Genomic DNA, 66019 nt, shown 5'->3' with positions numbered 1-66019 from the left:
AAAATTTAGAGCATATTTGTTTCTCTCTTTACCTGATTTCTCCAGAATTTGGAAACTATTGGTGAATATTCTTATGTCAATGTAGTTATTTGCATAAGTGCAATAAGAATGTTTTCTTTTGCAACAGAACACCATTGGAGAAACTGGTTATTTTACCAAGGCTTTGACTGAAATGGTGCGCTTTTCTTTAAGGAGTCAAACTTGACTTACAGAGCCAATAAAAGCCCCTTGGGAAAACAGACCCCAAACCTTGTCTACACAGTACCTATACAAGGTTTCTGACTTGTGATAAATAAAGAATGTCACTTTCTGACAAGCCCAGGAGCCCCAAGTGATGGGACCTCAAGAGGAGGGGAATTTACCCAACTCATATGTATTCGGTGGTACAAAGCCATGGCTGGGCTTGGCTTTTAAAAAGTCTTATCTGAGACTTTTTCTATGGAACAAAGTTCCATCAAAGTCATTTAAAAAGGCTTGTGTGAAAAATAATTGTTCTTGCGGCACTTTATACAAATAATTAGGCCAAGTATAATAAAGCAAATAGGTCCTACCATGATTTCTCTTTAGTAAAAATGGGAAACTGGAGAGAGAAAAATTATGTTTTAACAACTGTAGTATACATGTTGTTAGATTCTAGTCTTGCCTGATGTTATTTAATTTTTATTATTTTCTACAGTTTGGACTGAATTCCAAATTTTTTTTCTGGCTAAAAGTCTCCAAATTAATGTTTTCAATTATCTTCTTCTTTCTTTTCCTTTCCCCTTCCCATTTTTCCTAATTTTAAATCACTGAAAACTAAACTGTGCTTTCTTAAAGCCCTGCAAAATGAAGCTAGACAACTTAAAATTCAGAAGTAAATAAGAACAACCTACATACATACAAAAACCACTCTCATACCTGCCTGCTGATGTATGGACTTCAAAGTATTATGGCCCATATCGATTTTCCAGAATCGTCTTTTTTTCTTTGTTGCTATTTTTTCTTTTCCTACCTGTATTTTCTCTTCATAGGATGTGAGACTTCACAACCTGCTAAAAATGAGCTCTCCTAATAATGTGGGTCCTACCCAACTGGGAATAAACCATCGTAGCCATGAGAGATCAGATGACTCTTCTCCTCCAAATATCATGTTAGAGGAGACTCACTTTCTTGTAAAATGCTTTATCTAAAAGAATTTCAAAAGAAAAGGGAGGAAACGTGAAAGGAAAATAAATCCAGGGACCCCCAAATCACTAAGCCAAAGGGAAAAGTTAAGCTGGGAACTTTGGGTCAAACCTACCTTCCATTCTATTCCTAAAGAATATAGCTGCTAAGTTGAAAAAGCTACATACCGGCCAGGCAAAGTGGCTCACGCCTATAATCCCAGCACTTTGGGAGGCTGAGGTGGGCAGATCACCTGAGGTCGGGAGTTTGAGACCAGCCTGACCAACATGGAGAAACCCCGTCTCCACCAAAAATACAAAATTAGCCGGGTGTGATGGCACATGCCTGTAATCCCAGCTACTCGGGAGGCTGAGGCAGGAGAGTCGCTTGAATCTGGGAGGTGGAGGTTGCGGTGAGCTGAGGTCCTGCCATTGCACACCATTCTGGGCAACAAGAGCAAAACTTGCTCTCAAAGGAAAAAAAAAGCCACATACCTCCCTCACCCTCACAAGGAATTTCCTTGTGGACAAAGCACAGATAGAACTCGAAGTCATCCCTCTGCTCACAGAGATAAATGCATATCTGATTGCCTCCTTTAGAAAGGCTAATCAGAAACCTAAAAGAATGCAACTGTTTGTTTTTTACCAATCTATGACCTGGGAAACCCCTCCCCACTTTGAGTTTTTCCGCCTTTCCGGACAGAACCAATGTACATCTTATGTATATTGATTGATGTCTCATGTCTCCCCAAAGTACATAAAACCAAGTTGTGCCATGACCACCTTGGGCATATGTGGTCAGGACCTCCCTGAGGCTGTGTTATGGGTGCGTGCCCTTAACCTGGGCAAAATAAACTTCTTAAATTGACTGAGACCTGTCTCAGATATTTGATGTTCCCACTATAATGGATAACTGAGACTGATTAAATTATAATGAAAAGATTTTTATTTTGGCTCACAGTTTTGTGCTGTGCAAGCACGACACTAGCGTTTTCTGTTGAGGGTGTCAGGAAGCTTCCACTTATTGTGGAAGACAAAGGAAAAACATGTGTATCACATGGTGAAAGAAGGAGCAAGAGAGAGAGGGAGAGGTACCGGGCCTCCTTTTAAACAACTTGATCTCCTGTAAACTTAATATGGAGGGGAGGGCACCAAGCCATTCCTAAGGGATCTGCCCCCATGACCAAAACACCTCCTACCAGACCCCATCTGTATATTGAGGATTACATTTCAACATGATATTTGGAGGAGAAATGTCATCTAAACTTTATCAGAGAGAAATGAATGTAAACTCAGCATGTGGCATGTATTAGGCCATTATTGCATGCTATAAAGAAATACCTGAGACTGGGCATTTTGTAAAAAACAAAACAAAACAAAAGAAAGTTCAATTGACTTAGGAATCTGCAGGCTGTACAAGGAAGCATCGTGGTGTCTGCTTCTGGGGAGTCTTCAGGAAGCTTGCGGTCATGATGTAAGGCAAAGGAGGAGCAGGAACATCACATGTCAGAGCGGAAGCAAGAGAGAGAGAGTGGTGGAGAGTTGTCACACACTTTTAAACGACGAGATGGTGCAAAAGCTTACTATTGCAAAAAACAGCATCAAGCCATGGAGGAATCCACTCCCATGACCCCATATCTCCCACCAAGCCCCACCTTTAACATTGGGGATTATAAGTCAACATGAGATCTGAGCAGGGACAAACATCCATACTATATCCCAGCACACTCAGCATTAATCATTAGGTCAACTTGTCCCTGACCTGCTTCCTTATAGTTGTTTGCTGCATATTTTCTCCAAAGTATGTAGACTCTGCTACAAGATTATAGTTCCCCTCAACTACTTTATAGATAACAACTTTAATATTAAGGAAACATTAAGTTTTCCCTTTGAAATATTGTTTCAGGTCCTGCATGCCAGTAAAACTACTCACATCAGCTGTTCTGCAGGATCCCATGAGAAGGTGAGTCGCCAGAAAATGCAGTTTCCACATCCTGATGATTTCATCTCCCTACCCCAACTGATGAATTTCTCCAATTTTCCAGCCTCTCATCCTCCACAATCCCCTTACAAACTGTAGCCCAGAACTCTCTGGAATGATGAATTTGAGGGTTTGCTCCTGTCTCCTCACTCAGTAGCCTGTAATCATTAAACTCTTTCTCTGATGCAAACTCTGCTGTCTCAGTGTAATTGGTATGTTAGTGTGCAGCAGGCATATGAATCTGTTGGTGCTGTAACAGTTGGGATGCAGTGGCACAATTGTAGCTCACTGTAATCTCTACCTCCTACACCTAAGGGAAACTTACCACCTCAACACCCGGAATAGCTAGGACTTCAGGTCTGTGTGCTACCACCCATGGCTAATTTATAAAATAATTTTTTTGTAGAGACAGGACTTTTCTATGTAGCCTGGGCTGGTCTCGAACTCCTGGCCTCAAGGTATCCTCCCCACTCTGCATCACAAAGAGCTGTCATTACATGTGTGAGACACCATACCCTGCCCATGGTAGAATATTAACACATGGGTGTGAAATGTTGGCTTCAGTCTGGCACGTTATTACTTTATTAACAGTAAAGAATAATATCTGATCATGAAATTCTGTTTTTTTTTTGTAAATAGAATATTTTCTATTTACGATGATGCTTTTGTAAATAGAATATTTGACTCTGATGAAGATATATTATAATTTCACTGTGGCTATGACCTGAAATGGAAAAAATTGACTTACAGAAAAAATACACCAAAGAAGTCACCATTTTATATTTGTTTTTATTACAATTATCTTTCAAGCCATAAAAAACAAAAATTAATGATTTTATTAACAACTGAGAAGATTATTTTCTGCCAAGCAATCTCTAAACATTAACTTAGTAGGAATGTATTCATGAAAGGGACTTTGTAAAATAAGAGCAAATTTGACCTCTTATTTAATCATTCAGAGATGAAATAAAATATAATACATTATTAGAAAAGAGATCCAGGAAGCAGGAAGTACAGTCAGGGATCCCAGGAACGGGTGTGGTGATGTCTGTTGCACCAGGGCTTAGAGGGCAGGATCTTTCCTCTAGAAACTCTGTGTGTCAGGCATGTCTAGACAAAATACACGTGAATTTGATGTTTTAACATATCAAAGAGGTATTGCTTGGTTTAAAGATGAGGCTCAGTGAGTTTACACCACAGCCCAAGATCACAAAGGTAGTTCAAGCTGGAGCTACATTGAAGTCCCAGGTTATCAGGCATTGATATCAAGTAGGGAAATGAGTAAAGAAATAATTAGGTTGGGTTTTGAAAAAGAAGAATCCTATGCCTTACATAAAATTGTACCTCAAAAATTGTTTTTGGCTGGGCGTGGTGGCTCTCGCCTGTAATCCCAGCACTTTGGGAGGCCGAGAGGGGTGGATCACAGGTCAGGAGGTCAAGACCATCCTGGCTAACACGGTGAAACCCCGTCTTTACTAAAAATACAAAAAATTAGCCGGGCGTGGTGGCGGGCGCCTGTAGTCCCAGCTACTCAGGAGGCTGAGGCAGGAGAATGTTGTGAACGCGGGAGGCGGAGTTTGCAGCGAGCGGAGACTGCGCCATTGCACTCCAGCCTGGGCGACAGACCGAGACTCCGTCTCAAAAAAAAAAAAAAACAAACAAACTTAAAAAACGCAAATACGTTGAGCTAATATGATGTTTTTGACAGTATTTTTTTTTGCAAGACCCTTATATGTTATGTGATTATATGCATTTTTTAAAGTTATTCTCCTTCCTCTGTTATTCCTACTTCCACTGCAATTCCTCTCATCGGTAACTACCAATTTTAATATTTCAGTATCCAAAAAAGAGGTGGATGGAGTCTCGGCTGCATATGCTCATGTTGCATCATGGACGAGGGATGTAATGCCTTTTGCCATTTTGCATTTCCAAATATATTCTCAAATTTATTCCTAACAGTGGAGTTTGCTACGCAATGAAATGATATAAATAAAATATAATACATTATTTGAAAAGATATCCAGGAATTATTTTAACGTTTTTCCTTTAAATTAATTTCCGAAAGGAAATGACAGTCATGAAACCATTCCTATAAACTTTATAAAGTTAATCAGGGAAAATGGGAGAAGGAGAATAAAAAATATATCAAGCCTGCAGTACATTCAGCGTTAACGATTAGGTCACCTTGTTGTCTGGCCTTCTTGCTCATAGTTCTTTGGTGCTTATTGCCCCAAATTATGAGAATAATTATGCAGAATAATTATACCCTGTCAAAATTATGCAGACCCTATCACAAGATTATAGTTTCCCTTGACTGCTCTGTAGAGAACACGTTGAACATTGTAAAACGCCAAGGTTTTCATTTGAGATATTCTTTTATGTCCTGAAGACTGATAAAACTATTGATGCCAGCTAGTCTGACAGACCCCATGAGGAGCTGGCTTACCGAAGAATGCAATTTCTATATTTTGATGATTTCATCCCCTTTACCCCAAACAATCACTGACCCCAATTTTTCAGTCTCTTGCTCTCCACAATCTCCTTAAAAACTCCAGACCTGGGCCGGGCACGGTGGCTCACTCCTGTAATCCCAGGACTTTGGGAGGCTGAGGTGGGCAGATCACGACGTCAGGAGTATGAGACCAGCCTGACCAGTAGAGATGGTGAAATCCCATCTTTACTAAAAATACAAAAATTAGTTGGGTGTGGTGGTGCACACCTGTAATCCTGGGTATTCAGGAGGCTGAAGCAGGAGAAGGCTGAGGCAGGAGAATTGCTTGAACCTGGGAGGCAGAGGTTGCAGTGGGCTGAGATCACACCACTGCATTCCAGCCTGGGTGATGGAGCAAGATGCTGTTAAAAACAAAACAAAACAAAAACAAACAAAAACCTCCAGACCAGAACTTCTCGGGGAGGTGGGTTTGAGGGTCCCTCCTGTTTCCTCACCTGGCTGCCCTGCTATCATTACATTCTTTTTCTGTTGCAAGTCCTGCTGTTTCTGTGTTTTGGTGTACATTTATGTTACTGCACAGCAGGTATCCCAACCTGTTGGTCCTGTAACAATCAGACACATCTTTTGTGTTGGTTTGTCTTGTTTTTTTTTTTTTTTTTGGTTTCAGATGACCTAATTGGATTATTTCAGCAAGCTAAAGTAATTTGAAGAGGGAGGCTAAGCCAATGTAGTACTAGAGCTACACTGGCCTTCCTTGGCTTAACATTTGTCTAGAATTATAATTTCCTCAATCTAAGAAACTAGTCATTGTAAGATGTGTCATTATTTCAATACTACTAAGAAAAATCTGCTAGTTAAACTATGTCACAGTCCTGGAAGACCACCAGATTTAAAATATATACCTATTTCAGAGATATGAAAATGGCAAATGACTTATCTTATGACTTATCTTAAAATTGATTAAATTCAGGTATTCAGCTCTTTATTTTTAATTCTTGGTATCATTTTATTTTGTCTACTTCTTGTCAATAACAAGGAGCTTAGAGTTGTAATTTTTAAAATATATTAATATGATTGCATTTGCCTTTTTACGGAGTAGTTCAAAACACTGAAAAAAATGTTTATGTGGGGAAATCACTTCCCCCCTCCAATTTCCATAAAGTAACTTCTCATAAGCAATTTTATATTCTTGCCCCATTTTTTAGTTCTCCCCCAGGATTGAGTAGTTCATATTGAATGGTGATTTGTGACAGGCCCTCTGCCAAGTGTAGTTTCTACTTTACCTTATTTACTTCTCAACTGCAAATCATGGCACAGAGAATTATCTAACTCAAATATTGTCTGATGTAGAGTTTGGGAGTGGACCGGGATATAAAAAGTCTGGTCTCTCCAATTCTGTTCCTTTTCTTTTAGCCGGCTTTGCTTGGAAAATACACTTTGTAGTAGTTTTGTAGTGTGCTTGCTTTTCCATTTTCTCTATTTTGTAGAGGCACAGCTTCACTCAGGGAGATTTTAGGTGGTGCAGTTTTGTCTGTGGATGGATGGGTAAATGTGATTTTGCCGTTCAGTGTTAAGAAATTCATTTTTGGTGTAAATTTAAGGTCTATCTTTCAATTTAATTTTTTATGGATATGATTTTTTGTATCCCTTCTCCCAACTCTCTAAATCAACATAACCAATGTGAATTCTGAGTTTGTTATTCAATTGCTTATTTTTAATTTAGATTTATTTATCAATATGTATCTATATATTTTAATGGACATTTTTAAAATATTAACTTTATAAAATGTAACCATGCTCTATGTAGTCTTATCAACCATTTTTTTTCTACTGAACATTATATTGTTATGATGCAACCAGACTTTTGAGTAATTTGATTTACTTATTTGGACTTTGTAAAATATTCCATTTTGAAAATATACCATAATAATTTTCATCCACTCTCCTATTAATGGAGTTTTGGATCCTCCCTTTCCATCAGGTTTTTGTTACTGTTAAAAGCAAAGATACAACATCCTTTTACATATTTCCTGGTATGCATTTATGTGCAAGAACTTTTCGTGGGAGTGTGCTCTGAAATGGCATTGGTAGGTTTTGAGATATGTGACTTGCAGCTTCATAAGACAACAGATTCTTTTTCAAAGTGATGGTACCACACGTGTTGTTCCCACTTACAATACGTAAGATACTCTAAAGTTTCATATACTCTCTAACACTTGGTATTGTCAGGTATTTCAACATTTAACCACTGAAAGGGTGAAAATAGCAGCGGCCCACAATTGTTGAGTCAGGCAACTTCACCGCATATGGATGTTGTTGATCGCCACAGGATTCCCGCCACAGATGCCCATTCCTGACTCATCATTTTGATTTATCAGATTCTGTTCATGTTTACAATTGTTATGAGATAATCCTGGCACTGTAACATCTTCCCAAACTGAGAAGAAGCTAAGGGCCATTTTCGTGCTCTTACCGTTTATGATACTGCTAATTCAAGGCTATTGGAGAGCTTGTTTTTTGTATGCCGTTCAGCCAGTTCTATCTAAGAAGTAAACATTGGAAATTTTGTATTTGAAGCAAACAAACAAAAAAGGTTTAAAAAAGTTTTAAAAATAAAACTGCTTTGGAAACTGCTTTACCCAAAGTTTTTGTCCACAGCATTAATTGGATTACCTATCAGGGCAGATAAAGTTTAGCCATGAGGACAGGTCCCAATTTTGTCAGAAATAATTTGGATCCAGCTGTCTTCTGTGAAATAATGAGTTTATGATACCATGTCATGGCTAGAGTTTCACGGTAACATCTATTTGATCTTTGTGTGTATGGATATGTGTTTCTATGGATGTTACATGTACTATATGTTATGTCTACAATGGCACCGCATTGGTTTATGAGTAAATGAGTGCTCATAAATTTAGTAAGAAAGCCCAAATGCTTTTCAAATTTATGTGAATTTAGTAATCTTTAATAATAAGCTTGCCTTAAAATTATGGAGAAAATAAAAATAGAAATGTCTTCAGAATTGTCAGCATACGTTATTGTCTGGGTTTACTAATTAGATGAGTTTTATATTTGCCTTTGCTAGATATTTTAAAGTGCAAGAATTTGACATGAATGTTATAAGATCATAAACTCAACCAAAAACAGAATACTCTTTCTTTGAATGACTTTTTTGATAAATAAGACTAATTTAACATTGTTGGTTCCATAAGAACAGCTAATTTTTCTGAATTATCTGCAAAAATGCCTGTGTGTTTAAGATTTTTGCTTAGGCAAACACCTGATATTCACAGGCTATGCAAATGGTTAACAAAAAAAAAAGACTTTGAGCGATGATTATCTTTGTCTGATGTCTGAGTTCTAACAACTAATCTAGATAAACTGCTACAAATGAATACATTGAGTAAATATAAATAAAGTCAATGCTTGTAGGTGAACTTTTAATGTAACTTAAAATCTTAAAATTATTTCAGATACCATTGAATGTCTGAGTCATTTCTGAGTTAAAAAGAATTATGACATAGGGCATTGGTCACACTTTTGAACCCATTAATCTGAAATAAAATCTATGCTACGAGTTAAGCATTAGTGAATCTCAATGAGCTGAATAAGAATAAGGTCCCAGTCTGGAAGGTAATCAAGGAATAAACAGGGATGGACCCAATGGATGCCTGTATACTTGCCCCCATATAGGCAAGCAATGAATGTGAAACAATACCACCTGCCAGAGGGATGCTCTGAAATAACCCAAATAATCCAGGGTGTTAGAGTGAGACACTATCTCAAAATTAATTAATCAATTATTTTATTACAGTAAATTAATAATAAATTTATAAATAAATTAGTGTCAACATCTAGTTTATGGGTGTTAAATCAGAACCCATAAACTAGATGTTAACATTAATTAATTTATTAATTAATGCATTTGAGGGAACAAGAGAGTTTAAAAGTCCCAAATGAGTATATTCTCTATGGCACATTTTTGTATCACAGTCTTCTGAAATGCCTGCAGAAAGAAATGAGTCTTAGTTGCTGTAGGTCTTGAGATGGGCAGCGATTATGAGAGCGAGCATCACATAGACTTGGTGCTATGGACTGAATTGTGTTCCCCAAAATTCATGATAATTTTGTTTAGCTAATCCACAAGGTGATGGTATTTAGAGATGGGGCCTTTGGGAGACAATTGTGTTTAGATGAGGTTATGAGGGTTGGGCTTTCGTAATGGGATTAGTGCCCTTATGAGAAGGGGAAGAGATATTATGTCTCTCTCATTCTCTACCCTTCTCCATCTCTCACTTTCTCCCCCTTTCTGTCTCTCCCTCTTTCTCTGTGCCATGTGAGAACACAGCTACAACATGGCGATCAGCAAGACAGGAAGACAGCCCTCACCAGGAGCTGAATCACTGGCGCTTTGATCTTGCACTTCCAGATCCTGAGCAAGACTCACCAGGGCAGACTTCTGTAGCTGCCTGGAATTGTCTGATCTGGAATTAATGCCCTGGAATGCTGTGGTTGTTAACTCAGAAGCCACAAGGCTAAGAATCTTCCTCTGGTCCTCTTTAATCTGCCCCACTCCTTGTTATTTGTCATATTTTGATTTTCAAGTAATGAATTTATTTTTCCAGTTAACATAACCAACCAGCCCATGCCACAGCATATTAAATCACAAAGTACAAATCCGAGGAAGGTAATGTCTTTATTGGGTTGCAAAACTTTGGGAAATCAATATAGTACTTTTTATTACAATAAAAGCATATTTTTATTAGAGACATATATTATTTTAGTGATCATTTTTGCTCCAAATATATTTAAGTACTAAACCAAAACACTGGTTTTTAATATGGTTTATAGCAAAGCAAGTTATTTTATATGAATTAAGGTCTTTGAAAACCACACAGTTCCTCCTTTTAAATTGAATTCCCTCATGCAAGCTGTTGAAGTTTATAGCAATAGGGCAATTGTGTGTATATAAGAGATGGCTCTGCTTTGTTCTGGCATGGGGCCAAAGCCAGGTAGGGGTGCAATGTGTGAAAAGTTTTAAAATTCTATCTTGATTCAACGTCAATGCCACCTTCCCAGCACTTTACAAAAATGTTAAAATTTTGTTTATACGCCATTAGTGAGTGTAAATTATTTCAAACTTAGTGAAAAACAGTGTGGTAATTCCCCAAAGACCAAGAAACAGAAATATCATTTTACCCAGAAATCCCATTACTGGGTATTACCCAAAGGAATATAAATTTTTATATCATAAAGACACATGCATGTGTATGTTCATTGCAGCACTATTCATAATAGCAAAGACATGGAATCATCCAAAATGCTCATCAAAGGTAGACTGGATGAACAAAATGTAGTACATATACACTATGGAATACAATGCAGCCATAAAAAAAGAACAAGATCATGTCTTTTCAGGAACATAGACAGAGCTGGAGGCCATTATCCTTAGCAAATTAATGCAGGAACAGAAAAGCAAATACCATATGTCCTCACTTATAAGCTGGAGCTGAATAATGAGAACACATGGACACAAAGAAGGGAATAGCAGACACTGGAGCCTATTGAAGATGGATGGTGAAAGGAGGGAGAGGATTGGGAAAAATTACTAATGGGCAGGAGGCATCATACTTGGGTGATAAAATAATGTGTACACAAACCCCTATGACAAAAGTTTATCTATTTAACAAAGCTGTACATGCACCCTGAAGTTAAAATGAACGTTAAAAAGGATTGCTTTCAAAAAATCGTGAAATTTTCACATAAATACTGGAATCCTCAAAATCAGACAGTCATTTCAAACAACACAAATTTCAGGTGATCCCTTTTATTTAGAGGCCATATATCTCTTTGTTTTGATGTAATGTCGCGTTCTTACATCACCCTACTTTAAAAAATTCTACTTAAAACGTATTTATATTTTTAAAATAAATATATTGCCAGCTTGGAGAGACATGGGGTACTTGACGTTGTCTTCACACGTTCATTATCAATTCTCTACTAATGCTGCTGCAGCCGCTGCCATCGAAGTTCTTAGATGCTTCCTCTTGGCGGAAGCTGTCTATTCTTCAGTCTTAACATGTAATTTATGTATGACTCATTTCAGTGCCTCTCGGCCTTTATTAGCCTTTGAAGGTATCGTTCTTGCCATCAGTCCTTCAAGGTAACTGCTGAGGCTACCTCTCTTCAGCGATTATGGCTTCTTGAGTCAAAATAGTTTTTTGGGGGGTCCCGATGATGTGGTTTGTGCATAAATCTCTCACCTACTGAAATCATATTTGTAAGTGAAATATTAGTAGATTTAAATTCCATTGTTTTCTCTACAGGATTAACTACAGAATATTCTAGTACATATGTTTTGGGTTTTGCTGCACCAGTAAGAGGTTTGCAGTTCCCACTGTGCGGGGAAGTCTGTAGCTGTGCAACTCTCTGGAGGGATCTATACCTCTGTTCAACACGTCAACCCACACCATGCTCGGGTTCACAGGGCTTGGATATTTCTGCATTGCAGCTGTTGTAACAGTTCCCACGGGTGCTAAAAACGTGCTCTGAAGCCCATATCTTGATGCTGCAGACAGTCCGAGAGATGTCTGGGCAGCGCAGGGGAAAATGAGGTAAAGAGGTTACATTTGCCCCACGCCATAAAGAGCACTCCAGCCAGCCTCGCAGTATGCGGGCACCATCGGCCTCACGCCGATGGAGGGACATCCCAAACCCCTCTTTCACCCCTTATGACAACGTAACCTTTAAACCATTTAAAGCGGGGATCCCCAACTCCCCAGGCAGCGAACCGGTAGCGGTCGGTGGCCTGTTAGGAAACCTGCGGCGCAGCAGGAGGTGACTGGCAGGCAAGCGAGCACTACCGCCTGAGCTCCGCTTATCTGACCTGACTTAGATTCTCAAAAGAGCGCCAACCCTATTGTGAACTGCGCATGCGAGGGATCTACCTTGCGCGCTTCTCCTGAGAATCTGACGCCTGATGATCTGAGGTAGGACAGCTTCATCGCCAAATCATCCCTGTCTCCCCAACCCCCACCCATGGAAAAATTGCCTTCCCCAAAACCAGTCTCTGGTGTCACAAAGGTTAGGGACCCCTGATGTAAAGAACACTGTTAATGTCAATTTCCTGGCTTCATCTGGAGGACCAGTTTTGAAGCAACTCCAGCAAGTGATCCACCCAGCTGTCCCCTCCCACTCTGTTAGTATCCACAGCTCCTTAAAGGCCCCCTGGAATTTAGACTAAAGCAAGATTGCGCCACTGCACGGAAGCCTGGGCGACCCAGCCAGCAAGACACCATCAAAAAATAAATAAATAAATAAACAAAAATAAAGGCCTCTGAGCTGGGTCCCTGCCCCCTTTCTGTCTGCTTCAGGCCCATCTATACCAGTCTTGGTTTACCAGCTTGAAATCAATTCCACAGGTGGAGAATAGGGAAAGGCTTTATTCAATACATGTACAGTTTCAATGGAAGAGCCATAGCAATTTTGAGTACATCTACAAGAACAGTTCTTTAGCACATTGCATATTATTCGTTACATGAAGAGAGTTTCTCTAAATGAAAAATGTTTAGGACGTTCAGGAGAGGAAGAACAAATTAAGGAATGATCTCCACAGCAAAGACCTCAAGGCTCTTGTGCGTGCAGGGCACAGTTCCAAGGTAAAAGTCCGCAGGGACAGAATGAGGGTCCCCACTGGGGTGCCTCGGGCTCCTTCCAGGGCAGTGTTCGTTGAAGCAGGTCGTGTCGCAGGCTTGCAGAAAGGCTGGGGTTCCTCTCCTTTCCGGGTTTCTTCCTGATGGAACCCTGGGTTTTCAGCAGCTTCCGGGGGCGGCCTGAACTGCAGAGGGCGCCGTGGGCTTGTGTCCTTCCACCTCCGCAGGCGCTGGCATCTCCAGGCTGCATCAGGCCGCTTTGGACTCCGCCATCGGTAGCATTTGCGTCTTCTTGAGGTGACTGGAGCCCGTCTGTGGTTTCAGCCTTTGATTCCTCGACATGGGAGTCTCGAGGCCGTTTTTGGCCCCTCTCGTCTCCGGGAAGGGTTCCGTGCCCGGTGGAGGCGCAGTGCAGCAGCCAGCCCGCAGCAGAGCTCCCGTAGAGCTGATGGCATTGGCAGGAGTGGCGGCTCAGCACAGGGAAGTTATCCAGTGCCCAGGCCCAGGCTTGCTCTAGGTTCAGGTCCCATGGCATGTGGGGCTCTGGCCCTGCCTGCCTCCAGGACAGCTCTTCCAAGGTTGATGGATGGAACTCCATAGCTTCAGCCTTCCTTGACCAGGCCTAGCTGGTCTAGGAATAGAGCAAATGGCTCAGTCCCTCACTGACTGTGGGTTTTTATAGCATTCTGTCTTGTACAGGAAGTCGGACATAATCCAATCATGTGGGGATTAACACTTATTTGCCTTGCTTATTGCTTCAGACCGTGAAAGGATCATGGTGAAAATGTTATCATTTCGGAAGGTCCTGTTGAAAGTCCTTGGGTTTTTATTGGATCAGGTGGTAATAGGGTGGGGCAGGGGGGTGAGAAAATGGGTCCAGTTATTGGCAGTTTTTTTTCATTTCAATAAGAAATGAGCAGTTTTCAATATTTCACGATTAGATGAGATGTTAGGTGTACACCTCTTATAGATATGCTTTATCAAATTCAGGTAATTGTCTTTTTCAATTTGCTATGATGATTTTTATATTAATAATAAAACAGGGTTGAATTTTCAAAAAGCTTTTTTTTGTATCTTCTGAGATTATCGTATATTTTTTCTACTGCTAATGTGGACAATAACAAGTTGATTTTCAAGTGACAGACCCAAGTTGACTTCCTGATAAACTCCATTAGATTATGATGCATTTTTTAAAAGTATATTACTGGATTCAGAATGCTAACATATTATGATTTTGCCCTGTAATTTTGAGAAATATTCCCTGATGAAACAACTGAGGAGGGGGCACTAGAGTGATGAATAAAATGTGCATATAAATACTTAAACTTGTTGATATTTAAAAAGGCCTTTCTATGTATGTGGTTGTCCCACTCAGCCAAAGACTTTTCAAATACAGGGGCCATGTTTCATTTGCAGCATGTCAACAGCCAAGATTGGCCTCAGTCAATTCTATTTTTGAAGAGACTCTGAAACAAATTTTAACACAGAGTGAATTTTTGAGTATTCCAACAGCAGGGGAAAAGCACTGAGGTGTATGAGGTGAGCAGAGAGACTTATTTTATTTGCCTGGCCTTCCCCTCAAAATATTACTGAAACAAACACTTGTGTGAGATTGCTTTATTAAAGAGTGCTGTCCTTAGAAAGTGGGAGTGAGAAGAAAGAGGAGAGGGGCAGGGATGAGCATATTCAATGCTGTGCTTCCTAGTTGTCCAAGCCTGGTATCAAGCATGACCAGAGGTGACTTTATTATTAAACCAATAAAGTTTAACTGTAAGGCAAACTTCCAAAGAGTTTGTAAAACATTTGTCTTAAAACATTTTTCTAATTCTCTCAAAGAGAATCCCCTACTAATTGTGTGAACACCGACTCCACAAATTGGAAGGCGCTGTGAACACTAATGGTTGCTGGATCTCATGAAACCACCTTCTGAGAGGCCTTATGAATAACTGCTTCTCAGCACAGTTCACTTGGGAGGAAGAAAAGGACAGAATATATCCACTGTTGGGAGATAACACAGTTCTCACAACAAAAGACCCCATTGTACCAAACAGAAGAGGCAGGGAACACTAGTATTGAGTTGGCATTCACAGATTTTCATGCATGTAAGTTAGCATGACAACTACAAAGTTAGGCCACATCTCATACATTTTCACCAGAGCAGGGGGAAGCAGGATGAATTCCTTTCTCTCTTCAAAGAAAGAGAGAACACCTTACAATAGTATTTTGTCATCTGCTAAGAGACCCTCAGCTCATTCTGGAAGTACTTTTAAGAAACATTTACATATTATTATTTGTCCTGTGACCATGGATATATTGATATATTGCAAAAACTTGAGATTCAACTTTATCTTCAGATGGACAAATCTAAATTCAAATGGTTCAACTATGGATTAAGACTCACCATATTAAATGTGATATTACTGGTCAATTTCTTTTATGGATTTTAGGAAAAGAAAACACTCTCATATAGTATAAGCAGAAAACTATTTATTATGGGATAAAATTCGCTTAAAATATGACAAAAATATGTAGACATAGATTTTAGACTGAATGTCAGGGAATGATTTTCTGAACCACATTGCAAACTGGCTCCCTAAAACAAGATGCTGTCAAAAATCAGTAAACACTGAATCAGACAGCAGCTGAACCACCCTGGGCTTGTCTCTTCAGAAACATGCCTCAAATATTAGACGACTGGATCAATCCAAGTGTCTATAGGGAATAAATGTATACAGTAATTATCATGATCTAGTTTTGGAGGACAAATACTTAATTTATTTAAAAAACAATCTGGCAATACTCCATAAAATTAGGTTATGCATTTTCAATGCACAATTCAGCTGGAGGATGATGTATATCCTAAATAAATTCTAATGAGAATGATACTAATATATATGTGATATTGGTGATTAGGTTGCATCTGAGTCTCCCCTGTGGGACACTGGAGAGGGAAAGTGTGGCAGAGGCTCATCAGAAGCTGATATGCTGAAGTTGGAAGCAGCAGGTTAAATGTTCCTATAAAGATCTTAGAAACTTGTCAATAAATGGAAAATAATAAGATACACACTCCAATACTTTTTGTAATAATTGAAAATCTATATACACAAAAAATGTGTCACATATAAGACAGATTGCTACAAAACACACAATAGAAATAAAAATAAAATAGCTGGAAATAAAATAGTAATAAGAATTTCAGTAGAAGTGTGAAAGGAGATAAAAGGCAATAAGTAATAAAATGCACCTAATTACATAAAATAGGATTGGGGCCTGCGCAAAGCACTGTTAAAAATGTTAAATCAATTCAACTTATTTTCCCCTTAAGTATAAAAATCATAGCACCTTTGAAGTCTCCCTTTCATATAGTTAGATGAGTGTAGACACAAAGAAAATATATGGCTGCCGGGCGCAGTGGCTCACGCCTGTAATCCCAACATTTTGGGAGGCCGAGGGGGGCGAATCACCTGAAGTCGGGAGTTTTAGACCAGCCTGGCCAACATGGAGACCATCTCTACTAAAAATATAAAATTAGCTGGGCGTGGTGGCGCATGCCTGTAATCCGAGCTACTCGGGAGGCTGAAGCAGGAGAATCGCTTGAACCTGCGAGGCAGAGGTTGCGGTGAGCCAACATGGCGCCATTGAACTCCAGCCCGGGCAACAAAAGTGAAACTCAAAAAAAAAAAAAAAAAAAAAAAGAAAGAAAGAAAAAAAAGAAAAAGAAGGAAAGAAGGAAGAAAGAAGAAAATGTATGGCTTTACGAAAGTCCTAGGATGCTCCATTTTTTTTTTTTTTTTTGAGACAGAGTCTTGCTCTGTAGCCCAGGATGGAGTGCTGTGGTGCGATCTCGGCTCACTGCAAGCTCCGCCTCCCGGGTTCTCGCCATTCTCCTGCCTCAGCCTCCCGTGTAGCTGGGACTACAGGTGCCCGCCACCACGCCCGGCTTTTTTTTTTTTTTTTTTGTATTTTTAGTAGAGACGAGTGAGATGCTGCTTTTCACAACCTAGCCTAGGCTAATATTTTATTCATTACTCAATGTGATTGGCATGCTGCAGGACCTGGATCCTGAATCCACATTCTAACAGAATTAGCTTTCTGATCTTGGACTATGATCTAACCTCCTTGAGTCTCCTATCTACAACCAGTCAATGCCTCTGAAATATGGAAGAAGTATTAGACATAGTAGGTATAAATGTCTAGGCTGCCCTGAAATAAGGACACACTTTCTATAGTGAATAGACAGTCAGTAATTGGATCGTGCCACCAGTGGGACATCTCCATTGCTCTCTTTCCTTGACTGATTCAATCATAGCAACCCAGCAGCGTTTTCAGAGTATCTTCCAGAATCATACAATTTTCACCTTAATCCTACTCTGAACTGATTTGCAAGGCAAATTAGTGTTAATCTCCTACTTATTTGAATAGCTGGTTTCTGGCCTATATACAAGAAAAAGCATATTATAAAAACACACTCAGGCCAGCGTGGTGGCTCATGCCTGTAATCCCAGCACTTTGGGAGGCCAAGGCTGGCAGATCACGAGGTCAGGAGCTCAAGACCAGCCTGACCAACATGGTGAAACCCTATCTCTACTAAAAATACAAAAATTAGCCAGGCGTGGTGGCGCGCACCTGTAGTCCCAGCTACTCAGGAGGCTGAGGCAGGAGAATCGCTTGAACCCGGGAGGCAGAGGTTGCAGTGAGCCAAGATCACGCCACAGCACTCCAGCCTGAGTGACAGATCAGGACTCCATCTCAAACACACACACACACACACACACACACACACACACACACACTCAGTACTAGCCTGAGTCATTTACCTCTTTTCATAGTTCAGCTACATGGCTGGCCTCATCACAAGGCTGAACCCATGGAGTTCTGTCCACCAACCCTGGAAGAACAGTCATGGAGGTAGGCAGGTCCAGAGTGCTTGTCACATGCCACCAGGACAGGACCAAGAACAAACCTGTGCCTGGGCACTAGATCACTTGCTGTGCTGAGCTACCACTCCTGCCAATGCCCTTTGCTCTGTAAGGATGTAAAATTAGGTGTGTGTGGGCTGCTGTTTTGGGTTTCCAGCAGGCTCGGAGCTGTTCTCAGACTCAAGAGGGACCCAATCGCCATCAAAACCCACATGTCCGGAAATCAGTGGCTGAAACCACAAAGGAGCTCCAGTCGCTTTAAGAAAAGATGAATTCGGACAGGCATGCTGGCTCGCGCCTGTAATCCCAGCACTTTGGAAGGCTGAGGCAAATGGGTCACCTGAGGTCAGGAGGTCGAGACCAGCCTGGTCAACATGGTGAGCCCCGTCTCTACTAAAAATACAAAATTAGCCGGGCATGGTGGTGCATGCCTGTAATCCAAGCTACTTGAGAGGCTAAGGCAGGAGAATCACTTGAACCTGGGAGGCGGAGGTTGCAGTGAGCCGAGATCGTGCCATTGCCCTCCAGCCTGGGCAACAAAAGCAAAACTCCCTCTCGGAAAAAAATAAAAGATGGATTCTGCCAATGGCAGGGTTCAGTGGGTCCCAAACCAGCCAGGAGGTGCCAGCGCTTGCAGAACTGAACAGACACATACCCAGGACATCTCCTTAAACTGCTCACAGTCAAGGCTTGAAATACTGAAGAACCCTGAAAAGGAAAAAAAAAACTTTTCTTGCTCATGACTCACAGTGAGATAGGAGTTTGGCAGGACTAGTTTCTCAAGACAAACAGGATGCTAGGTCCTCAAGACACAGGTCACAATATCCCGTACCAGATTCCTTTAAAAAAATTAAAAAATTGTTTTAAAAAAGCCCAAACCAGCTAGAAGGAATATGGCATAAGAGCTACCTCAGGTTACATTCATTGCTCATTATATGCTAATTATTATGCACTGGCATGCTAAAAGACTACCACCAGAGCAATGACTGTTTATAAATGCAATGGCAATGCCCAAGAGTTACTCTGTATCTTCTGTAAGGTAGATAAACCCCTGGTCCACAAGCTCCTGCCTCTTTCCCAGATAACTAAAGAAATAGTCAACCCCTCATTTAGCATATAATCAAGAAATAGCCACAAAATATCCAGCTAGCTGCCCTGTCCCCTGGTGCTATCCTGACTATGGGGGTAGCCTTCTTTTCATTTCCTTAATAGACTTGCTTTCACATTACTCTGTTGGCTTGCTCTTGAATTCTTTCTGGTACAAGCGAAGTATCCACTTGGCTTCCCTGGCTGAATGCCAATTCTGGGGGTATCCTTGCATCAACAGCACCACTGCCTTCAACCAATGCCCTGGAAGGAGCTCCTCACACCCCATTGGGGACCCTCATGATGTTATTGTAAACTTGCTTGGGAGTCTGCCTTCTAGATAGAGGCAACAGGAGCAAGAAGTCTCTATGTTGGAGATCATTCCTTGTTTAGTTCTTCCTCTCCGAAGTACTAGGAGCAAGAAGTCTATGATGGAGATCATTCCTTATTTAGTTCTTCTTCTCCAAAGTACCTTAAAGATTTCCCAATTATAAAAACTATCTTGTGTAATCAAGAATATGCTAAGGAACTTTACTTCTAGATAGACTCAGAATTCATGGTAGATGATAAATTTTGTTATGTGTATTTTACCACAATAAAAATAAATAGAAAATAAAAGACAAGAAGGAAATGAAAGAATTGAGTGACTACCACTGTCCTGCTTCTCACTAACATCCCAAGTTGTCTTTGAGGACACACTTCTCCTCAAGCTTTTCTCTGCCTGGAGAACAAGATTGCAGTCTCTGCTCCAGGACTAGCAATGTGGATTGGGGCAATAATAAACTATTAACCAGGGTTCCTCAAAAGAGCTTTCCCTCCACAGGTTAAGGAGTACCTTTTCTTTTTATCACTTAAACCACCCTATCACAGATTGAGTTTCATCTAAGATGTTAGGGTTTTATGTTAATACCACTAATTCCATCTTCTGTTACAATTTGCTTCTAGAATTAATGTCACCACTATGCTTCCTATGATCTGATTAGGACCACGCACTTGGCCAGAAAAGTATAAAAACACAAAAGCTGGTGTCTCCTGCTGTGAGATTGGATGAAACACCTTTTCCCTTGTGTTCAGGAGCCCTTGGATTACACAATTCCATATTGCTTTCAGATTGGCCAGCCCAGAGGAAATCTTAGCAGGTAATCTAATCTGGGTGTTGCACACAGAGGCAGCCCTTGAGGGAGCCAAAGCCAGGGCTGCATTCATAGTCCCTTTATCCTCTAGACCTTTAAAAGGTTTCAAATTGAAATCACAATCATGTCATCTAAGATAACAATTAATTTCTCTTTACAATTAATTGCTATTCAGGGATGTTGTGGTTTGAATGTTTGTCCCTTCTGAAACTCATGTTGAAACTTAATCCCCAATGTAACAATATTGAGAGGTAGGGCCTTTAAGCGGTGATTGGGTCTTGAGGGCTCTGCCTGTTTGATGTCTTAATCCATTTATGGATTAATGATTAATTGGTTAATGGAATAATGGGTTATCAGAGGATCGGGATTGTAGTTTGTTTTTTTTTTTAAAGCAGATTTTGAGACTTCAGAACAGAAAATGAGGATGATCAGATGGGAAGCCCCCTCCATATCCAAACCACAAAAACACTCTAACTCATCTTTCATCATCTACTTATTTTTTATGACATGGATAATTGACATTTAATTAGTCTAATAATGAATGCAAAGCAAACACAGCTCTAGTTCCACATTCCAATAAGATGCAACATCTAAGCTTCTCTGTACTGATACTTAGAACTGCCACTATGTGAAAAGATTGATGTAATCACAGCTAGACTAAATTAATGCCATCATCTAGTTTATGGGTTTTGATTTCTAACATTTAAGGGGACAGGAAAGTGTAAAAGTCCCAAGTGTATTCTCTACTGCATGTTTTTCATCTCTGCCCAAGGATTTTGGTGTAAAGGCTGGAAACCTTTACACCAAATCTTTACACTAAAGTTGTGAAGACACATAAATCTTTCTCCTGGGATGCCCACAAGAAGGAATGAGTCTTAGTTGCTGCAGGACCTGAGATGGGCAGAGATTATGAGAGCCTCCCATACACTTGGTGTTCGGCACTGAATTGTGTTCCCCCAAAATTCATGATAATTTTGATTAACTAACCTCCAAGTGATGGTATTTGGAGATGGGGCCTTTGGGAGACAATTAAGTTTAGATGAGGTCATGAGGGTTGGGGTTTCATAATGGGATTAGTGCTCTAATGAGAAGAGGAAGAGATACCAGGTCTGTCTCCTTCTCTCCCTTTCTTCTCTTGCCCCTCTACCCACTTCTCTCTCTCCTTCTGTGCCATGTGAGAACACAGCTACAACATGGCCATTGGCATGACAGGAAGACAGCCCTCACCAGGAGCTGAATCACTGGTGCTTTCATCTTGGACTTCCAGATCCTGGGCAAGACTCACCAAGGCAGACATCTGTAGCTGCCTGGAATTGTCTGATCTGGAGTTGACGCTCTGGAACCCTGTGGTTGTTAACTCAGAAGGCACAAGGCTAGGGATCTTCTTTCAGTCCCCATTAATCTATCTCCACTCTTCATTTTCTCTTTTGTTTTTCAAGTAATGAATTTATTTTTCCAATTAATGTAGCCAGCTCATGGTACAGCATATTAAAGCATAAAGTACAAATCCAAGGAAGGTAATACCTTTACTATGTTATAAAACTTTGACAAATCAATATATTACTTTTTATTATAATAAAAGCATATGTTTCTGGGAGTCATATACTACTTTAGGGATAATTTTTACTCCAAAAATATTCAAGTGCTAAACCAAAACACTGGTTTTTAATGGTGGTTTATAGCAGAGCAAGTTATTTTATACACATTAATATCATTTAAAACTGAGCAAGTTCTCCTTTTAAAGTGAATTTCCTCATGCAAGCTGTTGAAGTTTATGGCGGCAGGGCAATTGTGTGTATATAAGAGGTGGCTCTGCTTTGTTTTGAAGTTCCAACAAAGTCGGGGAGTGTTCCCAGGTGTGAAAAGCTTTAAAATTCTACCTTAAAATGATTCAATGTCAATGCAAACTGCCAAGTACATTTTGAAAAATTTTTAAATTTTCACATAAATACTGGAACACTCAAAATTAGACAATCGTTTCAAACAACACTTATTTTAGATGATCCCTTTTATTTAGACACCCTGAACCTCTTTGTTTTTATCCCATGTCACAAAGTCTTCTATCAGTCTATTTTTTTAAAAATCTACCTAAGATACGGTTTTAAAATAACAGATTGACAGGTTGGAGAGACCTGGGGTGCTTGATGTTGTCTTCCAACATTCATTATCATTTCTCTGTAAATGATGCTGCTACTATCAGAGTTCTTATGCTTCCTCTTTTTGAAGCCAGCAATTTCTCAATCTTAACATGTAGTTTAAGTATTACCCATTCCAGTGCTTCTCAGCCTTTATTAGCATTTGAAGATATTGTACTTGTCTTCAGTTCTTCAAGGTAACTGCTGAGGCTGATTCTTTTCACAATGATTATGGTTTCTTGAGTCAAAATAGATTTTTTTTCTGGGTCCTGAAGACTATGTTTTGGCTCTTGCTGCAACAGTAAGGGACTTGCAGTTCCCACTCTGTGCAGAGAAGTGTGTGGCTGTGCAACTTTCCAGAGGGATCTATATTTCCTTCCAACACATCAACCCACACCCTGCTCAGGTTCTCAGCGCTTGGGTATTTGTGCATTGCAGCTGTTGTAACAGTTTCCCACGGGTGGTGAAAGACGTGCTCTGCAGTCCACATCTTGATGGTGCAGGCAGTCTGCTAGATGTCTGTGAAGCGCAGGGGAAAATGAGGTGAGGAGGCTACACCTGTCCCACCCCATCGGGGGCCCTTCAACCAGCTCCGCTGTGCGCAGGTGCCGTCGGCTCCAAGTGAGGCGGTCCTCCACTCTTCGTTACAATGTAACATTTAAACCATTTAAAGCAGAGATCCGCAACGTTTTTGGCACCGGGGACCAGTTTAGTGGAATACAATTTTTCTACGGATGGAGAGGGGTGTGGGGATGGTTTCGGGATGAAGGTGTTAGAACTCAAATAATCAGGCACGCAATAGATTCTCAAAAGGAGAGAATCAGGACTAAGACTAAAAGCTGGTCTTAGTCCTGCGCATGCGCAGTTCACAGTAGGGTTCGCACTCCTGTGAGAACCCTCGCACTCCTGTGACGCTAGGCAGAGCTCAGTCAGTAACGCTCGCTTGCCCACTGCTCACCTCCTGCTTTGGGGCCTGGTTCCTAACCGGTCCGTGGTGGGGGGATTGGGGACCCCTGATTTAAAGAACACTGCTAATGCCGGTTTTCTGCCTTTATCTGGAGGGCCACAGTCAGTTTCGAAGCAACTCCAGCATATGATCCACCCAGCTGTCCCCTCCCACCCTGTTAGTATCCACAGCTCCTCAAAGGCCCCTGGAATTTAGACTAAAGCCTGATCACGCCACTGCACACCGGCCTAGGCGACCCAGCGAGACCCCCATCTTAAATAATAGTAATAATACTCAAAAGAAAAAGAAAAAGCTCTGAGCTGGGTCCCTGCCCCCTTTCTGTCTGCTTCAGGCCCATCTATACCAACCTTGATATACTAGTTTTGATTCCACAGTTGGAGAATAAGGGAAAGGCTTTAATCAATGTGTACAGTTTCGATGGAAGAACCATCACAATTTTGAGTAGATCTAAAAGAAAATTTCCTTAGCACATTGCATATTATTCACCACATGAAGAGAGTTTTTCTAAATAAAAATGTTTAGGACATTCCGGAGAGGAAGAACAAATTATGGAATGATCTCCACAGCAGAGACCTCAAGGCTCTTATGCGTGCAGGGCACAGTTCCAGTGCGAAAGTCCCTAGAGACAGCATGAGGGTCCCACTGAGGTACCTCGGGCTCCTTCCAGGGCAGCAGTTGAAGCAGGTCGTATTGCAGGCCTGCAGAAAGGCAGGGGTTCCTCTCCTTTTCGGGTTCCTTCTTGATGGAATCGTCGGTTTTCAGCAGCTTCCGGGGACTGCCTGGACTGCAGAGAGCAGACCTGACTCCACACAGGTGGAGAATAAGGAACAGGCTTCAATTGTCGTGTACAAAGAACTATGAATTCTGAGTTCATCTAAAAGTAAAGCTCCTTAGCATATTCTAGATTACATATAAATCAAAGTTTTATAATTGAGAAAACTTTAAGGCACTTTGGAGAGGAAGAACTATAAAAGGAATTATCTCCATCATAGAGACTTCTTGCTCCTAGATGGACAGTCCCAAGGAAGTTTACAATAACATAATGAGGGTCTCTACTGGGGTGTGAGGAGCTCCTTCCAGGGCATTGGCTGAAAGCAGTGGTGCTGTTGATGCAAGGATACCCCTAAAATTGGAGTTTAGCCTGGGAGACCAAGTAGGTACTTGACTTTGAGCCAAAAAGAATTCAAGAGCAAGCCAACAGAGTAATGTGAAAGCAAGTTTACTAAGGAAACTAAGGAACAAAAAGGAGGCTACCTGATAGTCAGGGTAGCAATGGGGGCAGGGTGGCTAGCTGGCTATTTTATGGCTATTTCTGGATTATATGCTAAACAAGGGGTCGATTATTTCTTTAGTTGTCTGGGAAAGGGACGGGAGCTTGTGGAACCAGGAGTTTCTCCCCCTTACAGAATATACAGAGTAACTCTTGGGCATTGCAATGGCATTTGTAAACAGTCACAGTGATTGCTCGGGTGTTAGTGTCTTTTAGCATCCCAATGCATAATAATTAGCATATAATGAGCAAAGAAGGTAACCAGAGGTTGCTTTTGTAGCCATCTTCCTTCTAGCTAGTTTGGGCTTTTTTTTTTTTTTTAAAGGAATCATGTCTTATCAAGAGGGTATTGTGACCTGTGTCTTGGGGACATAGCCTCCTGTTTGTCTTGCAAAACTAGTCCTGCCAAACTCCTATCTCACTGTGAGTCTTGAGCAACAAAAGGTTTGTTCCCCTCCCCCTTCCTGGGTTGCTCTGTATTTCAAGCCCTGATTGTGAGCAGTTTATGAAGGCATCCTGAGTATGTGTCTGTTCAGCTCTGCAAGCGCTGGCATCTCCTGGTGGCATGTGACATGCACTCTGGACCTGCCTACCTCCAGGACTGTTCTTCCAGGGTTGATGGACAAAACTCCATGGGTTCAGTCTTGCGACAAGGCCAGCAATATAGTTGAGCTAGGAAAAGAGGTAAATAACACTGGCTAGTACTGAGTGTGTGTTTTTATAGTATGTTTTGTCTTGTATATAGGCCAGAAACCAGCTATTCAAATAAGCAGGAGATTAACACTAATTTGCCTTGCATAGGATTAAGGCCAAAATTGTATCATTCTGAAAGATACTCTGAAAACGCTGCTGGGTTGCTATGATTGAATCAGCCAAGGAAAGAGAGCAATGGAGATGTCCCACTGGTGGCACGATCCAGTTACTGACTGTCTATTCACTATAGAAAGTGTCTCCTTATTGCAGGGCAGCCTAGACAATTACACCTACTATGTCTCATTCTTCTTGCATATTTTAGAGGCATTGAGCGGTTGTAGACAGGAGACACAATGAGGTTAGATCATAGTCCGAGATCAGAAAGCTAATTCTGCTAGAATCTGTATCCAGAATCCAGGTCCTGCAGCACGCCAATCACATTGAGTAATGAATAAAATAGGCTAGGTTGTGAAAAGGAGCATCCCAGGACTTTCTTAAATCCATACATTTTCTTTTTTTGTCTACACTCATCTCACTACATGAAAGGGAGACCTCAAAGGTGCTATGATTTTTATACCTAAGGAGAAAATAACTTGAGTTGATGTAACATTTTCAACAGTGGGAGGAGGAGCCAAGATGGCCGAATAGGAACATCTCCGGTCTACAGCTCCCAGCGTGAGCGACGCAGAAGACAGGTGATTTCTGCATTTCCATCTGGGGTACCATGTTCATCTCACTAGGGAGTGCCAGACAGTGGGTGCAGGTCAGTGGGTGAGTGCACCATGCGCCAGCCAAAGCAGGGGCGAGGCATTGCCTCACTCGGGAAGCGCAAGGGGTCAGGGAGTTCCCTTTTCAGGGGTGACAGACGGCACCTGGAAAATCGGGTCACCCCCACCCAAATACTGTGCTTTTCCGACGGGCTTAGGAAACAGTGCCCCAGGAGATTATAGCCCGCACCTGGCTCAGAGGGTCCTACACCCACGGAGTCTCGCTGATTGCTAGCACAGCAGTCTGAGATCAAACAGCAAGTCGGCAGCGAGGCTGGGGGAGGGGCGCCCGCCATTGCCCAGGCTCGCTTAGGTAAACAAAGCAGCTGGGAAGCTTGAAATGGGTGGAGCCCACCACAGCTCAAGGAGGCCTGCCTGCCTCTGTAGGCTCCACCTCTCGGGGCAGGGCACAGACAAACAAAAAGACAGCAGTAACCTCTGCAGACTTAAATGTCCCTGTCTGACAGCTTTGAGGAGAGCCGTGGTTCTCCCAGCACACAGCTGGAGATCTGAGAACGTGCAGTCTGCCTCCTCAAGGGGTCCCTGACCCCTGACCCCCGAGCAGCCTAACTGGGAGGCACCCCCCAGCAGGGGCAGACTGACACCTCACACGGCCGGCCAGGTACTCCAACAGACCTGCAGCTGAGGGTCCTGTCTGTTAGAAGGAAAACTAACAGAAAGGACATCCACACCAAAAACCCATCTGTACATCACCATCATCAAAGACCAAAAGTAGATAAAACCACAAAGATGGGGAAAAAACAGAGCAGAAAAACTGGAAACTCTAAAAAGCAGAGTACCTCTCCTCCTCCAAAGGAACGCAGTTCCTCACCAGCAACGGAACAAAGCTGGACGGAGAATGACTTTGACGAGCTGAGAGAAGAAGGCTTCAGACGATCAAATTACTCCGAGCTACGGGAGGATATCCAAACCAAAGGCAAAGAAGTTGAAAACTTCGAAAAAAATTTAGAAGAATGTATAACTAGAATAACCAATACAGAGAAGTGCTTAAAGGAGCTGATGGAGCTGAAAACCAAGGCTCGAGAACTACGTGAAGAATGCAGAAGCCTCAGGAGCTGATGCGATCAAATGGAAAAAAGGGTATCAGCCCTGGAAGATAAAATGAATGAAATAAAGTGAGAAGGGAAGTTTAGAGAAAAAAGAAGAAAAAGAAACGAGCAAAGACTCCAAGAAATGTGGGACTATGTGAAAAGACCAAATCTACGTCTGATTGGTGTACCTGAAAGTGACGGGGAAAATGGAAACAAGTTGGAAAACACTCTGCAGGATATTATCCAGGAGAACTTCCCCAATCTAGCAAGGCAGGCCAACATTCAGATTCAGGAAATACAGAGAACGCCACAAAGATACTCCTCGAGAAGAGCAACTCCAAGACACATAATTGTCAGATTCACCAAAGTTGAAATGAAGGAAAAAATGTTAAGGGCAGCCAGAGAGAAAGGTCGGGTTACCATCAAAGGGAAGCCCATCAGACTAACAGCGGATCTCTCGGCAGAAACCCTACAAGCCAGAAGAGAGTGGGGGCCAATATTCAACATTCTTAAAGAAAAGAATTTTCAAACCAGAATTTCATATCCAGCCAAACTAAGCTTCATAAGTGAAGGAGAAATAAAATACTTTACAGACAAGCAAATGCTGAGAGATTTTGTCACCACCAGGCCTGCCCTAAAAGAGCTCCTGAAGGAAGCGCTAAACATGGAAAGGCACAACCGGTACCAGCCGCTGCAAAATCATGCCAAAATGTAAAGACCATCAAGACTAGGAAGAGACTGCATCAACTAATGAGCAAAATAACCAGCTAACATCATAATGACAGGATCAGATGCACACATAACAATATTAACTTTAAATGTAAATGGACTAAATGCTCCAATTAAAAGACACAGACTGGCAAATTGGATAAAGACTCAAGACCCATCAGTGTGCTGTATTCAGGAAACCCATCTCACGTGCAGAGACACACATAGGCTCAAAATAAAGGGATGGAGGAAGATCTACCAAGCAAATGGAAAACAAAAAAAGGCAGGAGTTGCAATCCTAGTCTCTGATAAAACAGACTTTAAACCAACAAAGATCAAAAGAGACAAAGAAGGCCACCACATAATGGTAAAGGGATCAATTCAACAAGAAGAGCTAACTATCCTAAATATATATGCACCCAATACAGGAGCACCCAGATTCATAAAGCAAGTCCTGAGTGACCTACAAAGAGACTTAGACTCCCACACATTAATAATGGGAGACTTTAACACCCCACTGTCAACATTAGACAGATCAACAAGACAGAAAGTCAACAAGGATACCCAGGAATTGAACTCAGCTCTGCACCAAGCAGACCTAATAGACATCTACAGAACTCTCCACCCCAAATCAACAGAATATACATTTTGTTCAGCACCACACCACACCTATTCCAAAATTGACCACATACTTGGAAGTAAAGCTCTCCTCAATAAATGTAAAAGAACAGAAATTATAACGAACTATCTCTCAGATCACAGTGCAATCAAGCTAGAACTCAGGATTAAGAATCTCACTCAAAACCGCTCAACTACATGGAAACTGAACAACCAGCTCCTGAATGACTACTGGGTGCATAACGAAATAAAGGCAGAAATAAAGATGTTCTTTGAAACCAACGAGAACCAAGAAACAACATACCAGAATCTCTAGGATGCATTCAAAGCAGTGTGTAGAGGGAAATTTATAGCACTAAATGCCCACAAGAGAAAGCAGGAAAGATCCAAAATTGACACCCTAACATCACAATTAAAAGAACTAGAAAAGCAAGAGCAAACACATTCAAAAGCTAGCAGAAGGAAAGAAATAACTAAAATCAGAGCAGAACTGAAGGAAATAGAGACACAAAAACCCTTCAAAAAATTAATGAATCCAGGAGCTGGTTTTTTGAAAGGATCAACAAAATTGATAGACCGCTAGCAAGATTAATAAAGAAAAAAAGAGAGAAGAATCAAATAGATGCAATAAAAAAACATAAAGGGGATATCACCACCGATCCCACAGAAATACAAACTACCATCAGAGAATACTACAAACACCCCTACGCAAATAAACTAGAAAATCTAGAAGAAATGGATAAATTCCTCAACACATACACCCGCCCAAGACTAAACCAGGAAGAAGTTGAATCTCTGAATAGACCAATAACAGGAGCTGAAATTGTGGCAATAATCAATAGCTTACCAACCAAAAAAAGTCCAGGACCAGATGGGTTCACAGCCGAATTCTACCAGAGGTACAAGGAGGAACTGGTACCATTCTTTCTGAAACTATTCCAATCAACAGAAAAAGAGGGAATCCTCCCTAACTCATTTTATGAGGCCAGCATCATCCTGATACCAAAGCCTGGCAGAGACACAACCAAAAAAGAGACTTTTAGACCAATATCCTTGATGAACATTGATGCAAAAATCCTCAATAAAATACTGGCAAACAGAATCCAGCAGCACATCAAAAAGCTTATCCACCATGATCAAGTGGGATTCATCCCTGGGATGCAAGGCTGGTTCAATATATGCAAATCAATAAATGTAATCCAGCATATAAACAGAACCAAAGACAAAAACCACATGATTATCTCAATAGATGCAGAAAAGGCCTTTGACAAAATTCAACAATGCTTCATGCTAAAAACTCTCAATAAATTAGGTATTGATGGGACGTATCTCAAAATAATAAGAGCTATCTATGACAAACCCACAGCCAATATCATACTGAATGGGCAAAAACTGGAAGCATTCCCTTTGAAAACTGGCACAAGACAGGGATGCCCTCTCTCACCACTTCTATTCAACATAATGTTGGAAGTTCTTGCCAGGGCAATTAGGCAGGAGAAGGAAATAAAGGGTATTCAATTAGGAAAAGAGAAAGTCAAATTGTCCCTGTTTGCAGATGACATGATTGTATATCTAGAAAACTCCATTGTCTCAGCCCAAAATCTCCTTAAGCTGATAAGCAACTTCAGCAAAGTCTCAGGATACAAAATCAATGTACAAAAATCACAAGCATTCTTATACATCAATAACAGACAAACAGAGAACCAAATCATGAGTGAACTCCCATTCACAATTGCTTCAAAGAGAATAAAATACCTAGGAATCCAACTTACAAGGGATGTGAAGGACCTCTTCAAGGAGAACTACAAACCACTGCTCAAGGAAATAAAAGAGGATACAAACAAATGGAAGAACATTCCATGCTCATGGATAGGAAGAATCAGTATCGTGAAAATGGCCATCCTCCCAAGGTAATTTACAGATTCAATGCCATCCCCATCAAGCTACCAATGACTTTCTTCACAGAATTGGAAAAAACTACTTTAAAGTTCATATGGAACCAAAAAAGAGCCCGCATCACCAAGTCAATCCTAAGCCAAAAGAACAAAGCTGGAGGCATCACACTACCTGACTTCAAACTATACTACAAGGCTACAGTAACCAAAACAGCATGGTACTGGTACCAAAACAGAGATATAGCGCAATGGAACAGAACAGAGCCGTCAGAAATAACACCACATATCTACAACTATCTGATCTTTGACAAACCTGACAAAAACAAGAAATGGGGAAAGGATTCCCTATTTAATAAATGGTGCTGGGAAAACTGGCTAGCCATATGTAGAAAGCTGAAACTGGATCCCTTCCTTACACCTTTTACAAAAATTAATTCAAGATGGATTAAAGACTTAAATGTTAGACCTAAAACCATAAAAACCCTAGAAGAAAACCTAGGCATTACCATTCAGGGCATAGGCATGGGCAAGGACTTCATGTCTAAAACACCAAAAGCAATGGCAACAAAAGCCAAAATTGACAAATGGGATCTAATTAAACTAAAGAGCTTCTGCACAGCAAAAGAAACTACCATCAGAGTGAACAGGCAACCTACAAAATGGGAGAAAATTTTCCCAACCTACTCATCTGACAAAGGGCTAATATCCAGAATCTACAATGAACTCCAACAAATTTACAAGAAAAAAAAACCCCATCAAAAAGTGGGTGAAGGACATGAACAGACACTTCTCAAAAGAAGACATATATGCAGCCAAAAAACACATGAAAAAAATGCTCACCATCACTGGCCATCAGAGAAATGCAAATCAAAACCACAATGAGATACCATCTCACACCAGTTAGAATGGCAATCATTAAAAAGTCAGGAAACAACAGGTGCTGGAGAGGATGTGGAGAAATAGGAACACTTTTACACTGTTGGTGGGACTGTAAACTAGTTCAACCCTTGTGGAAGTCAGTGTGGCGATTCCTCAGGGATCTAGAACTAGAAATTCCATTCGACCCAGCCATCCCATTACTGGGTATATACCCAAAGGACTATAAATCATGCTGCTATAAAGACACATGCACACATATGTTTATTGCGGCATTATTCACAATAGCAAAGACTTGGAACCAACCCAAATGTCCAACAATGATAGACTGGATTAAGAAAATGTGGCACATATACACCATGGAATACTATGCAGCCATAAAAAATGATGAGTTCATGTCCTTTGTAGGGACGTGGATGAAATTGCAAATCATCATTCTCAGTAAACTATTGCAAGAACAAAAAACCAAACACCACATATTTTCACTCATAGGTGGGAATTGAACAATGAGAACACATGGACACAGGAAGGGGAACATCACACTTCGGGGACTGTTGTGGGGTGGGGGGAGGGGGGAGGGATAGCATTGGGAGATATACCTAATGCTAGATGACGAGTTAGTGGGTGCAGCACACCAGCATGGCACATGTATACATATGTAACTTACCTGCACATTGCACACATGTACCATAAAACCTAAAGTATAATAATAATAATAATAAAAAGATAATAAAACTAAAAAAAAAAAAAAACAAAAAACATTTTCAACAGTGTTTTGTGCAGGCCTTGATCCTATTTTATGTAATTAGGTGCATTCTGTCAGTTATTCCTTTTTATCTCTTTTCCTACTTCTACTGAGATTCTTCTTATTAGTAACTATTTTACTTCTAGCTATTTTATTTTTATTTCTACTGTGTGTTTTGTAGCAATCAGTCTTATATGTGACACAATTTTATGTATATATATTTTCAATTCTTCCAAAAAGTATTGGGTGTATATCTTATTTCATTTATTGTTTTTCATTTATTGGCATATTTCTAAGATTTTTATAGGTACACTTCATTTGCTGCTTCCAACTTCAGCATATCAGCTTCTAATGAGACTCTGCCAGACTTTCCCTCTCCAGCGTCCCACAGGGGGCACTCAGATGCCACCTAATCAATAATATTTCGTATGTTTGTCTCATTCTCATGAGAGAATTTATTTAGGATATACATCGTCCTTCAGTAAAATTATTCATCGAAAATGCATAACCTAATTTTATGGAGTATTGCCAGATTGTTCTTTAAATGAATGAAACATTTTTCCTCCAAAAATAGTCCATGAGAATTACTGTATACATTTATTCCCTACGGATACTTGGATTGACCCAACCATCTAATATTTGCTGCGTGTTTCTGAAGGGAGAAGCCTGTGGTGGTTCAGCAGCTGTCTGATTCAGTGTTTCCTGATTTCTGACAGTATCTTCTTTTAGGGAGCCAATTTGCAATGTGGTTCAGAAAAATCATTCTCTGACATTCAGTCTAAAATCTGTGTCTACACTTTTCTATCAGATTTTTTTTTCTTTTTTTTTCTTTTTTTTTTTTTGAGACAGAGTCTTGCTGTATTGCCCAGGCTGGAGTGCAGTGGCACAATCTTGGCCCACTTTAACCTTTGCTTCCCAGGTTCAGGCTTTCCTCCTGCCTCAGCCTCTCAAGTAGCTGGGATTACAGGTGCCTGCCACCACACCCAGCTAATTTTTTCTTTTAAAAATTGAAAGAAAGTGGAGACGGGGTTTCACCATGTTGGCCAGGGTGGTCACGAACTCATGACCTCAAGCAGTCTCCATGCCTCGGCCTCCCAAAGTGCTCGGATTACAGGCATGAGCCACCACAGCTGGCCTCTATCAGTTTTTTTTTTTTTTTTTTTTTTTTTTTGAGACGGAGTCTTGCTCTTGTTGCCCAGGCTGGAGTGCAGTGGCGCGATATCGGCTCACTGCAACCTCTGCCTCCTGGGTTCAAGCAATTCTACTGCCTCAGCTTCCTGAGTAGCTGGGATGACAGGCGCGTGCCACCACACCCGGCTAATTTTTGTATTTTTAGTAGAGACGCGGTTTCACCATGTTGGTCAGGCTGATCTTGAACTCCTGACCTCGTGATCCACTCGCCTCGGCCTCCCAAAGTGCTGGGATTACAGGCGTGAGCCACCGCGCTTGTCCTAGATTTTAATGATCTTTATACCATAATAAATCTTTTTATGCTTATACTATTTGAGAGTGTTTTGTTTCTTTTCCTGAAAGCCATAAAAGAAATACAACAGTAACATCACATTTAATATGGTTAGGCTGAATCCAGAGTTGAACTATTGGAATTTAGATTAGTCCCTCTAAAGATAAAGCTGAATCTCCAGTTTATACAATGTAGTAATTTATCCAAGGTCATGGGACAAATATGTACATGTTTCCTAAAAGTACCTCCTGAATGAGCTGAGGGTCTCTCAGAATACAGTAAGACATTATTGTAAGGTGTTCTCTCTTTCTTTGAAAAGAGAAAGGAATGCATCATGCTTCCCCCTGCTCTGCTGAAAATATATGAGATGTGGCCTAACTTTGTAGCTGTCAGGCTGCCTTACAGGCATGTAAATATGCGAATGCCAACTCAGTACTAGTGTGCCCTCTCTCTTCTATTTGGTACACAGCAGTCTTTTGTTGTGAGAATTGTGTTATTTCACCAACAGTGGATATATTCCATTCTTTTCTTCCTCCTAAGTGGACTGTGCCGAGAAGCAGTTATTCGTAAGGCCTCTCAGAAGATGGTTTCATGAGATCAAACAACCATTGTCGTTCAGAGCAGCTTCAAATTTGTGGAGTCAATGTTCATACAGCTAGTAGGGGATTCTCTTTGAGAGAATTAGAAAAATGTTTTAGGTCAAATGTTTTACAAACTCTCTGGAAGTTTGCCTTACAGTTAAACTTTATTGGTTTAATAATAAAGTCACCTCTGGTCATATTTGATACCAAGCTTGGGCTACTAGGAAGCACAGCATTGAATATGCTCATCCCTGACCCTCTCCTCTTTCTTCTCACTCCCACTTTCTAAGGACAGCCCTCTTGAATAAAGCAATCTCACACGAGTGTTTATTTCAGTGATGTTTCTGGGGGGAAGCCAGGCCATTAAAATATGCCTCTCTGCTCACCTCATGTACCTCACTGTTTTTCCCCTGCTGTTGGAATCCTCAAAAATTCACTCTGTATTAACATTTATTTCAGAGTACCTTCAAAAATAGAATGATTCAGGCCAATCTTTACTCTTGAAATGGCACATGAGACATGTTCCCTATATTTGAAAAGCCTTTGACTGAGTGGGACAGCTACATAGATAGAAAGGCCTTTTTAAATATCAACAAGTTAAGTTTTTTATGCCCATTTCACGCATCACGCTAGCGCTCCCTCCTCAATTTTTCCATCAGCCAATATCTCTCCCAATCACAGGGCAAAATTATAAACAATATGTTAGAATTCTGGATACAGTAATATCCTTTTAAAAAACGCATCATAATCTAATTGAGCTTATTGGGAGCTCAACATTGGTTTGGAATTTGAAAATCAATCTCTAATCTCCACGTTAACATCAGAAAAAATAAATGATTTTCTCAGTAGATACAAAAAATCTTTTAAAAAATCAACCTGCTTCGTTATTAATATGAAAGTCATCTTAGCAAATTAGAAACAGTGAATTCTCTTAATTTGATAAAACTTATCTATTAGAGATGCACACCTAACATCTCACTGAATTGCGAAATATTGAAATATTAAAATCTGCCAATTTCTTATTGAAATAAGAAACTGCCAATCACTGGACCCATCCTCTCACCCCCTGCCCCACCCTATTACTGCTTGATCTAGTAAAAACCCAAGGACTTTCAATAGTGCCTTCCAGAGTGATAAAATTTTTACCATAACCTTATCACAGTCTGAAGCAATTAGCAAGGTAAGTAAGTGTTAATCCCCACATGACTGGATTTTCGTATATGACTTCCTGTACAAGACAGGATGCTATAAAAGCCCACGGTCAGCGATGGACTGAGCCATTTGCTCTTTTCCTAGACTAGCTATGGCTGGGCCTAGTCAAGCCTTTCGAGGCTGAGGCTATGGAGTTCCAACCATCAACCTTGGAAGAGCTGTCTTGGAGGCAGGCAGGGCCAGAGCCCCACATGCCATGGGACCTGAACCTAGAGCAAGCCTGGGCCTGGACACTGGATAACTTCCCTGCGCTGAGCCGCCACTCCTGCCAATGCCATCAGCTCTACGGGAGCTCTGCTGCGGGCTGGCTGCTGCACTGCGATTCCACCGGGCACGCAGCCCTGCCCAGAGAGGAGAGGGGCCAAAAACGGCCTCGAGACTCCCATTTTGAGGAGTCAATGGCTGAAACCACAGACGGGCTCCAGTTCCCTCAAAAAGACGCAGATGCTACCGACGGTGAGATCCAAAGCGCCCTGAAACTGTCTGGAGATGCCAGCGCCTGTGGAGGTGGAAGTACACACGCCCAGGGCACCCCCTGCAGCCCAGGCTGCCTCCGGAAGCTACTGAAAACCTAGGATTCCATCAGGAAGGAACCCGGAAAGGAGAGGAACCCCAGCCTTTCTGCAGGCCTGCGGCACGACCTGCTTCAACTGCTGCCCTAGAAGGAGTCCGAGGCACTCCAATGGGGACCCTCATGCCTTCCCTGCGGACATTTGCACTGGAACTGTGCCTTCACGCATAAGAGGGTTGAGGTCTGTGTTGTGGAGATCTTTCTTTAATTTGTTTTTCCTCTCCTGAGCGTCCTAAACATTTTTCATTTAGAAAAACTCTCTTCATGGAATGAATAATATGCAATGTACTCAATGTACTCAAAATTGCTATGGTTCTTCCATTGAAACTGTACACATTGATTCAATCCTTTCCCTATTCTCCCCCCGTAAAATTGATTTTGAGCTGGTAAATCAAGATTGGTATAGATGGGCCTGAAGCAGACAGAAAGAGGGCAGGGACCCAGCTCAGAGCTTTTTTTTTTTTTTTTTTTTTTTTGAGCTGGGGTCTCGCTAGTCTTCCTGGGTAGCCCAGGCTGGTGTGCAGTGGCATGATCATGCTTTAGTTTAAATTCCAGGGGGCCTTTGAGGAGCTGTGGATACTAGCAGGGTGGAAGGGGACAGCTGGGTGGATCACTTGCTGGAGTTGCTTCAAAACTGACTGGCCCTCCAGATGAAGGCAGGGAACAGACATTAACAGTGTTCTTTAAATCAGCAGTCCGCAACCTTTTTCGCACAAGGGACTGGTTTTATAGAAGACAACTTTTCTATGGATGGGGGGCTGGTAGACAGGGATAGTTTGGGGATGAAGCTGTTCTACGTCAGATAATCAGGCATCAGATTCTCAGGAGGAGCGCACAAGGTAGATCCCTTGCCTGTGCAGTTTACAATAGGCTTCATGCACCTATGAGAATCTAATGTCTCTGCTGATCTGACAAGAAGTGGAGCTCAGGTGGTAAAGCTGGGCTGCTGGCCACTCCCCTCCTGCTGTGCCACGGGGCTCCTAATGCTAACGGTGGAGGGTGTCCAAGTTCTTGGCGTCTTGAACAAAGAATTGAACAAAATGCGCAAGCAAAGCAAGGATGGAATGAAGAGATTTATTGAAAACAAAAGTACACTCCACAGTGTGGTAGTGGGCCTGAGCATAGGGGCTCAAAGGCCCCGTTACAGAGTTTTTGTGAGTTTAAATACCCTCTATTTGGGGTACGCCCTATGTAAATGAAGAGGATGAAGTAACGTTTCAAAGTCGTTTACTGGGTGTATGCCCTGTGGAGAGGATATTTCCTGTTATAGCTGAAGTGTCAATGGGCCTTATGTTCCCGGCCTCCAGACCCTATTTTCCTGCCTCACTAACAGGCCAGGGTCCAGTACAGGCATGCTGTCTGGGGAGTTGGGGACCCCTCCTTTAAATAGTTTAAAGTTTACATTGTAATAAGGGCTGGAAGAGGGGGTTGGGATGTCCTTCACATGAGGACAATGGCGCCTGTCTACTGCGAAGCTGGTTGGCATGCTGGGGGTGCAGTGGGGCAGGTGTAGCCTCTTTGCCTCATTTTCCCCTGCACTGCCCAGACATCTCCTGGACTGCCTGCACCATCAAGATCTGGACTTCAGAGCACGTCTTTGATCACCTGTGGGAAATTGTTACAACAGTTGCGATGCACAAATACCCAAAAGCCCTATGAACCAGAGCATGGTGTGGGTTGATGTGTTGGACAGACATATAGATCCCAATGAAGAGTTGCACAGCCACAGACTTCTCTGCACAGAGTGGGAACTACAAGTCTCTTATTGGTACAGCAAGAACCAAAACATATGTGCTAGAATATTCTGTAGTTAATCCTATAGAGAAAACAATGGAACTTAAATCTACTAACATTTCACTTAAAATATGGTTTCAGTAGGTGAGAGACTTACATACAAACCACATCCTCAGGACCCAGAAAAAAAACTATTTTGACTCAATAAGCCATAATCACTGAAAGGAGGCAGCCTCAGCAGTTACCTTGAAGGACTGATGGCAAGTAGGATATCTTCAAATGCTAACAAAGGCCAGGAAGCACTGGAATGGGTCATACATAAATTACATGTTAAAAAATGAAGAACTGATGGCTTCCACAAGAGGAGGCATAAGAACTCCGGTGGTGGCTGCAGCAGCCTTTGTCGTGAATTGATAATGAATGTGTGTAGACAAGTACCCCACATCTCTCCAAGCTGGCAATGTATTTATTTTAAAACTATGAATATATTTTAAGCAGAATTTTTAAAAAGTAGGCTGACATAAGACAGTGACTTTAGATCAAAACAAAGAGATGCATGGCGTCTAAATAAAAGGGATTATCTGAAATTAGTGTTGTTTGAAATGACTGTCTAATATTGGAGATTCCGGTATTTATGAAAAATTTAACAATTTCTTGAAAGAAATTATTCTTCTTAATGTTTATTTTAAATTCAGGGTACATATGCAGGTTTGTTATTTTGGTAAACTTGTGTCATGGGAGTTTGTTGTACACATTATTTTATCACCCAGGTGTGAAGCCTGGTGCCCATTATTATTTTTCCCAATCCTCTCCCTCCTTCCATCATCCACCTTCAATAGGCTCCAGTGTCTGTTGTTCCCCTCTTTATGTCCATGTGTTCTCACCATTCAGCTCTAGCTTGTAGTGAGAACCTGTGGTATTTGCTTTTCTATTCCTGCATTAGTTTGCTAAGAAAAAACGGCCTCCAGCTCCGTCTATGTTCCTGCAAAAGACATGATCTTGTTCTTTTTTATGGCTACATAGTATACCATGGTGTATATACACCACATTTTCTTTATCCAGTCTACCATTAAAGAACATTTAGGTTGATTCCATGTCTTTGCTATTGTGAATAGTGCACATGCATGTATGGTCTTTATGGTAGAACAATTTATATTCCTTTGGTACTTACCCAGTAATGGGATTGCTGGGTCAAATGGTATTTCTGTTATTTGGTCTTTGAGGAATTGCCATGCTGTTTTCCACAATGATTGAACTAATTTACACTCTCACCAATAGTGTATAAGCAAAATTTTAACATTTTTTTAAAAAGTACTTGGAAGTTTGCATTGACATTGAATCAACTTAAGGTAGAATTTTAAAGCTTTTCACACTTTGGAACCCCACCTAGCTTTGGGCCAACCCCAGAACAAAGCAGAGCCAACTCTTACATAGAAACAATTGCCCTGCTGCTGTAAATTTCAACAGCTTGCATGAGGAAATTCAATTTAAAAGGAGAACTTGTATAGCTTTCAAACATATTAATTTGTTTAATAATAATAACTTGCTCTGCAAGTTATTTTAAACCATCATTAAAAACCAGTGTTTGCCGGGTGCGGTGGCTCACGCCTGTAATCCCAGTGCTTTGGGAGGCCAAGGAGGGCAGATCACGAGGTCAGGAGTTTGAGATCAGCCTGGCCAACGTAGTGAAACCCCGTCTCTACTAAAAATACAAAAAATTAGCCAGGTTTGATGGCGGACACTTGTAATCCCAGCTACTTGGGAGGCTGAGGCAGGAGAATCGTTTGAACCTATGAGGCGGAGGTTGCAGTGAGCTCAGATCACACCATTTCACTTCAGCCCAGGCTACAGTGCAAGACTCTGTCTCAAAAACAAAACGAAGCAAACAAACAAACAAACAAACCAACCAGTGTTTTGGTTTACTACTTAAGTATATTTGGAGTGAAAATTATCACTAAAATAATATGTGACTCTAACAAAAATGCTTTCATTGTAATAAAATGTACTATATTGATTTGCCAAAGTTTTGCAACCTAGTAAAGGTTGCAAAAGGTCCTTGGATTTGTAGTTTGTGATTTAATATGCTGTACCATGGACTTGTTATGTTAACTGGAAAAAGAAATTTGTTACTTGAAAATCCAAACAAAACAAAAAACAAAAAGTGGAGGCAGATTAAAGAGGACCACAGGAAGATTTGTAGCCTTGGGCCTTCTGAGTTGACAACCACAGAGTTCCAGGGCATTAACTCCAGATCAGACAATTCCAGGCAGCTACAGAAGTCTCCCTGGTGAGTCTTGCCCACGATCTGGAAGTCCAAGATCAAAGCACCAGATTCAGCTCTTGGTGGGGATTCTCTCTCTGTCGTGCCAATGGCCATGTTGCAGCTGTGTTCTCACGTGGCACAGATGGAGATAAAGAGAGAGAAAGGGGGAGAAAGGGAGAGAGGGAGAAGGGGAGAGAACAAGAAGGACATGGTATCTCTTCCTTTTCTGGGAAGGCCGCCAATCCCATTATGAAAGCCCCAACCTCATAACTTCATCTTAACGTACTTGTCTCCCAAAGGCTCAATCTCTAAATACCATCACCTTGTGGATTAATCAAAATCATCATGAATTTTGGGGGACGCAATTCAGTCCATAGCACCAAGTCTATGTGATGCTCTCATAACCTCTGCCCATCTCAGGGCCTGCATCAACTGAGACTCATTTCTTTCTTCAGGCATTTCAGAAGACAGAGATTTTTTTAAAAAGGTGCAGCAGAGAATACAATGCATTGATTAATCAATTAATTAATTAATTCTGAGACAGCATCTCACTCCAGCACCCTGGATTATTTGGGTTACTTCAGTGCCCCTCTGGCAGGTGGTATTGTTTCACAATCATTGCTTGCCTGTATGGGGGCAAGTACACAGGCATCCACTGGGCCAATCCCCTTTTTGTAGCTTGATTACTTGCCAGATTCAGACCTTATTCTTATTCAGCTCTTTGAGGTCCACTAATTCTTAACTCATAGCATAGATTTTATTTCACATTAATGGATTCCAAAGTGTGACCAATGCCCGATATCACAATTCTTTTTTAATTGGAAACGACCCAGACATTCAATGGTATCTGAAATAATTTTAATAGTTTAAGTTACATTAAAAGTTCACTACAAGCATTGATTCCATTTATATTTATTCAATTTATTCATCTGTAGCAGTTTATCTAGATTAGTTTTTAGAACTAAGACATTAGACAACACTAATTATCACTCCAAGTTATTTCTTTGTTAACAATTTGCATAGTTTGTGAATATCAGGTGTTCACCTATGCAAAAATCTTAAACACATGGGCATTTTTTCTGATAATTCAGAAAAATTAATTGTTCTTATGGAACCAACAATATTAAATTAGTCTTATTTATCAAAAAAGTAATTCAAAGAAAGATTATTCTGTTTTTGGTTGAGTTTATGATCTTATAACCCTCATGTAAAATTCTAGCATGTTCAAATATTTAGCAAAGACAAATATAAAACTCATCTAATTAGTAAACCCAGACAAAAATGTATGCTTACAATTCCAAAGACATTTCTATTTTTATTTTGTGAATAATTTTAAAGCAAGCTTATTATTAAAGATTACTAAATTCACACAAATTTGAAAAGCATTTGGACTTTCTTGCTAAATTTATAAGCACTCATTTACTCATAAACCAATGTGGTGCCATTTTGGACATAACATATAACATAATACATGTAACATGCACAGAAACACACAGAAACATGTATCCATACACACAAAGATCAAATAGATGTTACCGTGAAACTCTAGCCATGACATGGCATCATAAACTCATTATTTTACAAAAGACAGCTGGAGTGGATCCAAATTATTTCAGGACAAGACAAAACTGGGACCTGTCCACATGGCTAAACTTTATCTGCCCTGATAGGTAATCCAATTAATGCTGTGGACCAAACGTTTGGCTGATGCAGTTTCCATAGTAGTTTTATATCTAAAACTTTTTTAAACCATTTTTTCCTTCAGTTTCAAATGAGTTTCCAATGTTTACATCTTAGCTAGAACTGGATGAACTGCATACGAAAAATAAAGTTTCCAGGCCGGGCACGGTGGCTCACTCCTGTAATCCCAGCACTTTGGGAGGCTGAGGCGGTCGGATCACGAGGTCAGGAGATCCAGACCATCCTGGCTAACATGGTGAAACCCCGTCTCTACTAAAAAAATACAAAACATTAGCTGGGTGTGGTGGCCTGTAGTCCCAGCTACTCTGAGAGGCTGAGGCAGGAAAATGGCGTGAACCCGGGAGGCAGAGCTTGCAGTGAGCCGAGATCGTGCCACTGCACTCCAGCCTGGGCGACAGAGCCAGACTCCGTCTCAAAAAAAAAAAAAAAAAAAACAACTTTCCAATAGCCTTCAATTTGCATTATCTTAAGTGGTGCATACACAAAAATGGGCCTTAGCTCCTTCTCAGTTTGGGGGAATGTTAAAGTGCCAGGATTATCTCATAACAATGGTAATCATGAACAGAATCTGAGAGACCAAAATGATAAATCAGGAAGGGGCATCTGTGGAGGGAATCATGCGGCAATCAACAATGTCCATATAGGGTGAAGTTGCCTGACTGTTCAACAATTGTGGGCCGCTGCTATTTTCACCCTTTCAATGATTAAATGTTAAAATACCTGACAATACCAAGTGTTAGAGAGCATATTAAACTTCAGAGTATCTTATATATTGTAAGTGGTAACATGTATTGGTACCATCACTTTGAAAAACACTCTGTTGTCTTATGAAGCTGCAAGTCACATATCTCAAAACCTACCAATTCCATTTCAGGGTACACTCCCAAGAAAAATTCTTGCACATACATATACACTAGGAAATATGTAAAAGAATATTAATATCTGCACTGTTAACAGTAACAAAAACCTGGTGGGGAGGGAGGATCCAAAGATTCTCATTGAGGTGTTAATTTCCATTTCCCTGATGATTAGTAATAAACAGCATTTTTTTATATATGTTGGCTATCTGTATGTCTTCTTTTAAGATATGTCTTTTCAATACAATAACTGAACTGATTGCAGAAAAGTTTGCTGGGTGGCTTTGGACCAACTCAGCTCCCCCCCTTTCTTGCTTGTAGTCCTCAAGAATAACTGTAGAATGTGCTGGGAGTGCAACATCCTAAAAGAAGGAGGAAGTGGCTGAAACAGCCTGGGCTCTATTCCTGTCTCCACCTAGCACAAGATGTCCTTCAACCCTTTAGCCCAGCGTGCAAGGTGAGCTGCTTATTGGGGTCCCTCAGCTGTGGTGCAAGAAGAGCATGTGCAGTTAAGACACCATCTACCATAGGCAGCTTTCTGAGTTACAAGGGACCAACACACAATGAACCGTAGTCTTGCTATCCCTTGCTGCCTGTCTGTAAGCACAAATTTGCTTCATATAACTTGCTTGTGAATATCTTATGTCTCAGTTGATTCAAAGGAGTTGGTAAGCAGTGCACAGTTAACCTGCTTCACACTTACAATTTTCTGATCTTTCACAAATTACTGGGCATTGGTCTTGCATCACTGCTCTTTTTGAACCTCGGGATATGGTAGATACAACCATTCAGTTTATATATTTATTTATTTTGGGGACGGAGTCTTGCTCTGTCGCCCAGGCTGAAGTGCAGTGGCCTGATCTCGACTTACTGCAACCTCCGCCTCCCGGGTTCAAGGGATTCTCCTGCCTCAGCCTCCCAAGTAGCTGAGACTACGCGCGCCGCCACACCTGGCTACTTTTTGTATTTTTAATAGAGACGGGGTTTCACCATGTTAGCCAGGCTGGTCTCAGACTCCTGACCTGGCTCACGCCTGTAATCCCAACACTTTGGGAATTAATCTTTAGAACTGGGCCATTTTCCTTAACCACCTCCAAGCTCCCTCCCGAATAATCCTTTGAGCTTCCCTCCCATTCCCCTTCATAGCAAACACCACACCCACACCCTGCCTTCAGCCCAGTATCCATCCCACCAAACGCACACACTCTAGCTCAAAGATACAGACATACCTCTTTCCCACAGCCCTGGCTGGCTCTCGGTCTCTCCGGTACAACTACTAGAACGTTTGGGGTCAGAAATCGCATATCTACACTTCCCCGTCTCCCAAAAGACCTTCCCTCCTTAGGCGTCCGGAGGTCTCCTGGATTTTCCACTGCTAATCCCATCTGTCTTCACTAGACTCACTTCCCACAACTTGCTCCAGGAGGGGCCTACGTGGACACTGAAGGCGACTGGGGCGGTTCCTCTTCTGATGTAGTTAGCTCTCAGTTAGCTCACCGCCCAGTTCTCCCGGATCTCTCCGGGCTGGACCGCCTCGTAAGCAGGAGGAGCATAAAAGGCGGCGGGCCCCACAAGCTTGATCTTCTGAATCCCCTTGTCTCTGTAAACTTCCGCTGGAAGAAGCGATGCACTGGCGAAGCCGTGTGAGGGGGGCTTTTGGTTCCAGAGAGACAGCGCGAGAGCCCCAGTGGGAACCACCCGGAGACCCAGAAGATCCAATTCGCGGGGCGGCGCGTTACCTTCCAACACCGCTGGGCCACCACTCTGAGAACCAGGATCAGCGGTACTGGGCCTTCCCCACGGGACAGGAGCGCGTTCTTTGGATTCCCCTGGTGCGGCCTGCACAGCCTTTGGACGCATAGTCCACGCCTGCCACCCAGGAGGAGCCCCAGGCTCAGGCAGGAGTGGCGGCCGCAGCCTCGTCGGAGGAGCCAGGTCACTGCGCTCCGCGGCCGCCACACGCGCAGCGATCGGCCCTCTTCGAAGACTGGCCGCGGGAACCAGAGAGGTCTGACGATGGGGACCTCTCGGAGCGTCGTCGCCTTGCTACTGCGACTTGGCGGCCACCGGGCTCAGTCTGGAGACTTCCTTGTGCAGCATAGGCCGCCTGTCCGCCAAGAAGACCACAGCCTGCCTGGGACCGCCGCCCTGGGCGCTCAGAAGCCAGGAGATGTCCAACGAGGCCCTTGGGTTCCTGATCCTCTGCCCAAGAACTGGGTTTCCGTAATGCCTCTGCTCTGTTCCCATGCCACTCAAGAGGCTGTGGCTGAGCAGCGCTTCGGACACATTATTCTCTTTAGTCTGTTCTCGGAATAAAATCCAACGCCAAGGCAAAAGTCTGCATCGCTTGTGTTTCTGGCCTAGCTTTTGGGGATGGGTGGACCAATGCAAGGGCTGGTCTGATTGGGAGTCCCTGTGCTGTCCCGAACCACGCCAACGCGGGACATTCTCAGGCTTCCCGGCCAGGGAGCAAGGAGGGAGCCAGGGCCTCCCGGGCCAAAGTGCGCGCCAAGGAACAGACTTGCCCCTTCGTCCACCTTCCTCCAAACACACTGTGCAGCCCAGGCTTCCTGTCTACCTGGAGCACCAGGTCCACCCCAGAAAACTTACCATCCTTCTTCTCCTCCTCCTTCTCTTCCTTCTCCCCCTCCTTCTCAGACTCTCCTTACACCCCCTGTGCATCTCAAGCCTGCACACAGAGAAAGCAGCCCTTTGTCCCCACCTCCCAATTCCCACTCCCAGCCATAGAGTTTACTTAATGCTCCCCAGCCCTGTCAGGATGTGCTTTATTCCGACGCTTATTCCAACTGGGGAGACCTTACAGGCCCCTTTCCTCCCTAGTTCAAAGGGACCTTGAGTCTACTGGAGCCAGGGAGCCAACACCCTGGATACCTCCATGGACTTCACAACACACACAGCCCGTAGTGGGGCAAAAGACCATTCCTTTGGGCAAGAAACTTCTGTGGTGGCTTGTAGGCTCATCTTTTTTTTCTGGGACCTCTTTACTCAGTTCTGTGCTTTTCACTTCTCTGCTGGGAAGATCTCAAGCCTCCCCTCCCTTCCTCTGCCCACTGCCACAGTACATACACACACACACACACACACACACACACACAGGGATACATCCACCTGGGGCTGCCTGCATGTTGCCATTGCCCTCCTCTGTCGTGCCTGGAGTCTTCTGTTGTCTCTGTGTATAGCTGAAGGTGGATGTTGTTGCTTATCCACCTTCACTGCCCTATGCTCACCACACTGAAGAGCCAAAGTAGTAAAATGGGATTGATTTTTGTCCTCTGGTGGACCAGTAGCTGTCCTGGTTTCTGCCTCACACTCCAAAGGAAGTGTTTGAATGCTTTTTTCAGCTCGGGTAACCTGTTGATCCATCAGGATGGCCTATCACAGATAGGACACAGCTTATCTACCTGTGATGGAGACAGTCATACCCCACCCTGGAAGTCCCTCACTGCTCTTCCTGGTCTTCTTTTCTCACCCAGAGACAGAAGAAGAACATCTGTGGGGTTAAGAAATCAATGACTGCCTGAGTTTCCTCACTTTCACATCTCTGCCCGAGCCATGTCAGTTAGGCATCTCATGAGTCATCCAAGGTGTCCTGGATGAGACCATTGTAATAGCCCTTGAAATTCCAGAAACGGTAAGGGTCCTGCTGAAAGCCCCCGGCCCAGTATTCCCTGGCATAATTTGGAATCCTGTTTCCCATTGACTGTTGCCAACTTTGAAACGCAAAGGCATCAGCACAGGTGCTGTGCTTTCTAAGGTTCTAGCAGACACAGGGTCCAAATCTGTAAAATAGTAAAAGACATTTATTCTGAGCCAAATATGAGTGTCCAACGGCCCATGAAAGAGCCCTCAGGAGATCCTGAAAACATCTGCTTTAGGCGGTCAGGGCACAACTTGGTTTATATATATTTTAGGAAGACATGGGATTGATACATGAAAGAGGTACATTTGTACAGTTCAGAAACACAGTATAACTGGAAGCAGGATCTTCCAAGTCCAAGGCAGATTCAAAGATTTTCTTATTGGCAATTTGGCTTAACAATTATTATCACTAGAAAGGTGTGTCTGGGTTACCTTAAGGTATTGTGGAGACCAAGGTTTTACCATGCAGATGAAGCCCTCCAGGTAGCAGCAGTCTTCAGAGAGCTAGATAGTAAATGCTTCTCATCAGACTCAAAGAGTCTGTTCTATCATTAATTCCAAAAGAGAGGAGAATATTATGGGGCATGTCTGGATCTCCCTTTCCATCATGGCTTGAAACTCCTTTTTTTTTTGAGACCAACTCTTTTTTTTTTTTCCAGAGTCTCGCTCTCTCTCCCAGGCTGGAGTGCAGTGGCGTGATCTCAGCTTACTGCAAGCTCTGCCTCCCGGGTTCACGCCATTCTCCTGCCTCAAGTAGCTGGTACTACAGGCGCCTGCCACCACGCCTGGCTAATATTTTTGTATTTTTAGTAGAGACGGGGTTTCACCGTGTTAGCTAGGATGGTCTGGATCTCCCGACCTCGTGATCCTTCCGCCTCGGCCTCCCAAAGTGCTGGGATTACAGGCATGAGCCACCGCACCCAGCCTGAGACCAACTCTTGCTCCGTCACCCAGGCTGCAGTGGAGTGGCACGATTTTGGCTCACTGCAACCTCTGCCTCCTGGGTCCAAGCGATTCTCCTGCTTCAACCTCCCTAGTAGCTGGGATTACAGGTGCTCACCACCACACCCAGCTAATTTTTGTGTTTTTAGTAGAGATAGGGTTTTACCATGTTGGTCAGGCTGGTCTTGAACTCCTCAGCTCAGGTGATCCGCCCCCTTTGGACTCCCAAAGTGCTTGGATTACAGCCGCGAGCCACCATGCGGTGGGGAGGCTGGGGGACGGGAACTACTTTTTCAGGCTGACTTTGAAATCCCCTTGGCTGAGAGAAGGGGTCCATTCAGATGTTTGTGTGGGGTCTTCAAATTTTATTTTTGCTTTACAGTAACAATGAAGTAATAACCATATACAAGTTTAGCAAATCATTGGGCCCTCATCCACTGTGGTTATATTTATGTCCTGGTCTGAAAACCAATCCCAGTTCCCATTTTTAAATTGTTTTCGTAAGTATTCCTGGATACAAGGACTCTACCGGCCGGGCCCAGTGGCTCATGCCTATAATCCCAGCACTTTGGGAGGCTGAGGCGGGTGGATCACCTGACTGAGGTCGGGAGTTCCAGACCAGCCTACCAACACGGAGAAACCCCGTTTCTACTAAAAATACAAAATTAGCTGGGCATGGTGGTGCATGCCTATAATCCCAGCTAGTCGAGAGGCTGAGGCAGGAGAATCGCGTGAACCCGGGAGGCGGAGGCTGCAGTGAGCCGATATCGTGCCATTGCACTCCAGCCTGGGTGACAAAAGCGAAACTCAGTCTCAAACAAAAGAAAGGAAAAAAAAGGACTCTGCCTGTCAGAGTTCAGACAGAAACCGAAACCAAAGCAGCCAACACCGTGAGAGCCAAACTAATGCGCTGTCACCTTACTGCCAGGCCATAACCAGAATGAGTGTTCATCTTTTTACTGTCTCGTGTCCCACCAAGTCAGGCTACCATTGACAAAGACTAACTGCGACCCTGTTGGCAAGGCAAATTTAGAAATGGAGGTTTTAGGAGTCCAGGCCCACAATTCAACAGAGAAGACAGAAAGGCCTAAATGTGCCTGAGCACAAAGAATAAACACAGTAAAACAAAAACCAGGTGTGTTTTTAGAGCTACATTTAACAAATGTCTTCTCTTAACACAAAAATGCAACGCACTATCACTGGACTAACTATAAGATTAGACAACACGAACATTTTATTAGATGACACAGTGCCATAGGCAATGAGGTCCTCTAATTGATCACAGTTTAAAAATTGAGACACAGCCGTTTTCATTCCCATCCATGAAGCTCTGTGGCTGTAGGTACAATCTCAATTGGAGGAAAAATCTAACATCTAAATTTGAGGTTCTTCATGAGTCTGAGGCCTTGGCCAATTGGACCTTCCATGGATATGACCTCACCCCATTGGCTCCAAGCCTATACATCTTATTAGATTTAAGCTTAGTCCTCTGATTGGGGTCTTGAAACCAGGAGGCTGGCTCTTGGGATATCTTCATCAATGTTTTTTCAGATTTTTAAATACTTTTTTTTTCAAAAATAGGGACCAGAGGATAGCAGTTAGGTTCTAATGAGAGAATAGAGATCTGAAATATGAACAGGGGGTTCCCAATGTTGTTCCACTTATTTTTTAAATATCAGACTATGCAGTCTCATTCCTACCTATTTCTCTGCATGGCCATTTGTACCAAGTACTTCCATAATATAATCCAACTTACAAATATTTATAATATGCAGCTGAATTCAATACTGTAAACTTAAGAATCATATCTCTTTAAGTAACCCCTTAACAGCTATCTGATTATGGTTCAAATCCAGGTATTCTAATTCATTCCGGAAGCAGATACCTCTCAGATGCACTTTGAATATATTCAAGTCCTCCATAGGCTCACTCTAAAGGAGGCAAAGTTCTAGCTGCACTAGAAAGAAACATTAGAGTCATTCCAGATGTCCAGCCCTGTTAAAGTGGGACCTTCAAAACAACTGAGTTCACTGGGGTCCAGCATCTCGACCTTTTTATGCCATATATTCAAATATCCACTTCCCTATTTTGAAATACAAAGCAGCACCATATTCACACACATCTTTTCTTTCCCCCACTTAAGACAGAGTCTCACTCCGTGGCCCAGGCCTGAGTGCAGTGCCACAAACACAGCTCACTGTAGTCTCGACCTCCTGGACTTGAACAGTCCTCTCACCTCAGCCTCCTCAGCAGCTGGCACCAAGGTGCATGCCATCTTGGGTTAATATTTTTTATGTTTCATAGAGATGGAGTCTCCCCATGTTTCCCAGGCTGGTCTCAAACACCTGAGCTCAAGCAGTTCTCCACCTCAGCCTCACAACCTCCTGGGATTACAGGCTGGGCCACCATGCCCATCGAAATTCACACACATCTGTACCCCCAGCTCAGACTCTGATGCTGCAGGCCTGTATTCCTTCTTATTTCTTTACGCCTCTTTTGGAAGCCCCCAGACAATTCTAAATCCAGTCTTACTCAACTTGAGCATTACTTATCTTGGTTAATGGCAGCCAGAAAAAATAGTTTAGTATAATGCAGAAATTTTATCTTAGAATAAATTTTATTTTTTCTTGCTTCCTTTCTTCATCTTCTTCCTTTTTTCCTCCCTTCTTTCTTAAACATAACCCTAAGTCTAAATCTATCCAGGTGAGTGAATACTTCATGTCATATAAGTTGTCACCCTCTACATCAGCATCCCCCCCTTCCCCGGAGAATTGCATCTTCCCTTTCACTTTGCTCAGCAGAGGTTTCCAGGTAAGTCCGTCCAGAAAGATTCTCCTGGTGTTCCCCAGATTTTAAGGAAACGCATATTCCTCTCACAAGGCTGCTTATTGATTCAAATTAGCACCATGACATTCATGAATTCTGTTACACTGTTAAATCAGAATTCTGCTTTCAGAATCCTAAGTTCATAATGTCCCAAATCACCACCGATTTCTTCCCACAGGAAAGACACACACACGTAATTGTTAGTCAAGAGTTTATCAGGAGCTCTTGGAACCCGTCAGTGAATACAGCCCTAAATTACTAGAAGCAAATGGAACCAGGAAGAAGAAAGTCTACAAAGTAACCGGAAAGAGAACATGTGTGGAGGTGCATTGGAGTGGTAGTCACACGGCTCCTCAGTACCCTGCAGGGTCTAGTGTATTCTGGGTTTTAAAATCTATGAAACATTTGTGGACAATGTTTTACCAAAAAAAAAAAACAAAAAAACAAACAAAAAAAACCCAGAAACAAACAAACAAGAAAACTTTCAGCCACACAGTGAATGTAAAGCAGAGGCTAGACAGGAAGGGGGAAGTGGGAATTTTCAATCCCAGAGACCAACAGCAAATGGTTCTTTTTTTGTAGGTGAACCTAGTGACCTAGTGGAGTCCTGCTTTGGCACCAAGCATAATTCTTCACTTTCTAATTCTAGGTGACTTACCCTGGGGAATTTTTGCCTTTTACTTTCTGTCTAGCCTCCTCTGTGGTCTTTGTTTTTACTTACTCTACTAGACTTACTGGTTATAAGTGTTAAATTTTTTTCTGAGCCTAAAATCAAGAGTCAATACCTGACAAAGAAGCAGATTGTTAAAACCAAGAGTTTCTCTGTATCTGGAACGTATTAATATGGATTCCTGCCTCCTAATTCATTAGTTGCACAGCTTCTGGCAACATAGCCTCAACTCCACCTCAGCCTCCCAAAGTGCTGGGATTACAGGCATGAGCCACCACACCCAGTCTTTTAATATATTTATTGTCTCTTCGTTAACAAATACTAAGTGTCTATATTGTGCTACATAGTGATCAAGGTCCCAGAGATAAGTGATCAACAAGCAGACATGGACTTCGCCATAAAGTGTTTGACACCTTTATGGGTTGAAAAAAACAGTAAACATGACAACAAATAAACAAACAAACAAACAGTGTTTATATGATAAACACTATTAAGAAACTTAACGCAAGTTAGTTGAAAAGGTAACTAGGAGGATGCTATATTAGGTAGTGTAGTAAGGATAGAATTATCAGAGATACTTCCACTTTGATATGAATAATGCAATGAATAAAGAAAAAAAAATCTGAGCCAGACGCAGTGACTCACACCTGTCATCTTAGCACGTTGGGAGGCAGATACGGTAGGATCACTTGAGGCCAGCCTTGCCAACTGTAGGGAGACCCCCTGAAACTATTGCTACGGAATAAAAGATGAAATGCTCCTGATTATTGTAAATACAAAATTGCATGCAGGATTGTGTAAAGACAATGCCAGGTTGAACTGCCAGAATGAGCCAACAGCGTGTGATGTGCTTCCCCCTGCAGAGAGCCTATGAAGGGACGTGCAGTCAGGGAGGTTTCACTTCACCAAGATTCCTATCCCAGAAAAGCAGATGTTCATAGTTCTGGGAATGGAATGTGACCTTGTGGAGAGCCTATAAATGGACTTATGAGGGGCGCCTCTTCATATGGATAAGATAGGGCTGTAAACGCCCTCATCTTGCCATGGCTCTTCTAGGCCTCTTTAGGTTAAGGCATACTCCCTTCTGAGAATTTCTGGTCTAACTGGTTGTCTAGCTTCACGTCCTGTTTCTATTGATTGTTTGTAACCAGCTTTTGCTGCAACTGTTACTGCTGATTAACATCTTGCTAATTCAGAGGGTGGAGCCAAGATGGCCAAATAGGAACAGCTCCAGTCTACAGCTCCCAGCGTGAGCAATGCAGAAGATGGGTGACTTCTGCATTTCCAACTGAGGTACGGGGTTCATCTCACTGGGGACTGTCGGAAAGTGGGTGCAGGACAGTGGGTGCAGCGCACCGAGCAAGAGCTGAAGCAGGGCGAGGCATCACCTCACCTGGGAAGCGCAAGGGGTCAGGGAATTCCCTTTCCTAGTCAAAGAAAGGGGTGACAGATGGCACCTGGAAAATCGGGTCACTCCCACCCTAATACTGCGCTTTTCCAATGGCACCTGGAAAATCGGGTCACTCCCACCTAACACCGCACTTTTCCAATGGTCTTAGCAAACAGTACACCAGGAGATTATATCCCGCACCTGGCTCAGAGGGTCCTGTGCCCACGGATCCTCACTCATTGCTAGCACAGCAACGTGAGATCAAACTGCAAGATGGCAGCGAGGCTGGTGGAGGGGAGCCCGCCATTGCTGAGGCTTGAGTAGGTAAACAAAGTGGCCAGGAAGCTCGAAAAGGGTGGAGCCCACTGCAGCTCAAGGAGGCCTGCCCGCCTCTGTAGAATCCACCTCTGGGGGCAGGGCACAGCCAAACAAAAGGCAGCAGAATCCTCTGCAGACTTAAATGTCCCCGTCTGACAGCATTGAAGAGAGTAGTGGTTTTCCCAACATGCAGCTGGACATCTGAGAACAGACAGACTGCCTCCTCAAGTGGGTCCCTGACCCCTGAGTAGCCTAACTAGGAGGCATCCCCCAGTAGGGGCAGACTGACACCTCACATGGCTGGGTACTCCTCTGAGACAAAACTTACAGAGGAACGATCAGGCAGCAACATCTGCTGTTCATCAATATCCGCTATTCTGCAGCCTCCGCTGCTGACACCCAGGCAAACAGGGTCTGGAGTGGACCTCCAGCAAACTCCAACAACCCTGCAGCTGAGGGTCCTGACAGTTAGAAGGAAAACTAACAAACAGAAAGGACATCCACACCATTACCCCATCTGGACGTCACCATCATCAAAGACCAAAGGTAGATAAAACCACAAAGATGGGGAAAAAACAGAGCAGAAAAACTGGAAACTCTAAAAATCAGAGCACCTCGCCTCCTCCAAAGGAACGCAGCTCCTCACCAGCAATGGAACAAAGCTGGACGGACAATCACTTTGACGAGTTGAGAGAAGAAGGCTTCAGACAATCAAACTACTCCGAGCTAAAGGAGGAATTTCAAACCCATGGCAAAGAAGTTAAAAACCTTGAAAAAAATTAGATGAATGGCTAACTAGAATAACCAATGCAGAGAAGTCCTTAAAGGACCTGATGGAGCTGAAAACCAAGGCACGAGAACTACGTGATGAATGCACAAGCATCAGTAGCCGAATCGATCAACTGGAAGAAAGGGTATCAGTGATGGAAGATCAAATGAATGAAATGAAGCGAGAAGAGAAGTTTAGAGAAAAAAGAATAAAAAGAAACAAACAAAGCCTTCAAGAAATATGGGACTATGTGAAAAGGCCAAATCTACATCTGACTAGTGTACCTGAAAGTGACAGGGAGAATGGAACCAAGTTGGAAAACACTCTGCAGGATATTATCCAGGAGAACTTCCCCAATCTAGCAAGGGAGGCCAACATTCAAATTCAGGAAATACAGAAAACGCCACAAAGATACTCCTCGAGAAGAGCAACTCCAAGACACATAATTGTCAGATTTACCAAAGTTGAAATGAAGGAAAAAATGTTGAGGGCAGCCAGAGAGAAAGGTCGGGTTACCCATAAAGGGAAGCCCATCAGACTAATAGCTGATCTCTTGGCAGAAACTCTACAAGCCAGAATAGAGTGGGGGTCAATATTCAACATTCTGAAAGAAAAGAATTTTCAACCCAGAATTTCATATCCAGCCAAACTAATCTTCACAAGTGAAGGAGAAATAAAATACTTTACAGACAAGCAAATGCTGAGAGATTTGGCCACCACCAGGCCTGCCCTAAAAGAGCTCCTGAAGGAAGCACTAAACATGGAAAGGAACAAATGGTACCAGCCACTGCAAAAACATGCCAAATTGTAAAGACCATCGAGGCTAGGAAGTAACTGCATCAACTAACGAGCAAAATAACCAGCTAACATCATAATGACAGGATCAAATTCACACATAACAATATTGCCCTTGAATGTAAATGGGCTAAATGCTCCAATTAAAAGACACAGACTGGTAAATTGGATAAAGAGTCAAGACCCATCAATGTGCTGTATTCAGGAAACCCATCTCACGTGCAGAGACACACATAGGCTCAAAATAAAGGGATGGAGGAAGATCTACCAAGCAAACGGAAAACAAAAAAAGGCAGGGGTTGCAATCCTAGTCTCTGATAAAACAGACTTTAAACCAACAAAGATCAAAAGAGACAAAGAAGGCCATTACATAATGGTAAAGGGATCAATGCAACAAGAAGAGCTAACTATCCTAAATATATATGCACCCAATACAGGAGCACCCAGATTCATAAAGCACATCCTTAGAGACTTAGAAAGAGACTTAGACTCCCACACAATAATAATGGGAGACTTTAACACCCCACTGTCAACATTAGACAGATCAACGAGACAGAAAGTTAACAAGGATATCCAGGAATTGAACTCAGCTCTGCACCAAGTGGACCTAATAGACATCTACAGAACTCTCCACCCCAAATCAATAGAATATACATTCTTCTCAGCACCACACCACACTTATTCCAAAATTGACCACTTAGTTGGAAGTAAAGCACTCCTCAGCAAATGTAAAAGAACAGAAATTATAACAAACCGTCTCTCAGACCACAGTGCAATCAAACTAGAACTCAGGATTAAGAAACTCACTCAAAACCACTCAACTACATGGAAACTGAACAACCTGCTCCTGAATGACTACTGGGTACATAATGAAATGAAGGCAGAAATGAAGATGTGCTTTGAAACCAATGAGAAGAAAGACACAACATACCAGAATCTCTGGGAAATTTATAGCACTAAATGCCCACAAGAGAAAGCAGGAAAGATCTAAAATTGACACCCTAACATCACAATTAAAAGAACTAGAGAAGCAAGACCAAACATATTCAAAAGCTAGCAGAAGGCAAGAAATAACTAAGATCAGAGCAGAACTGAAGGAAATAGAGATACAAAAACCCTTCAAAAAAATCAATGGATCCAGGAGCTGGTTTTTTGAAAAGATCCACAAAATTGATAGACCACTAGCAAGACTAATAAAGAAGAAAAGAGAGAAGAATCAAATAGATGCAATAAAAAATGAGAAAGGGGATATCACCACTGATCCCACAGAAATACAAATGACCATCAGAGAATACTATAAACACCTCTATGCAAATAAACTAGAAAATCTAGAAGAAATGGATAAATTCCTCAACACATACACCCTCCCAAGACTAAACCAGGAAGAATTTGAATCTCTGAATAGACCAATAACAGGCTCTGAAATTGAGGAAATAATTAATTGCTTACCAACCAAAAAAAGTCCAGGACCAGATGGATTCACAGCCGAATTCTACCAGAGGTACAAGGAGGAGCTGGTCCTATTCCTTCTGAAACTATTCCAATCAATAGAAAAAGAGGGAATCCTCCCTAACTCGTTTTATGAGGCCAGCATCATCCTGATACCAAAGCCTGGCAGAGACACAACCAAAAAAGAGAATTTTAGACCAATATCCCTGATGAACATTGATGCAAAAATCCTCAATAAAATACGGCAAACTGAATCCAGCAGCACATCAAGCAGCTTACCCACCAGTGGGCTTCATCCCTGGAATGCAAGGCTGTTTCAACATATCAAAATCAATAAACGTAATCCAGCATACAAACAGAACCAACGACAAAAACCATATGATTATCTCAGTAGATGCAGAAAAGGCCTTTGACAAAATTCAACAACCCTTCATGCTAAAAATTATCAATAAATTAGGTATTGATGGGATGTATCTCAGAATAATAAGAGCTATCTGTGACAAACCCACAGCCAATATCATACTGAATGGGAAAAAACTGGAAGCATTCCCTTCGAAAACTGGCACGAGACAGGGACGCCCTCTCTCACCACTCCTATTCAACACAGTGTTGGAAGTTCTGGCCAGGGCAATCAGGCAGGAGAAGGAAATAAAGGGTATTCAGTTAGGAAAAGAGGAAGTCAAATTGTCCCTGTTGGCAGATGACATGACTGTATATCTAGAAAACCGCATTTTCTCAGCCCAAAATCTCCTTAAGCTGATAAGCAACTTCAGCAAAGTCTCAGGATACAAAATCAATGTGCAGAAATCACAAGCATTCTTATACACAAATAACAGACAAACAGAGAGCCAAATCATGAGTGAACTCTCATTCACAATTGCTTCAAAGAGAATGAAATACTTAGGAATCCAACTTACAAGGGATGTGAAGGACCTCTTCAAGGAGAACTAAAACCACTGCTCAATGAAATAAAAGAGGATACAAACAAATGGAAGAACATTCCATGCTCATGGGTAGGAAGAATCAATATCGTGAAAATGGCCATACTGCCCAAGGTAATTTATAGATTCAATGCCATCTCCATCAAGCTACCAACGACTTTCTTCACAGAATTGGAAAAAACTACTTTAAAGTTCATATGGAACCAAAAAAGACCCCACATTGCCAAGTCAATCCTAAGCCAAAGTAACAAAGCTGGAGGGATCACGCTACCTGACTTCAAACTATACTGCAAGGCTACAGTAACCAAAACAGCATGGTACTGGTACCAAAACAGAGATATAGAGCAATGGAACAGAAAAGAGCCCTCAGAAATAATGCCACATATCTACAACCATCTGATCTTTGACAAACCTGACAAAAACAAGAAATGGGGAAAGGATTCCCTATTTAATAAATGGTGCTGGGGAAACTGGCTAGCCATATGTAGAAAGCTGAAACTGGATCCCTTTCTTACACCTTATACAAAAATTAATTCAAGATGGATTAAAGACTTAAATGTTAGACCTGAAACCATAAAAGCCTTAGAAGAAAGCCCAGGCAATACCATTCAGGACATAGGCATGGGCAAGGACTTCATGTCCAAAACACCAAAAGCAATGGCAACAAAATCCAAAATTGACAAATGGGATCTAATTAAACTACGGAGCTTCTGCACAGCAAAAGAAACTACCCTCAGAGTGAACAGGCAACCTACAGAATGGAAGAAAATTTTTGCAATCTACTCATCTGACAAAGGGCTAATATCCAGTATCTACAAGGAACTCAAACAAATCTACAAGAAAAGAAATAAATAGGCCCATCAAAAAGTGGGCAAAAGATATGAACAGACACTTCTCCAAAGAAGACATATTTGCAGCCAAAAGACACATGAAAAAATGCTCATCATCACTGGCCATCAGAGAAATGCAAATCAAAACCACAGTGAGATACCATCTCACACCAGTTAGAATGGCCATCATTAAAAAGTCAGGAAACAACAGGTGCTGGAGAGGATGTGGAGAAAGAGGAACACTTTTACACTGTTGGTGGGGCTGTAAACTAGTTCAACCATTGTGGAAGTCAGTGCAGTGATTCCTCAGGGATCTTGAACTAGAAATAACATTTGACCCAGCCATCCCATTACTGGGTATATACCCAAAGGATTATAAATTATGCTGCTATAAAGACATATGCACACGTATGTTCATTGTGGCACTATTTACAATAGCAAAGACTTGGAATCAAGCCAAATGTCCAACAATGATAGACTAGATTAAGAAAATGTGGCACTCTCTACTCAGGTCTGAACCAGAAAACTGAACAGTCATCTCCTTCCTGTGTGGGTAGGAGTTCACAAAGCAGCCAGTTTATTCTATTTTTGCTATGTTTTCTGTAACTATTTCTAATAAATTCTGTCTGATTCATTACCTTTAAAAAAAAAAAGAAAAGAAAATGTGGCACATATACACCATGGAATACTACGCAGCCATAAAAAATGATGAGTTCATGTCCTTTGTAGGGACATGGATAAAGCTGGAAACCATCATTCTCAGCAAACTATCGCAAGGACAAAAAACCAGATACCGCATGTTCTCAGTCAGAGGTGGGAATTGAACAGTGAGAACACATGGACACAACAAGGGGAACATCACACACCGGGGCCTGTTGTGGGGTGGTGGAAGGGGGGAGGGATAGCATTGGGAGATATACCTAATGTTAAATGACGAGTTAATGGGTGCAGCACACCAACATGGCACACGTATACATATGTAACTAACCTGCACGTTGTGCACATGTACCCTAAAACTTAAAGTATAATAAAAAAAAATCTTGCTAATCATAGGTTATGGAAAGACTGTGTTTCTGTTTTAAGGCTCTGTTAGAAATTAGTGATGCACACACTATACTGTAAATTCTTATCTCTGTATACTGTACTTCTGCATACCGAAGTTATGTTAAAGAATTACTTCATCCCCACATGAACATCTCGCCTCATAATCAAACGACCCTAAATCCCTCACTAACCTACCCCTGCCCTCACTAAACTTAATAATAAATGCTGGTATATCCAGTGCAATGGCAGCATCGCAGGACCAGAGGCGGTGACCCCCCTGGACCAAGCTTTCACTATTTTGTGTGTGTCTATTATTTCTCGACCTGCCAATCCACCTGGGAACAAAGAAAGAGCCCCGTTGCATTGTGGACTGGTGGCCAGATCCCACAGTAGCTAAAGTGATGAAATCCCGTCTCTACTAAAAATACAAAAAACATTAGCCCTGAGTGGTGGCACACCCCTGTAATCCCAGCTACTTGGGAGGCTAAGGTGGGAGAATCAAATAAACCCAGGAGGCAGAGGTTGTAGTGAGCTGAGATTGGGCCACTGCACTCCGGCTTGGGAAACACAGCAAGACCCTGTCTCAAAAAAAAAAAAAAAAAAAAAAATTGAAGGAGGAGTTACCATCATGAGACAAGATTCTAAGACTAGAACAACTTTATTATGCACTGGACATGGTGGCTGACATCTGTAATCCCAGCACTTTAGGAGGCTGAGTCAGGTAGATCACTTGCAGCGAGAATCCCAAAACCAGCCCAGGCAACAAAGTGAAACACCATCTCTAGGAGAGAAAAAAAAAAAAACCTTTTAATTAGCTGCATGTGGTGGTTTCTGCCTGTAGTCCCAGCCACTCAGGAGGCTGAAGCAAGAGGATTGCTTGAGCCCAGGATTTCGAGGCTGAAGTGAGCTATGATGGTACCGCTGCATTCTAGTCTAAGCTATAGAGTGAGACCTTGCACCTAAATTAAAAAAAAAATTATTACAGCCATGAACAGAGATTTAAAAAAAAAATAGTCGCTTTCAGTGACCCAAGTGGGAGGTATCTAGACTAAAACAATATTCTAGTCTTCTGCCCAAGATGGCCTGCTGGCCTCCAGGCAAACATAATACATGATTAGATTAAGACAGAAGTCTTGATTTAGTTTTGACTGAATTGTTTAATTACTGATGATACAATGCCCACATACATGATATTGACTCTATAAATTATGAGGTTGGCCAAAGATATAGCCAAGGCATTTTTAAGGAAGCTGTAACTGATGATGCTTGAGGGTGTGTTCTACATTTTCTCCCTATGTATATCAGATCAGTTGACCCCTATATAAGCTGACCTCTTTATCCTCTAGGTTATGACACACTAATCTTCCAGGATATAACAGAAAATAAAGTGTAAAAGCAGAATACTATAGGCAATTCTTTAACCCATTTCTTCTTTGCCCTGAGAATACTGGCAGGTGGCGCATGCAGGTACAGCATTTACCGAGACCATTCATGGATTCCTTTTTTTTCTTTACTTTTTTTTTTTTTTTTTTTTTTTTAGAGGAGTTTTGCTCTTGTCACCCATGCTGGAGTGCAATGGTGCCATCTCAGCTCACTGCAACCTCCGACTTCTGAGTTCAAGCAATTCTCGTGCCTCAGCCTCCTGAGAAACTGGGATTACAGGTGCACACCACCACACCCAGCTAATTTTTGCATTTTTATGAGAGATGGGGTTTCACCACGTTGGCCAGGTTGGTCTCAAACTCCTGAGCTCAGGTGATCCATCTGCCTCAGCCTCCCAAAGTACTGGGATTACAGGTGTTTGCCACTGCACCTGGGCGGATTTTTTTTTTTTTTTTCAGATCATTTGATATCCGTTTTCGGCTTTCTGTTCAACCAAGCTGTCCCAACTGCATCAGTCGTATTTTGATGTAATTCTCTGAAAAGCATTTCAGGGTAACATTAAGACTGTAACCTCTCAGTTTACCTAAGAGTAAAAAATATAGCCGCAAGCGCTGCCAGTGAGTATTCTCGGGGCAAATGGGAAATGTGTTAGTTAATTAAAGGTCTCTTTCACAGTTACTGGAGGCAACTAGAACTTAGATTTAAGTATAATAGTATAATTCTAGTATGTGTAAATCAAGATTCCTTAATAAAGCATCACCGGCCTTAGCAGTTTTTGTTTAGGGTAGCTGAAAAGAACTAGTACATTCCTTTGCACAGTTTGGAGGGAGAGGCATGTCTGCATTAATGGCTGGACAGCAGGTCTTTGCCTGGGTAACATGGATCCCCTTGGGAACTGTCACTCCTATGTGTGTTATACCCATCCAGAGCACTGCCGACTCTCTACAATGCAAGTTTCCGTTCACTGTTCACTCCTAGAGAGACGTATCCAAGCTACATGCTCAAAGAAATGATAAAGCTAGTTTTCTGGGATCACCACTGGTGCTTTTCCAGTAATTACTGGCAGGTAGGGGTTGCTCCTGCTCTCAAGATCCACTCTCCAGACACCTAGAGTCCATAAACCTTTCACCTAACAAGAACTTTCAATCTTCTGCCTTCTATATCTATTCTGTCATTCTTATTCTGTTTCATTATTTTTTCCTCTAGTTTTCCATAGTTGTATATTTTCCTCACTTCAAGTAAAAAAAAAAAAAAAACATGGCTTTGAAGGGAAGCATCACATTCAGACCTTATCTTTCTGGTCTTCAAATCAGCTCCTGCAATAAACACTGAGTTAGCTGTGTTCTGAATGGCCTCTTGACAGCCTCTTTACTCACTCATCAGTTAGAGCTGTGAAAGCTGCAGCTAGTGTCTCATCTTTGTATTTGTGGCTCCCTTTACAGCACCTGGAACATGGTAGGGTATTAAAACATGCTTACTAAATGTTGGGATCAATCAGATTTTATAATAGTAAACAATAATATTTGATTAAGTAATTATATAATCATATCCATTGATGCTTTGTAAATAGCATGTTTGACTCAAAGGAATTCCTATTTCACAATGGATATGAGAAGGAGAAAAATAATCCACAGAAAGAACACAACAAAGAATGATCCATTTTACATTTGTTCTGATTAACGTTATCTTTCATTCCATGATAAAATCCACAATGATAATATTGTTAAAAACTGAGCAAATTACTTTCAACCAGATACTGTCTAAACTTTAACTTTTGTTATGAAAATTATTCCTGGTATTTACTTTGTAAAATGAGAGCACATTTGGCTTCCGTTTCAGAGGTGGTTAATAAAGGCTACAGGGTTGGATAACATGTTGAGGGTCACTCATCTAGAATGGCATATAACCTGTCTGTAACTTAGTCAGCCACTGGGGCCTGAGCCTTTAGCTTCTTACTATTGTACACAGAAATGCTGAAATCTTTTTTGTTTTTTTTTTGAGACAGGGTCTCACTCCATTGCTCAGGCTGGAGTACAGTGGCTCAATCTCGGCTCACTGCAGCCTCAACTTTCTGGGCTCAGGTAATTCTCCTGCCTCAGTCTTCCTGCCTCAGTCTTTTGAGTAGCTGGGACTACAGGCACAGGCCACCACACCTGAATAATTTTTGCATTTTTTGTAGAGACAGGCTTTCGCCATGTTGTCCGGGCTGGTCTCCAACTCCTGGGCTCAAGTGATCTGCCTGTGTTGGCCTCACAAAGTGTTGAGATTACAGGTATGAGCCACTGCACCTGACTGAAATCTTCTTAATATAACAATTCAGTAGAAGACAAAACTGGGAGAGTGAAAGACCACACTAACAATGGGCAACTATCCTTACCCTGCTCCTCAATAACATCCCAAATCATCCCTTGCACATTCCCCCCAAGCTTTTCTCTGCTGGTAGACAAGGTTTCAGTTTCTGCTCTTAAAACAAGCAATGTGATTTTGGCAATAATGAACTTTCTATAAGAAAGCCAGGCACCACAAAAACAGCTTTTCCTCCACAGACATAGTTGTACTTTTTCCTTTATTTTTGAGACAGAGTTTCCCTCTTGTTGCCCAGGCTGGAGTGCAATGGCGTGATCTCGGCTCACCGCAACCTGTGCCTCCCAGGTTCAAGTGATTCTCCTGCCTCAGGCTTCCAAGTAGCTGGGATTACAGGCATGTACCACCACACCCAGCTAATTTTGTATTTTTAGTAGAGACGGGGTTTCACCTTGTTGGCCAGGCTGGTCTCCAACTCCTGACCTCAGGTGATCCACTTGCTTCCACCTCCCAAAGTGCTGGGATTATGCGCCACGGTGCACAGCCACTTTTTCCTTTCATCTGCTAAACCAATCTGTCACTAATCTAGATAATTTCATCCCAGATGATAGGATTTTATGTTAATATCATTAATTCCATTTTCTGAGGAAATTTGCTCCTAAGACTAAAATCACACCCAGTTTCTTGTTATCTGGCTAGAACCACCCAAGGGAGCAGAAGACTATAAAAACACAAATACTGGCGATTTCTGAGTTCCAGATACTCTGTCACTAGTTGTGAGATGGATGCAACGAAGCAGCACTTTCCTCCTGGGGTGTAGCAGGCCTGGGATTCAACAGACCAGGCGCTAGGACTCCAGAGGCTACCAACCCTTAGCCCAGGCCATTGTGTGCCTAGTCTGCTCCCTTGTATGTTATTGCACACATACACCCAAATTCTGCAATACTTTAAATTTAGCAATTCAACAGTAGATGACAAAACTGGGAGAGTGAAAGACCACATTAAGAATTGGGGGCCGGGCGCGGTGCCTCACACCTGTAATCCAGCACTTTGGGAGGCCGAGGCAGGCAGATCACGAGGTCAGGAGACTAAGACCATCTTGGCTAACACAGTGAAACCCTGTCTCTACTAAAAAAAAATACAAAAAAAAATTAGCCAGGTGTGGTGGCACGTGCCTGTAGTCCCAGCTATTCGGGAGGCTGAGGCAGGAGAATCACTTGAACCCGGGAGGTGTAGGTTGCAGTGAGTGGAGATCGCACCGCTGCACTTCAGCCTGGGAGACAGAGTGAGATTCCGTCTCAAAAAAAAAACAAAAGAAAACAAAAATTGGGCAACGACCAGCCTGGAAACAGGGAGAAACCCCATCTTTAGAAAAACTACAAAAAGAAATTAGCCAGGCATGGGGGCACACACTCGTTTTCCCAGCTACTTTGGAGCTACTCTGGAGGCTGAGAGGGGAGCCTGCAGGTCCAGGCTGTCAAGAGCATGCCACTGCATTCCCACCTGATCTACAGAGAAAAACCCGGTAAAACAAAAAACAAAAAACAAAAAAAACAGCCGAGGCTTCACATTACCCAACTTCAACTTCAAACTATTCTGTAAGGATACAATTATCCTAAGCAAATTAATGCAGAAGCAAATATTGCATGTTTGTCTCACTTATAAGTGGGAGCTAAACGTGGTGTACGGGGACATAAAGATGAGAACAATAGACAACTGGGGACTCCAAAAGGAGGGAAGGAGGGACATAAGGAGGTAGAGGCTGAAAAACTTCTTACTGGGGACTATATTCCCTCTGGGTGATGGGGTCAATAGAAGCCTCAGCATCACGCAATACATTTTTGTTACAAACCTACACACGTCCCCCTGAATCTAAAATTAAAATGTAAAAAGGTCAACATATCACAGAACAATAATATAATGAAATACCACAAAAAATGATCTTTTGATTTAAAAATGGGCAACTACCCTGGCCTCCTCCTCAGTAACAGCCCCATCTTTAGGCATCTGACAAGCATTGCTCTGTGGCAGAAAGGAATGCGGTCTGCTCCAGTACTAGCAATGCATTTGGAGGCAATAATGAACGTTCTAACCAGGGTCCCCCAAAACAGCTTTCCTTGCACAAGAAGTTAGTACTTTTTCTTTTCAATTTCTAAAGCAAAGTATTTAACTAGATAACTTCATCCCCGATGATAGGACTTTACGTAAATCTCATTAATTCCATGTCTTGATGTAATTTGCTCCTAAGATTAAGGTTCCCACCCACCTCCCTGTAATCTAATTTGGACCGCTCATGAGACCAGAAGAGTATAAAAACGCGAAAGATGTTGACTTCTGAGTCCCAATTACCCGGTGTCAGCTGGTGAAAGAAGGACGCGATGAAGTTGCTGTCTCCCCTCGGAGTTTGGCAGGCCCGGGATTCCACAAAGGAGGCGGCGAGGTCAGACGCCTCCAGCCCTGAGCTCAGTAAATTCGGTGTCCTGAATGCTCCCTTCCTGTGCTTACCACTGCGAGCTCTCTTAGGACGGCCTCCTGGGTTCCACTGCGACCTACTTTCCGCTCCCTGAGTGCTTCTTTGCTGAAACTGCAGGCGAAAAGATCTCTTTCCGAGACCGCAGCGCACTTTGAGGCGGGGCGCAAAGTCGCCCGCTCTGAATCCGGCGCCGGCAGATAGGAGTAGCCGCAGGCGGCCTCCAGAGAGCTGGAGGCTGCAGAGGGTCCCAACGGACGCCTGCCCCCGCAGCATCCCTCTCAACTCGCCCCTTGCTTCGTGGACAGACGACTGGAGCCGGAGACGTCCGCCGGAGGAGACCTTTCAGAGTGTCAGCCTACTACTGTCCCGCCGAAGCCACCGACCGAAGTTCCAAGACTGCTGGCTGCAGATTGCATGCGCTTGAGGGCAGACGCCCTAAGGTGTCCACCGCCGCCTTTGGAGTCCTGAGCCCTGAGATTTTCGCTGAGATCCTTCCATTGATGATGTTACAGTAACACCTGAGTTCTCTCAAACGCGATGGAAGAAGTTTTGCCTTCAGATCAGTTTGTGCCTTTTTCTTCCCCCTTCTCAATAAAATTGTACACAAATGTGGCCAGGCGCGGTGGTTCACGCCGGTAATCCCAGCAATTTGGGAGGCCCAATCGGGTGGATCACTTGAGGTCAGAAGTTCGAGAACAGCCTGACCAACATGGTGAAACCCCGTCTCTACTGAAAATACAAAATAAGCCGGGCATGGCGACGCATGCCTGTAATCCCAACTACTCGGGAGGCTGAGGCAGGAGAATCGCTTGAACCCTGAGGCAGAGGTTGCAGTGAGTCGAGATGATGTCATTGCACTCCAGCCTGGGCAACAAGAGCAAAACTCCGTCTCAAAAATATAAAATAAAATAAAATAGGACACAAATGTTAAATTCCTGTTACCTGCGTTCCTGCTGATGATGTTTGGTAAGGACGGGGGATAGGAGCCGGGCGGCTGGTTGCTGGTGCCAGGACTGACACGCGACTCTGGGTCGCCTAGGTTTGCTGATGGCAGGTCAGAAGTAGTGTGTCTTGTCCAGAGACTGGAGGGAAGGATCAGCCAGGGGTTGTGCATGGCAGGTGACTCACAGGCTGGGCCTACAGGAAATGGGGTTAACAGGCAGCAGGCCTGAGAACTTAGTGCAGGAAATTCTCTTGTTCCAAGTCCCTGGAACTTTTTCCTTCTGAAGGTTTGCACTGTTATATCTTAAGAGCTTGCTAAACTCACTCATGAGTGCTGGAACTTTTCTTTTAGACTCCTTAAGATTTTCTACATAGACTCGTATTCTGCAAGTATGGATATTTTCATTGTTTCGCTTCCAATTTTTATGCTTTTTAACACATTTTCTCACCTTATTGCACTGGAAAACAATTCCAGTAGGTTGTTGAATAGAAATGGTGAGAGTGGATATTTGTGCCTTGTTCCTGATTCCATGGGAAAAGCGTTGAGTCTGTCATTATTACATACAATGTTTGCTATAGGTTTTTGTAGATTCTTTTTTGGTCGAGGAAATTCCCTCTAGTCCCATGATGCTGAGAGTTGGTTTTTAAGTTTTAAATCATAAATGGTATAGATTTTAAGTGCTTTTTGTGCATCGTTTGATAGGATTATATGGTGTTTCTCATCTAGGCTATCAATAAGGCGAATTACATTGTTTGACTTTCAAGCATTAAACCAGTCCTCCATCTGGAATAATCTTACTTGGACACGGTA

The 66019-nt window shown here is 42.3% G+C and overlaps 3 pseudogenes; 1 reads left to right on the top strand and 2 right to left on the bottom strand.

Moving 5' to 3' along the window:
- Positions 1-11564: 11564 nt before the first annotated feature.
- LOC129059663 (PRELI domain containing protein 3B-like) lies at positions 11565-12283 on the bottom strand (annotated as a pseudogene).
- Positions 12284-22532: 10249 nt separating this feature from the next.
- LOC129059662 (PRELI domain containing protein 3B-like) lies at positions 22533-25371 on the bottom strand (annotated as a pseudogene).
- A 10166-nt stretch (positions 25372-35537) lies between these two features.
- LOC100454162 (uncharacterized) lies at positions 35538-38215 on the top strand (annotated as a pseudogene).
- Positions 38216-66019: the final 27804 nt, after the last annotated feature.

Source organism: Pongo abelii, chromosome 4 (assembly GCF_028885655.2).
Source record: "Pongo abelii isolate AG06213 chromosome 4, NHGRI_mPonAbe1-v2.0_pri, whole genome shotgun sequence".
Lineage (NCBI taxonomy): Eukaryota > Metazoa > Chordata > Mammalia > Primates > Hominidae > Pongo > Pongo abelii.
The sequence above is the reverse complement of the archived record's forward strand: the minus strand, read 5'-3'. Positions and strand labels throughout refer to the sequence as shown.